Raw genomic sequence first — 72,089 nt, forward strand, 5'->3', positions numbered from 1 at the left:
TGAAGCAGGTCTGCTACTGTGTGTAGAAATTGGGACATAAGGATGCTGAATTGTTGCTAAGTATGCTATTGTTGGTTTTAATGCCTATTGGTGTAGACATTGGGTAGACAATGGGACACAAGGAAATTGAATTGCTAATCTAGTGTTGGTGTTGGTCTGCTATGTTGGTGGTTTTTTTGCTGAATCAGATGCTCTGGTGCTGGTTTTAATGTCTGCTATGCTGGTGTTTTTTTGCTATTCTGTTTTGGTGAAGTTTTTTATCAGATATGGAGGTTGAATGAGTGGGCTCAAGTCTGGTAGCATGCAACTGAAGATTGGTTAGGTGTAGAGGGGTAATATGGGCTTTTAATGGTTCCTCAGTCTATAAATGGTGTGAATCCCTTATGGGACCTGAATCAGATGCTCTGCTCAGCAAAGCTTCTGGTTGTTATGTTTAGCTGATTGGCTCAAAGATTGAATGCTGCTATATTCTGTGTTGTTGGTGTTGTGTGATTGTTTGCTGAAATATGATGATGCTATTGATGTTTTGTGGTAAAGGATTGTGTCTAAGGTTAGGTTTTTGTTTATAAGTGATGGCTGGGTGAGACTTGGGATGAGATGATGTTTTGGGTAGAAAGAACTTAGGTGTATAGATGTATAAGGTAGAGGTGTTGCTAGTGTGTGCTGTTGATATGAGCTGCTGATGTATTGGTGCTCTTGTTCTGTTTTTTTTTTTTTTTTTTTTTTGTTCTTTCTTTTGTTGGTTGCTTTGATTGGTTTCTCACCAATCTGGGTCAAGTGCTAGCAAATGATTTTGTTTCCTTTGCAGTGACAACCTAGTTGTGATTGTTGAGGTTAGCTATGATGCTAAGTGCACTTCCCTGCTTTGTTGATGTATTTTTGCATGTATACTGCTTTTTTCATCCATAAAGCTTTATTTTTGTCGATCAAAAAAATATATATATAATTGATCTTCAAATCTTCATTTTTAATCCTCTCAAAATCCATCTTGAATCAATTTATGTCTAGATCATTTAAACAATATTAGAAAGAGGATGAGATTTCTTACCTATTAGTCTTCAAGATAGAATTTGGTTGAGTTCTCCACTTTTCCTTTTCTTCTTCTTTTTCTTTCCTTAGCTTTTCCTTGAGCTTTCCATCAAACTCCTCCTAACAAAAATGGAGTAAGCTCTCTCTCTCTCTCTCTCTCTCTCTCACGATTTTCTTTTTTTTTTTCATTTTTTTTTCCCTTTTTCTCCTTTTCTTCCAGCAAAGAAGTTGAGGCCCACCCTCAAAATATTACACACATATACATATCTTCATATCTTGACCCACACAAGGACACGTGCAAGTGTGCACCGAGTGAATACACCCACAAAATTGCTCAGTATACCCACAGAATTCTCAGCACACCCACACCCACAATTCTAGTTTGTTCCATAATTTAATTCATGTCTAGGATTAATTTAATTAAGCATCACTTACTCTTAATAAATTTTGATTAACACAAAATTAATTAATTATAACTAATCTCAAATCCCACATAATTTAATTAGTCTAATTGACTTCCATTAGAGCTTAATAAATTATATTTAAATTTATCGATCCCAATCAGATTTTTAATCAAACTTCCAAATATCAAATTAAACTTATTGACATCATCAATTTTGGTTTCTCAAATTATTTAGGCCTTCAATTTCTGACCAGACCCAAATTTCTGTCAATAAATTACATAATTCAATTTAATTCATAATAATCACAATTCCAAATCTTCATAACTTGATCAACTCCAATTCGGACCCAATTAATAAAATCTCAATTTTACTAAACTGAATCGACTATTTAATTAAACTCCCATATGGTCCAATACTCGAAATTAAAATATTTCAATTCGTCAATTTCATCTTCTTGAACCACTTAAGCTTTTAATTTCCAATTACAAAATAACTCTTTTATAAAATTATATACGAATCAACCCCAATATTGTTCATCAATTCTACAATTAAATCGGAATAATATTTAATTAAAATCCAAATCACCTTAATCAATTAAATATAAAATATTATACATGGTGGGATCGTCGCATTCTCGCCCCTTTAGAAAGTTTGGTTCTCCAAACTTAAGTCACTTGTACCGCAATGAAATCATATAGTCTTGTCTCCTTCTATTTTTGTTCTCAAGTAACTTCCTTATCACTAAAATCTCATCACAAAAGTTTAACTCATCATCATCTATTTATAGGTTAATAATCCAATTTGGCTTAGTCACCAGAAATTATCTTGTAATATAACGGTGAACCTCATAGTTAGCTTCATAACATCAAAACATAAAACGCATTATTCATGAAACTCGTACATTTTTGTTTAGCTATTCACATATCTTCAAATAATTCACATACTTCCCAAATAATCAAGGCTCAATCTCAAATAATACTCATGACTATACTTCCTTGTTTCAAATGAATTCAAAATATTCTATCATTGACATTCACATACTTCATTTCTTGATTCGATGGCCAGTGAACAATAACAAAGTAAAGGTTTTAATGAATGATGTCCATAACAAATTCAGAAATCATATTTCAAATCCCTTATCAAGTTAGAACCATAGCCATGCTTGTATTCGTAACATAAACAGAATCATATTCATATTCATATTTAAATCATGTGTGGTACTTCCTTTAGTGTGACATATCACATTGATCATATATACCAAGTCATCAAGTTCCATAATGGAACCTCTGGTACTGGGTATCATATAACATATGTAGGCCACAGTATTGTTTCCCCCCGGCGAGGGCCTCATGACCATAAGCCACAGTATTATCTCCCCTGGGCGAGGGCCTTTGCTAAGGACACCACAAATACATTTCAGAAAATTAGACATTCATTCATTATTCACAAAATAGCATTTCATAGACCAAATCATGTCTTGTCATTCTGAAATCACTTTTATTCAAACATAGCGTTACAGAGTTGTTACTCACAGATAGTGATTCATAATTCATATATAGCAAGGGATTAATGCCAATGATGTTCATGATCCGACTCTTTCATTTCAAATAATTCACAACATTTTATTGCGAATAGCCACTTGAAGTCCTCAAATTAGATTATGTGTTTGATACAACATCGATAACTAATCCGAATTCTTGGTCCACAAATTCTTTGACCGTAATGATTTGGATATTTGCTCCCATGCAATTCATGAGTCATCTAGTCAAGTAAGTGGGGGAATTTACTCCATTGGTACCACAAGAAAGATATTTAATCTCAGAAGTCAAAGACAACTCACTTAGGTATGATTAGCATTCACTTAATAGATAGAAGGTCTTTTCACAGTCATCGGGGTTTTGGGTCATATTCATGGTACAACATTCCCAAATGATATGATTCTTGACTAAACATATTCTTATTGATCTCTTTATTAAGTATTAACCTTCATTCTGATTAAGTGACTTGGGACATCCTTTTGCTTTTGAACAATCTTTCACCCGATGTCCTATTTCTCCATTCGAAGCACGCTCTTGTAAGTCGATGACATAATTTTCTATGAGGCTTGTGACACGTTGGACATATTGGGGCAATTCTGCTCTTTCTACCATCTTGTTTAGAACCATTTGTCTCTCTAACCACAAAACTCTTAGACTTACTCTTTGATTCCTGTTTTGATTTCACACCTAACTTCTTCTTCTGAATTTGCACAATGTCATAACATTGCATAGTTTTCATCATGTTCTCTAACACTTCTTCTATTTTGTCTAATCGGTTTGATAAGGACACAATCTCCACTTCCTTCTTATTTTTCACCATCTTTTCCTAAAGACACAAGACAAAGGTTAGCAGCAATTGGGGTAATATTGTTAACTTGAAACATAGCACATAACATCACATAATTAACCATGAAACATACAATCATGCAAAGACATCGTTAGGGCAACCGACTCATTCCCATGAAGTTGACAGAGAATTTCCGATTTAGAGTTACGCCGGCCGAATGTGATTCCAATTGGACTTTCAAGGTCATTCAACAAGGGTATAAGACTCTATGGCTCATACATTAGGTCCCTTACTTAAACCAGCATATCGGCTTACATATCAAACAATGCCTTTAACCTCAATCATTATAGTTCTACACCCTTATTTTTTTTTTTTTTTCAATCATCAAATACTTTAATTTCCCAAATGTTCTTATAGCCTAATTTTACATTCAACTATGTAATTTTCATAACTACCATCAAAGATTTAATTCCTTCTAATGTCATATCCCCATGAATCAATATACTCGTATTCATTAATGTGTCAACCAAAAATTACATTTCCCTTATAGCATTAAAGTTCCACAATAGCTCTTTACTTCAATACTAAACTTATTGAATAAACACATTCTAGTCTCCTCTAATCGTTGAAATTTCAAAATAACCTTTTATAACACTATATTCTCACAAATCATTACACCTATGCTCACTAATATTCCAGTCAACAATTCTAATTTCCTTCTAATGTGAAAAATTCCTCATAACATCTTGTTTCCACAAATCAATGTACTGGTACTCACCAATGCTTTAGTCAAAAGTTCAAATTTCCTCATAACATTAGAAATTCCACAATAATTCTTAGCGTTCAGCCTCATTACTTAAGTTACCAAACACATTTTGATTTCCTTATAATCATCAAAATTCCATAATAGCTCATAATACTTAGTTTCAATACTTAAACATATTAAACAAGTGTATATATATATTCCTGAATGCACAACTTACTACTTACTTTCTATGTGCATGAAACTTAAATCTGTTCTAGACATTCCAATGCTCAATGGACACGTGTGTGAGATATTAACTCGTGCTCTGATACCACTCTGTCACGACCCAAACTCGCCCCTATAGTTTTAGCATCGTAACCGGCCAGTAATCCGTAGATTACCTACAGCCTCAAAGACAAAATTTCAAAATATTTAATTTTATCAGGCCTGAAGCATAAGTAAAACAAAAATGATGATGTTCATTGAGCTGTGCGTACATGATCAACTGCAGTAATTAAAACATTCTTAACACACTTTCATATATACATGTACAAAGACATATTTTATATCTCACACACTACATGAAGGACTTTTAACAAAATACAAAGATTAACCCAAGCTTGACAAAATACAACAAAGCCTCTACATAGAGGCACTTCTTTGGTGGCTTGACAAAGAGGTGGACTCTGGGGCAAACTCTAATGTTGATCCTTCAATTGCTCACCTACACATATATATAAGGAGTGAGCTAACGCCCAGTGAATAACACCAAAGTAAAGAGGTTATACGAATGAGGTTCTTAATTAAGTAATTCATATTTATACTTAATACATGTAAATCCAACTCAGAACGATTTCAAGTCCAATCTATCATGCTCAAGGCGTATCAGAGGGGCAAAACAACCTCGGGTCCAAAGTACTCTTTTATACAGAACGACCTCAGGTCCAAAATACTCGTTCGTACAAAACGACCTCGGGTCCAAAATACTCGTTCATAAAGAACGACCTCGGGTCCAAAATACCCATTCATACAGAACGACCTCGAGTCCAAAGTACCTGTTCATACAAAACGACCTCGGATCCAAAATACTTGTTCATACAGAACGACCTCGGGTCCAAAATACTCATTCATACTGAACGACCTCGGGTCCAAAATACCCATTCATACATAACGACCTCGGGTCCAAAATACTCATTCATATACAACGACCTCGGGTCCAAAATACTTGTCCAATGATATTACAGAACGACCTTGGGTCCAATCATAACATAGAATAGCCTTGGGCACAATCACATTACAGAACGACCTCAGGTCCATCATTTCCATATTCATATCTATGCGCAAATATTCGTGATCATGATCACATTCGTATTCAACGGCCTTAGGCCTATTTCGTGTCCTTGACACGCATATCAGCTAGCCTTGGGCCCATTTCATATACATACAGAACGACCTTGGGTCTATTCAAATAATTTCATACTTATCAATTTCATTATAGTCTTACACAATCAGACGAATAGAATGCTCATTCATAATTCAAATTCACAAGTCCAAAACACTTACACATGAGTAGTATTTAAAAATAGCATACATGAACATATCTTTACTAAAGTATTACTCACAGTGTTCAGATGCCTGGTTCACCCTTGTAGTTGACCCTACACAATTCATAACACACATAGAAATCGGGTCACAGTACAATTTATTCTGTTTTTAACTTGTTTAATTCTCTTAGGCTTCTTTCTTACTCTTTTAATTCATTTAATGCTCAATGTATGCCTAAGAGTGCTTAAAAATAAAAGAGAACGAAAATCGGAACATGAAATAGCTTTTCAAAATTTTCTGAAGCGGGGCTCTTTGCTCGAGCGCAACATTGGTCACTCGAGCGGACCCTTTAGCCTGCAAAAATACTAGTTGCTTGCATTCTACGCTTGAGCGACAACTTCTCCGCTCAAGCGATGAAGTCAATTTATGGGTTTTCTAGAATGTTGTTTGCGCTTCAAAACATAACTTTAAATGATATAACTTACATGTTTTGTCCTATATAGCAACCATACAACTTCTAACAAGATATAATGCCAATTCTACAAGATTTGAAGTTCAAATCTCCAAGGATTCATCATACAAGCCCAAATTATTTTAAATTCATTTCCTTAAACTTCATAACTCATGCACATAAATTCTACGTTTTCATGGATAGTGTATGCATGTGAAATGTAGACTCTAATTTCATCTCAAATGGTAGAAATGACACTCAAATTCATGAGATTCAACAAAATTATGTATGCATGTGTGATTTGGTGCCAAGTTCTCCATGTTTCAAAAATCATCTTTCTTTATTTTATGAAACATAAATTGAAGCTATAAAAGCCCTTTCAAAAATATTTGCATGCATGAAAAAATTAAACTAATTGTTGTTTCTCAAATATAAATTGTAATTTATTTCCATATTTGTTCAAATTTAGATTTAATTCATGTTCTTCATGTCAAGCCCAATTCCAAACTCACAAATTCTAAAACATGAATTGAACTTTCAAAATATAATCTCAAAACTTGGGTTCATACATGGCATGTCTAAAAACACATAAACTCTTAATTAATCAAGAAAATGTGATCAATTTTAAATCATTTACATCAAAACTTCTTTAATTTAAAAATTGAACTCATTTGTTCATAAACTCATAATTTTCCAAAGCTTAGTTCTTATTTCATCAAAATGTGAAATCAATTCTAAGAAATCTATGATGCATGGAAATTTACATCTCATATATATCAAAGTTTCCAAACCCAAGCTCAATTGAAAAATTACAATTATTTCCATATTGATTAACCTTAATCATGTTCATGAATTAATTCTTTAATTTCTCCAAATTACATCCATGTAGAAATAAGACTCAAATTCATATAAGATATGCAAAATCAAACCCAAAATAATTAATTTCTAAGTTAATTTCCATAATCATGAACCTAACTCATTTGCATGGGTCAAATCTTTAATAAATCCTTGTTGCATGTAATTTATAGAACTCAATTCAAGAATAATTCTCTAAATTGAACCCAAATTTAACAAAATTAAAGAATCATAACTCAAGCTCTTCAACCTAACTTGATTTTACCTGCAAAACCCAATTTCTATCAATTAATATAATTGATCGTCAAATCTTCATTTTTAATCCTCTCAAAATCCATATTGAATCAACTTATGTCTAGAACATTTAAACAAGGATGAGGGGTCACCGCGGTAGTGCCCCCCCTGCTGTGCTGTTCAAAACGGCACCGTTTTTTTTTTTTCTTTTTTTTTCTTTTTGAGGATTACATTAACTTCTTATTTCATTACCACAAAAAAAAAAAAAAAAAAAAAAAAAAAGAAAGAAGAAAAGAAGAAGAAGAAGAAGGGACACAGTTTCACCTTTTTTTTTCTTTTTTTTTCATATTCTCATTATGTTTTTCGACATGATAAATTATACTTTATTCTTATATTTGGTCACTTTTTTACTTTAATTCTTAAATATATATATATATATATATATATATTTAGGGTTTTGTGTTTAATTTTTAATTTTTTTTTATTTTAGAGTTTAGGGATAATTTTTTATTTTTTATATTTTAGAGTTTAGGATTTAGGGTTTGGAGTTTAATTCTTAAAATTTATTTATTTTATTTTAGGGTTTAGGGTTTAGGGATAAAAAAAAAAAATTATTTTTATTTTAGGGTTTAGGGTTTAAGATTTAGCGTTTAATTCTTAATTTTTTTTTTTTATTTTAGGGTTTAAGGATAAAATTAATTCTTTTTTATTTTAGGATTTAAGGTTTAATTCTTAAATTTTATTTTTTTATTTTAGGGTTTAGGATTTAATTCTTAAAATTTATGTTTTTTATTTTAGGGTTTAGAATTTATGATTTTTTTTTTTTTTTGGTGTCAAGAAATAAGAAGTTAATGTAATTCTCAAAAAGAAGAAAAAAAAAAAAAAACGGTGCCGTTTTGAACGGCACAGCAGGGGGACACCACTGCAGTGACCCCTCATCCTTTAAACAATACTAGAAAGATGATGAAATTTCTTACCTATTAGTCTTCAAGATAGAATTTGGTTGAGTTCTCCACTTTTCCTTTTCTTCTTCTTTTTCTTTCCTTAGCTTTTTTCTTGAACTTCCATCAAAACTCCTCCCAGCAAAAATGGAATAAGCTTCTTCTTCTTCTTCTTCTTCTTCTTCTTCTTCTCTCTCTCTCTCTCTCTCTCTCTCTCTCTCTCTCTCTCTCTCACACACACACACACACACACACACACACACACACACACACACACACACGGTTTTCTCTCTTTTCTTTCCTTTTTCTCCTTTTCTTCCAGTAAAGAAGTTGAGGCCCACCCTCAAAATATTACACACATATACATTATACATATCTTCATATCTAGACCCACACAAGGACACGTGCACACACATAGAGTCAATACACCCACAGAATTGCTCAGTACACCCACAGAATTCTCAGCACGCCCACATCCACAATTCTAGTTTGTTCCATAATTTAATTTATGTCTAGGATTAATTTAGCTAAGCATCACTTAATCTTAATAAATCTTGATTAACACAAAATTAATTAATTATAACTAATCTCAAATCTCACATAATTTAATTAGTTTAATTGACTTCCATTAGAGCCTAACTAATTATATTTAAATTTATCGATCTGAATCAGATTTTTAATCAAACTTCCAAATATCAAATTAAGCTTATTGACATCATCAATTTTGGTTTATCAAATCATTTAGGCCTTCAATTTCTGACCAGACCCAAATTTTCGTCAATAAATTACATATTCAATTTGGACACCTCATAATTCAATTTAATTCATAATAATCACAATTCCAAATCTTCATAACTTGATCAATTCCAATTCGGACCCAATTAATAAAATCTCAATTTTTACTAAACTGAATCAACTATTTAATTAAACTCTCATATGGTCTGATATTCGAAATTAAAATATTTCAATTTGTCAATTTCACCTTCTTGAGCCACTTAAGCTTTTAATTTCTAATTACAAAACAACTCTTTTATAAAATTATATACGAATCAACCCCAATATTGTTCATCAATTCTACAATTAAATCAGAATAATAATTAATTAAAATCTAAATCACCTTAGTTAATTAAATATAAAATATTATACATGATGGATCGTCACATTAATCGTACATATATTTGAGGTGTAAATTATGTACATAATTATTGCAGCTATATCGACCAGTATAGGAGGGTGGGAGAGTCACTGACAACAAATCCAAAGGAGCTCCTTAATTTCTTCCTTTTTTTTTTTTTTTTTCTTTCTTCCATGAAAATTCATGATTTGTATGAATAGAGTTCTGGTGAAGATGTAATAGAAGAATAAGATGCATTTGAACAAAATATAAAAAATTGGTAGCACCATTATGTGACATGCACAATTCCTTGCAAAAATCACCATATCTTATGCGGATAATCTATGTGGTGATTGTAGCTGTCTTAATTAGGAAAAATTATTGTTTGCTGTTAAAATAAATTGATGTATTGTTTCAACTTAATTGTTATTGGTTGAATCAATAAAATCCATTATATTTTAATCTATTTTTAAAGAACAACAGAACACTTATCCCTCAATAAATGATGTGGAACCATACGTACTCTAAGACCAACCAATAATTTCTAGTTAGATAGTAATATGATTTGTACTAGGTTGCTCTAGTTGGTACCATACCAACTTTTGGCTTAGCACTAGCAAAAATGATTTTTTATTTTTATTTATTTATTTATTTATTTATTTATTTTTGTGATAACCTAATTGGGATCGGTTACTATTGCTTTGATTCTTTTTGCACTAGTCCTCCTTATTGATGTATGTTGTTTATTTAATTAGATTTCGTTAATAAAGTTGTCTTTGCTAATGAAACATAAAAAAATAAAAAATAAAAAATCTTAGTAAACCCTTGCAGAAAGGAAGAAAACAATGGAACCATCAACAAATTAGTTGAGATTTGAATATGTAAGAACATCTTTTAAAATTCTCAAGTCTCGCTTGAAAAATTGACTATTTTAGTAAGCTATTTTAATTTTTGACCATTCTAATAGGTTAAAATATTTGTGTTTAAAAAGATGGTTAAATTATTTTGTAATTGGATGTGATATTTATAATAAAAAAAAAAGTGAAATGATTATAAATTTAATGTACATTTTGTCTTATAAGTTATTTTAATTTATTTTGTTTTTTTTTTTAAATTTTAGTCTAAAAAAAAAAAAAAAAGGCGTTCGCCAAATTTCCTGTCCTAGTGATCATGACTCCAAATTTCTTTGATGCCATTCGATATCATGAATTAGTTGCTTCAAATGTTGTGCCCATCATGTTGAAGCTATTCACTCCTCACTAGAAAAACTAGTAATTCTTCATTTTTTTTAGTGGATTAACTTGCAGATGTAGATTTTTTTTTTTTTTTTTTTTAAATATTAAGCATTATAGAGAATATTTCTAGAATATTATGGGGTGATTTAAGAAGTTGATTAAATGATGATTTTTTTTTTATTTTTTGAAATTTTTTATCCTTTTGTATGTAAAAAAATGTGAGAGGTCACCTAAAATGGATTAAAAGCTAAAAGTAAGCTTTCATATTTACTATTTCAAATTGCCCCAGTTAGCACTCTAGGTTTTGTTTGAGCAGTGACCTAACTTTTTAACATTTTGATTATTTTAACTTGAGACTAAAAATTCGTTTAGATTGATTTTTTTGACTTTTTAAATTTTTGTAAGAAAAAAAATAAAATAATTATAATTTAAATATGACATTTTATCTTATTAATTTTTCAATCTATTTTATCTTTTTATAATTAAAAAAATCACCAATCTCAAAAAAACAACTTGCCAAACGAGAGCTATGTTAGATATTCATCTTCTCTTTTTCATAACTACTAGTTGGACCCCACACACGTAGCGTGTGGGGGTCACCTTCTTGTTGGCTAAAATTTTGCTAAAAATTATTACAGTACAATTTTACTATTCATCAAAATCATAAAACTGTTACAGAGCTCACTTCAAATTATCAAATCCCAGTTCACAAGCCCTGATATATATGTAAATATTCAGAACGTTCAATGCATCAGGCACCATTTGACAATTTAATTTAAGTTCATGTTTTTAGATCAAAAGCTAAAACTCATAAAGAAGAAAAGAGAGAGGGAACACTTGCTGGCAATAAAAGCCCTTTTTCCTGCCTACTAATCTATAGTAACAACATGGATCTAGGACATAATCCTCGACATAATCGTAATATTTTAGGATATTTATGAATTGACTCATATCATTAAGATAAGAAAATTAGATAGCTGCCATAGCTCAGGAAACACATCACCGACTGCGCAATTAGATTTGAATTACTATTTAAGGATCTCTAATTTTAAGTTTAATAGGCAATCGCAGTTTCATGATAAATTACAAATATAATTTGACTATATATTTACAGATTACATAGAATGAATAAGTAATTTATATGACTGACTACTAAACAATATCTTCGTATCTTTATAAATGGAACATTCTTACCTGAAAACGTCATCACCAAGATAATCCATTAACATTTGAATAATAGCACACCCTTTTGTGCAACTATCGTCAGAAACTTCATCAATTGAATGAGCATGATGTATGTCCACCTCCAGATGTATGCTTACCAGACAAAACTGGAATTCATGGTGCACTTTCACACAGCAATACTTGTTGAAGTAAATAGCTCCAATATTGAGGTATCACATTGTTTGTGAAGTTGTAAAATATGAAGGTGGGCCTACAGCTTGTTTCTAGCATGCATTCAGAAGTGGTGGTGGCATCATTATGGATCACTTCGGTAATGTTGCTTTGAAGTCAGTATAACAGGCATCAAACTTGCTGATGGAAAAGCTATTTCTCAAAATAAATTTTGTAATCATAACCATATAAAGGATGCCATTGACTCATTGTAAATAACAAGCAGGAAATGCATACACCTTCAAGGAAACCTGTTTTTACCCCAATTGGGTGTGAGGTTTCCAGTGCATCCATATGTAAACCCCCAGCAGCATCAAGAAATTTAGTCCAGATTTCCCACTCAGGAAATAAGGTGTTAGTGACTAAATAACTTACCTGGATAAATAAAGTAGGAGAGAACAGTACAGATATAACATCACATCCAGGGAAATCCCTAAAAAGCAGAAGCAACGAAGTAGAAAGATTAAGATTAAAGACCTACCCATGTTGCAAAACCTTCATTAAGCCATAAATAAGTCCACCATTCCATTGTTACCAACTTGCCAAACCATTGATGTGCAACTTCATTTGTCACCATAATTGCAAGCTGGCATAACGAAAGTATTCAATAGAAAAACCTTGGTAAAAATTGGTATTTATTTTATATGAATATAAATACGAAGGGAATGAAGATGAAGTAAACATAAAATAATCAACAAAAACCTTCCACCTATAAAAATAAATAAATAAATAAAATCTCTATTACCACATCTATGTTCAATTTACCCTATTATACTTCTTGTTTGTTGAACTATATGGTGAATTGATTCAATCTAAGCAATCTTCTCCACAAGTTTCTGATGATTATTTCACAGCGAATTACGGTTGGAATTACTTACTTCATATATATATCAACTGCAACATCTAATGCAAGCCTTCCTTGATCACTCTCACCAACAGGACAGTATGCATGAACCTTAATCCCTACAAGAGAATTAGAGAAACTATGGAACAGAAACAAAAATCTGTTAAAACAATTGAAATAATCCTTTAACTTGTATGCATACCATCAGCCATTGTTTCTTCTATATGATCAAATAAACCAATCACAACAGCCACCAAATATGTTGACATAATTGGTGGTGATTCTTCGAAATTAACTGTTTAGATGCCCGTTAAGCTGTTCATGAACAACTAGCATATTAGACAATGTAGTCAACTCGGATGGCACGTGCAGTGTTATTTTGAAGGTGGCCTGTCAAGCATATGACAATTGTGCCAAAATGTTTTAAGAACCATGTAGGTTTCAATTGAAAATACATGAGAAAAGCACAAGCAGAATCATGATAGACTATGACAAATCTAACCATTCAATTTTTCTACATTTTGGTGGTTTTTAATTCAGCTCCAAAACTTGGTAACACTAAAAAATATTATAGAATAGAAGATAAGCTGTAAGTTGCAACAATGGAAAAACATAGAAGTAATTAAATGAACCTTGAGAGTAGGTTCATCCCAGTAAGGAAAACACCGTCATGCCTCCACTGCTTCAAAGTTGATGCCATATTCTTCTTCACTCCTCCATCCATATAAATATTATTAAAACTCAAATATGAATTCTGATAAGGAATCTAGCCAAAGCCAAGACAAGCTGAGAGACCCAAGCCACATCAGTCACAAGGAACCAGCTCAGCTACAGCTCAAGAGCTCAAGCACATCCAGCTCCTCCAGCTCAACTCAACTGAATCTGTTAGACAGTTATAGTTAACTAGAGTTAGATAGAATTGGTTATTGTTTAGTCAAGTAGAACTATAGTTAGATAGCAGTTACATTCATATGTATAAACAGACATATACTCTGTACTTGATATTTTGAGTTTTGGAATATATGAAAATACAGTTTTCTTTTATTGTATCAGAGCTCTGTTCAAGCTCTCACGAGCACTGATCTGAGAAGGTTGATCAATGGCGTATTCAATGCCATTCATAAATCTATCTTCTCCTGGAGTCTCACCTTCCATACCTCCAAATCTTGCTCTACTTATCTCGAATCTAAATTCTTTCGTGAATGTTAAACTTGATTCACACAATTTCATCATCTGGAAAAATCAAGTTCAGAATATTCTGAAAGCCACACAACTTCTCTGTTTTGTTGATGGCACAAAGGTGTGTCTATCATCTACTATCATTGATGAACATAACAATGAAGTTCTGAATCTAGAACATACACAGTGGATGATTATTGATTCTCATTTTGACTGCTACTCTTTCTCCATCTATATTCACTTCTGTGTTTCATTGTTCCACAAGTCATGAAGTATGGAGTGTTCTTACCAAACGTTTTACTTCATTATCAAGATCACACATTCACCAGTTGAAAAACAAGCTCAATCATATTGTTAAAAAGGAAATACAATGGATGAGTACTTGACTCAGATCAAGTCAATTGCAGATCAGTTGGGTTTAGCTGCATCACCTGTGGATGCTGAGGATCTGGTTTTGTTGATTCTCAATGGATTGCCTGATGAGTATAATGCCTTTAAAACCTCAATCAGAACACGAGCTGAATTCATTTCTATTGAGGAATTATGTTCTCTATTAAATTCTGAGTCCATTCATGTTGAATCCTCATCCAAACAATCACCTAATTCAGAGATTCCATTTGCTTATCATGTTTCAAGAACTTCTCATCGAGGTGGCTATAGAGGCAGTTCTTACAGAGGCCAAGGAAGAAATAGAGGAAGAGATGGAGGTAGATTTTTTAGAGGCAATTCTAGTACTCGAGGCAAAGGAGGCAGATCTCATAACAATCAATCTCATAATAATCAAAGTCAAGGTTTTCATTCAGGATATCCATCAAGTCATCATCCAAGTCATTCTAGTGCTTCCTCTTCCAACAGTCTTTCTTCTCAAGTCATTTGCCAGATCTGTGGCAAAACAAATCACTCAGCATTAGAGTGTTGGTACAGATTGGATGCTTCTTATCAACCTTCAAGATCTTCACCTCATCAAGCTTATGTGGCCTCCACATCTTCTCAGCCTAGTACTGTCTCACCTGGTGACAACACACACTGGTTTTTGGATTCTGCAGCCAACCGCCATATCACAAATGATTTGACAAATTTGTCCTCCTACCAACCATATCATGGTTCTGATTAGGTTACTGTTGGTAATGGTAATACTTTGCCTATTCATCACACAGGTCAAGGTCTTCTCCCTACTCCTTTCTTTCCCTTTCATCTGTCAAAAATGCTTCATGTACCTTCCATATCTTCCAACTTAATTTCAGTTCATCAGCTTATCTCTGATAACCATTGCACTATTACCTTTCACAAAGATGTATTGTCATACATGACAAGAGTAACAAGAAGGTGCTATACAAAGGCTATCACTCACATGGTCTCTATCATCTTCCTAGTTCTGTTCCATCTGCTGCATCTTCCACTCCAGCTTGTTTTCACTGTGCTGTTAATAATTCATCTTCTGTTAATAGTTCATCTCCTTCTAATTGGCATTTTCGATTAGGACATCCTTTTTCAAGGAAATTTCAGTATCTTGTTAAACATCACTTGTTACCTTCTTCATCTGTTGATGTTAATAAAGTGTGCTCACATTGTTGTGTTTCCAAAAGTCATAAATTGCCATTCAGTTTGTCTAATTCCACTGTTAATAAACCTTTGGCCCTTATTCACACTGATGTATGGAGTCCATTCACTACATCTGTTTCTTCATACAAATATTGTGTCTTGTTCATTGATGATTACAACAAATTTACATGGTTGTTTCCTCTTCATTACAGCAGTGAGATTTTTTTTCTAAATTTTTGAAATTTAAGGTTTTTGTTGACACTCAATTCTCTACTCAATTACAAGTCTTAAGAAGTGATAATGGGGGTAAATATCTTAGCACTAAGTTTCATGATTTCTTAAGGAGTAAAGGCATTCAACATCAATTGAGTTGTCCTCATACACCTGCTCAAAATGATGTAGCTGAGAGGAAGTATAGACACCTCATAGAGACTACAATTGCCCTGATGCATCACTGTTCTTTGCCTCTTATTTATTGGTTTGATGCTCTTCCCACATATGTTTTTCTCATCAATAGGCTTCCTACTGCTACACTGGATTTTCTCACTCATGAAGTCTTGTTCCACCATTCTCCTAATTATGCATTTCTAAGAACCTTTGGTTGCAGATGTTATCCTTGGCTCGGACCTTATGCTACTCATAAGATCCAACCTAGGTCTATGCCTTGTGTTTTTCTTGGCTATATTCCTTCCACTAAGGGCTATAGGTGTCTTGACCCTTCTACTAGCAAGATCTATGTTTCCATACATGTTTTTTATGAAAGTGTTTTTCCCTTTGCTTCTTCCAACACAGTCAACTCTGACTCCCCTTCTTTGTCTCAGCTCAGCTCCTTTTTCTAGCCTTCTCAGTCTAGTTCCTCTGCTGCTGGTTCTGCCTCATCTGTCCCTTTTTTTTTTTTTTTTTTTTTTTTTTTTTTTTTTGATAAGTAAGCAAATATTATTAAGAAAGCATCAAGATGATGCAACCAATACAAGAAAACCACCCCCGAAAGGGGAACCAATAAAACAAGGGCTAACCAATCACCTCATCTAAAAAAATCTAAAAACACAAATAAATCCGGATCTACCCTACACTCCAACCAACTATACAAAACTAGAAGAAGACGACTTTGTAACTAAGAAACACTATGAGAAACCTCTAAGAAGGTACGTCTATTCCGCTCCAACCAAAGCAACCACATCAAACAGAACGGAGCCAATAACCAAGCTCGTCGCCAGCTCATCTGTCCCTTTCACTCCAGCTCTGTCTTCCCCAGCTGTGTCTTCACCAGTCCCTATTGTGTTTGGACAATTTGATTTAGCTCAGTTTCTCTCTCAGTCTGCCCCACAGTCTGCTTCTCAACCAGCACCACAATCTGCCTCTCAGCAACAGCAACCTGCACAACAGCCTGTACTTCAGTCTGCTGCTCCATTTGGCAGTCTGCCTTCTGTTCCAGCTCAGTCTGCTGTTTTGCCTCTCATTTCCCAGGATCATTCTAATCCAATTCCCATTTCTTCTCTATCTGTTCATCTACCTCCTCTTGTTGTTCCTAATACACACCCCATGGTCACCAGGTCTAAAGCTCTACATCATTGTTTTTTCATTACTTCTGATCTTGCTGAACTTCAAGATGCTTCTCAATCAGTTGCTTGGACTGCTGCTATGGAAGAAGAATATAATGCCTTGATCAGGCAAGGTACTTGAACTTTAGTCTCTCTTCCACCCAACAAGAAGGCTATTGGCTGCAAATGCGTGTTTCGCCTTAAGAAAAATTCTGATGGCACTATTGCTAGGCATAAAGCCAGATTGGTTGCCAAAGGCTTTCTCCAAACTTAAGGTATTGATTATTTTGAGACCTTCAGCCCAGTAGCAAAGCAGCCTACCATCCAAATTCTCCTATGCTTGGCACTGCACTTTCAATGGACTATCAAACGGCTTGATATTTCCAATGCCTTTCTTCATGCTGTCTTAGAGAAGGAGGTTTACATGCATCAGCCTATTGGTTTTGTTGATAAAACACATCCCGCCATGGTCTGCAAGCTCAATAAAGCCTTGGTATGGGCTCAAACAAGCTCCTCGAGCTTGGTTTTCTACTTTTTCTTCATTTCTTCTCACTCATGGTTTCAAGGCCAGTCATTGTGATTCTTCTTTGATTGTTAAGAAGACTCCACACTCTATCACCATCCTTTTGATATACGTTGATGATATCCTCCTTACAGGGAGTGACTCTTCTTACATTTCCACTCTAATTTCCCAAACGCATTCTACTTTTTTCATGAATGAGTTAGGCCTTCTTAATTATTTTTTGGGCATTTCTGTCACTTCTTCTTCTTCAGGATATTTCTTATCTTAAAAGAAATATGCCACTGAAACATTAGTTAAAGCTGGTATGACCAATTGCAAATCTTCTCCTTCTCCTATGACTCTCAAGTCTTCTTCTGATCATGATCATGATGATTTACCCTTCTCTCAACCTTCCCTCTATCGCAGTCTTGTTGGTGCCTTGCAATATCTTACCATTACTCGCCCTGACTTAGCTTTTGCTATCAACCATGCCTATCAATTTCTTCAGACACCTCTTACCAGTCATTTTTCCTTGATTAAGAGACTGCTGCGATATCTGAAGGGCACTCTTCATCATGGTCTTCATTTTACTCCTGGTCCTCTCACCTTACATGCCTTCTCTGATTTAAATTGCGCTGGTTGCTCTCTTGATCGCTGATCCACTACAGGTTATTGTGTCTTTTTAGGTCCAAATTTGATTTCCTGGTCTGCCAAGAAACAGCCTACTGTCTCCAAGTCTTCTACTGAAGCTGAATACAGAGCTCTTGCTCAAACAGCTGCTGAACTTAGCTGGCTTGGTATGCTCTTGTTTGATCTTCACATTTTAGTCCCAGCTCCCACTCTATAATGTGACAATCTGTCCGCTATCTCCTTATCCAACAATCCTATTTTTCATGCAAGATCTAAACACATTGAGGTGGATTACCATTATGTTCGCGAAAGAGCTGCAGCCAAGAAGCTGTTTATTCATCACATTTCTTCTATGGATCAACTTGCTGATTTGTTCACCAAGCCTCTTTCCTCACCTCGATTTATTTATCTTCAGACCAAGCTTTTGGGTTCTTTCTCTCCCCTCAGCTTGAGGGGGCATGATACGGAGTCTAGCCAAAGCCAAGACAAGCTGAGAGACCCAAGCCACATCAGTCACAAGGAACCAGCTCAGCTACAGCTCAAGGCTCAAGCACATCCAGCTCCCCTAGCTCAACTCAACTGAATCTGTTAGACAGTTATAGTTAACTAGAGTTAGATAGAATTGGTTATTGTTTAGTCAAGTAGAACTATAGTTAGATAGCAGTTACATTTGTATGTATAAATAAACATATACTCTGTACTTGATATTTTGAGTTTTGAAATATATGAAAATACAGTTCTCTTTTAAATTCATGCATATAGAATTTTAAAAAAAAAAAAAAATTAAAAGACTCTAATGGGTTGCTAAGACAGTCAGTTATTTTCAAGTTCTCCTTATCTGAACCAAGAACACAAGAATTTCCACCCCACTCCAAGTCGCCAACCATTACAACTAATTGGCTCAGTTTAGCTGAGCTTCAATCACTTTCTTAGATACTAATCCATTAGGTAAACTACGTGATACAAGAAATAATATGATTATTGTCTCTCACCCAGATGAGAAAACAAAATAAATGATTGTGATTTTTCATCATTGTATAAAATACAAAAAGAATAGATAGTGACAACTATAACAAACTATCTACTCAATACAATCAACAATGAAGGAAGAAACATTAGTAAGAAATTAATAATCCTCAAGTACCAGGCTTTGTGGTTTTGCAATCTGATATATCGGCAGCCGGTGAATTCGAAATCGAAGGTAAAGACTATATGATTTTGTACAATTTGTTCACTGCCACAAATCCCCTTTCATCTAATAAAATCAATGTGATTTACCCAAAAAAAATTTATAACAAATTAAATGAAATAATTCTCACCATTTGTCACCTAATTTATAAACCAAACATCGCTCTCTCTTTATTTTTTACCAAATCACTCCATCTTTACAGAGGGTAAGATTCACAGAACAAAATTTCATAGAAAAAAATATAAACTTGAAATTATATTGTTTCAAAGTAAAACATATATATACAAAGTTTTAAATTTTCAAGACATACTCATCTACTCAGATCATTAGCTTATAACAAAGACAAGAAATTGAACCTCAAACGTGATTTAAGATAAAAATAACAGCTGAAATTATAAGTACTAGATAAGCTGTAGGCCTCCAAAAAGCATCAGCAGCAAACAAATAAACCTACAAAAACAATATATGATAATGAAAATCAAAACAAAAACAAAAAGAAATATATATATATATATATATAACAAGCACGAAAATATACAAATCAGATATGAACATCTCAGTAGGAGACAAACTATGAGCATGAACATCGCCAACAGGTAGAGTAAGAAGAAGGTGGTGTTAGAACATAATTCAAACGTGGGCTACAGGGACAGCTGTAGCAGATCTGATTGTGGGACACCTGTTGATTGCTGTTCTACAAATGTGATAGTGGACTTAGTGGTTGAGAGTCTTTAGGATTAGTTGCCTAGTGGTTGAGAGTTTTTCGGTGTTTTATTATCTGTCAATGTAATCAGGTAGCAAAAAATAAGGAAGTGGTGCATTGTGTAGCTAACAGGAGAGTATTTAAACTCTTTTTGAGTGTTTATTTTAGGGGTGTCTGCAGCCATTTGTAAACACTGCAATTTCAATAAATTCTAGAGTGTTTCTTCCACAATCTTTTCTAACATTTGGTATCAAAGCCAGATTAGAGTGCTTTGTTAGCATATCAGTGTTCTGGTCACTTCAAGTTATGGCTGGAAACAACATTGTAGGAAGCTCCCCTTAAAATGTTCCCATCTTTACTGGTCTTAATTATCAATTTTGGGGCATCAAGACGAATGACATTATTCAAGTCCTATGATTTGTGGGACTTGGTGGAGAATGGCTTTGTAGATCTTGCAGATCCCGAGCAAGCTACAAGGCTGACAGCAGCTCAATGCAATGAGCTGAAAGAAAAACAGCGGAAGGATGCCAAAGCTTTATTTCTAATTCAGCAAGCTTTGGATGAAGCCATATTTCCAAGGGTTATGGCTGTCTCCACATCAAAGGAAGCATGGGATTTGCTTCAAGAACAGTATCAAGGCTCGAGTGAAGTTGTTACAGTGAAGCTGCAAACTCTACGTCGGGAATTCAAAAATTTATCAATGAAGTCCTCCGATGCAACTCAGGAATTTTTCTCAAAAGTTACTTGAATCAAATTAGATCACTTGGAGAGGAATTGACAGATCAGAAAATTGTTGAGAAGGTTTTGCGAAGCCTTCCTCCCAAATTTGATCATGTTGTTGCAGCGATAGAAGAGTCAAAGGACTTGTCTGATTATTGTCTCCACGAATTGATGGGTTCTCGACAAGCACATGAGCAGTGGCTGAACAGAACAACAGAAACTTTTGTTCAACATGCCTTCCAATCAAGGCTTGATTTGAAGAAAATGTCAGATGGCTTGGGACGAGGAAACAATGGAAGGGGACATGGAAATTCATTGCATGGAAGAGGAAGAGGCAGATTCAATGGCCAACAGAGAAACTTTAATAGAGGTAACAATGCTACTCTTACTCCATGTTCACATTATGGAAAGACAAATCATGAAGATAAGGATTGTTGGTTTAAAACCAAATCTAGCCAAAACAAAAATGCTCCACAATGTTATGATCGTAAGGAGTTTGGCCATGTTAAGAAAAAATATTTTCACAAGGCCAAGGAGCAAGCCAATTTTAATGAAGTAAAAGATGCATCTGAAGAGAATTTATTTCTTACTTGTTTGGCTGCTCATATTGATATGTCTGAAGATATTTGGTATCTTGATAGTGGTTGTAATAATCACATGAGGTAATAGAAATTTCTTTGTGGAAATTGATGAATCAGTGAAGACACAAGTAAAGATGGGAGACAACAACCATGTTCAGGTATGCGGTTTGGGTACTATTGCTGTGATTTTAAACTCTGGAAGAAAGCTCATTCATGATGTTATGTATGTTCCTGGGTTAGCTCAAAATCTGTTGAGCTTAGGCCAATCGATGAGAAAAGGTTATAGTGTTACCTTTGACAATGATGAATGCACGATATATGATAAGAGGAGTATGAACTTAATTTACTCAGTCAAATGACAGAAAGATGTTTCCTCTTATGTTTTCAAAGGTTTCTGTCAATGCTTTTAGTGCATCAGTAGTGATTCCATGCTTTGGCATAGAAGATGTGGTCATCTTAACTTTTGTGGGCTGAATTTATTGCACAAAAAGAATAAGGTTTCTGGTTTTCCAATGATTAAAGATGATAGGGAAATATGTGAACCATGTATTTTTGGAAAGCAACATCGTGAAAAGTTTCCAGTGGGTAAATCTTGGAGAGCTACAAAGCATCTAATGCTGGTGCATGCCAATGTATGTGGTCCAATGCAAACACTCTCTTTGAACAAAAGTAAGTATTTCTTGATCTTTGTTGATGATTTTTCAAGAATGACTTGGGTATATTTTCTGAAAGAGAAATCTGAAGTTTTTGAGAGTTTCAAGCAATTTAAAGTTGCAGTGAAAAAACAGAGTGTCTGCTCTATTGTAACATTGCGTACTGACCATGGTGGTGAGTTTACATCCACAGAATTCAGAATGTTTTGCAGCAATCATGGCATCCAAAGACAATTCACAGCAAGCTATACTCCTCAACAGAATGGTGTCGTGGAGCGCAAGAATAGAACTATAGTAGAGGCAGCGAAAAGCATGTTGAAAGACAAAGATCTTCCCAAGAAGTTTTGGGCAGAAGCTGTGGCATGTGCTATTTATCTACTCAATCGGTTTCCAACTCAAGCAGTCATAGGGAAGACTCCTTATGAATCCTGGTATGGAAGAAAGCCTAATGTAAGTCACTTAAAGGTATTTGGTTCCATTGCATATGCATTTGTACCTTATGAGTTAAGGAGGAAATTAGAAGATAAGAGCACCAAGTGCATTTTTGTTGGCTATAATGAAGAAACTAAAGGTTATAGGTTGTATGATCCTAAATCTGGGAAATTAATTATTAGTTGTGATGTGGTGTTTAATGAAAGTGATATTTGGAATTGGGGCTCTAGTGAATCAAAGCCCACTTTGATGGAAGAAAAAAATGTTGATCTTGAATCCTCCAGCCAACAAGTGTCCCCTGTTTCATCTCCAGATTCCACACAAAGAAGGGTAAGAAGTCTATCTGATATTTATGCTGCATGTGAATATGCTTGCCTTGCTTTGGAACCTACTTGTTTTGAAGATGCAGAGAACAAAAAGGAATGTTATGAAGCAATGAAAGAAGAAATTGACGCCATTGAGAAGAACAAGACATGGACCTTGGTGGATTTACCAATTGGGAAGGAAGCAATCGGTGTCAAATGGATTTACAAGTCCAAGCTCAATGCAGATGGCACATTGAAAGGGTATAAAGCTCGATTGGTAGCTAAGGGGTATGCTCAAACTCCGGGTATTGACTTCACAGAAACTTGTGCTCCAATTGCTCGTTTTGATACAGTTAGAACTCTCTTGGCTTTGGCCACCCATAATGGTTGGATAGTTCATCAATTAGACATAAAATCTGCATTTCTTAATGGTGAGCTTTTGGAAGATGTTTATGTTGAGCATCCCCAAGGTTACATAGTGAAAGAGTTAGAGCGCAAAGTTTACAAATTGCACAAAGCACTTTATGGGCTCAAACAAGCACCAAGAGTCTGGTATAGCAAGATTGACACTTATTTTGCTGATAACCAATTTCAAAAGAGTGCTAGTGAACCAATCTTGTATGTTAAAAGTCATAACAGTGAATTCTTGGTTGTGTGTTTGTATGTAGATGATATGATATATACTGGAAGTTCTTCTCAAATGATAGAAGCATTTAAAGAGTCGATGATGCAAACTTTTGAAATGTCTGACTTGGGTGTTTTGCATTATTTTTTTGGGTATTGAAGTTGTGCAAGATTCAGACGGTATTTTTATTTATCAAATGAAGTATGCAGATGATTTGTTAAAAAAATTTGGAATGATGAATTGCAAGCCTGCCAAGACACCATTAAATGCAAATGAAAAGCTTTCTTTGAATGATGGGGTTGAAAAGGTCGATGAGAAATATTTCAGAAGTATAGTGGGAGGACTCATGTATCTCACTCATACAATACCCGATATAGCCTTTTCTGTAAGTCTTATATCCAGGTTTATGCATAGTCCAACCAAACATCATATGGGGGAAGCTAAGAGAATCTTGAGATATGTTCGAGGCAGTTCAAATTATGGCATCAGGTATATGAAAGGCAAACCCAATAATCTTGTTGCTTTTACTGATGGTGATTGTGCTGGTTGTGCAGATGATAGGAGGAGTACAACAGGTTATATATTCGGCCTTGGTTCAGGAATCATTTCATGGGCATCGAAGAAGCAGCAGAGTATAGCTTTGTCAAGCACAGAAGCAGAGTACATAACAGCCACAACCACAGCATGTCATGCAAGTTGGTTAAGGAGAATTTTGGAAGATCTAAAGGAAAAGCAAGATGGTCCTACTGTGATATTTTGTGACAACAAATCCACAATTGCATTGACCAAGAATCCAGTCCAGCAAGGAAGATCAAAACACATTGAGATTCGATACCATTTCATTCGAGAGTTGGTTTCTAAAGGTGAAATAGAGCTGTAGCATTGCAACACAGAGGAACAACCAGCTGGTATTCTCACAAAGGTTTTGGCAAAAGACAAATTCAAGAAATTTCGGTCCATGATGGCAGTGCAAGCCCTCCTTGAATTATGGGGGGAAATGTTAGAATATAATTCAAACGTGGGCTAAAGGGACAGGTGTAGCAGATCTGATAGTGGGACACCTGTTGATTGTTGTTCTACAAATATGTGATAGTGGACTTAATGGTTGAGAGTCTTGAGGATTAGTTGCCCAGTGGTTGAGAGTTTTTAGGTGTTTTATTATCTGTCAATGTAATCTGGTAGCAAAAAATAAGGAAGTGGTGCATTGTGTAGCTAACAGAAGAGTCTATTTAAACTCTTTTTGAGTGTTTATTTTACGGGTGTCTGCAGCCATTTGTAAACATTGCAATATTCAATAAATTCTAGAGTGTTTCTTCCACAATCTTTTCTAACAGGGGGTGCAAAATTTAAATGTTGCCAAATCAATTCTTCTACAAAGCAGTGCTCCAAGATTGTAAAATCGAGCTACACCAAGAAGGGGAAGCTTGTAGAAGCAAGATGTGAGCACTTCAACTTTAAAATATGGATTTTTAAAATTAGGAAAATTATAATGGTTGTTTTATTATATAATTTATTTAAGACTTATATACTATATGATTATTTTGCATTGTCCATGATCAATGACGGAGTCAAAAAAATTAAATCAGAGTGGCACTTATCAATTATAACATTGAAAATTTTTATAAAAATATTTCACATAAATTTTTACGATTGACTTCAAGAAAGGTAAAAAATAAAAAATAAAAACAATTTTCAAAAAAATCTACTTTTTTATTTTCCACATTTTAATGTTTTCAATGATTTTTTTTTAATATTTTAAGAAATTTTTTTGATTTTTTAGACACACCTAACATACATACACTTAAAAAGTATAATATTTGTGAAAAAAATATTTAAAAAATACACTAAATACAAAAAAAAAAAATTAAAATTCAGTACATTTTTCGTATTTTTGTGTATTTATTAATTTTTAAAAATATTTTTTGACAAATATTTCTCTATTTAGATACATCTAAATAAAGTGCATCTAAAAAAGTAAAAAAAATTGCTTAAAATTTAAAAAATATTCACTAAAAACAAAAAAATATATATATGAAAAATAAAAAACTAAATTTTCAGAAAACTAAATTCAGAAAATTGAAACCAAACACACTGAAGTTATTTATAACTAATGTATCACAGACAATATATAAAAAAAAAAAAAAAAAAAGTCATAGATATAAGTTTTAAAATAAATTATATAATTATAAAGTAATTTTTTATACAAAATTTGAGTAAAAATTCAATATAATAGTAATACTGCGCCATCATTGACATGTGAGATCACCAACCAATAGTAAAGAAATACTTGAAGGATGAACCTCACATGTTAAATGTAACTAACAATCCAATAAATTTCATATCTTCATTGAGATTAATTATGTTTGAATGTCAATAATGATAGGCATCGCCATTATACTGAAATTTTCATAGATAATAGTATGCCTTATCGTAGTCTCCTTATTTTCAATCAAAATAACCATTATTGTTCTCATAATTTAAAAAATGTAATTGACATTTCATTCTAAATAATATTTTTATAATTTTTTTATTTAAAATATTTTTTTTATAAAAAAAAAAATAATATTCCAAAATCCGGGGGGTGGGAGGGCACGTGACCCCTCTGGATCCTCTATACCTTCACCACTGTCTATGATATACTAGTTACAAGTACCACTATTTTTTTTATCTTTCTTGAGGTTAATCGTAAAATTTTATATGAAATAGTTTTGTAATAATTTATTTAAGTTTTGTGCTTAATATTAATTCAAAAATTATTGTTACCTTATTATTCTTGGTTAGGGAATTTTTTTTTTTTTTTGAAGTTATAATTAATAAGTACCTTTAATTTAATTTTTTGATTCCACCACTGAACTATTCTCTTGTGAATCCAACCTCTTGTTCAGTGCTACTTCTTTGTTACCACCTATGAAGCACGGACACGGACACAGATACGGACACAGACACGGACACGGACACAAACACGGGGCACGAACACGGCGGGAGACACTACGAATTTTATTTTATTTGTTTTATATATTTTTATGTGTTATGTAGATTCATATTACATTCATCCTAAATTAAAATTAACAACCACTAACATAGAAACATTAATTGAATAAACATAACCATTACATTTAAATAAATTAATAGATCATCCATTCACAAAAAAGTCATAATAAACGATAACAAGAACTAAGACGAGAAGGGGAAAACATTCAACATTCAACATCCAACAATATTTTTCACATAAGTACTAAATAAGAGGCAAAAGATTTTTTTTTTTTTTAAAAAAAAAAAAAGCCCTACCATGTCGCCGCCATGTCCCCATATGGACACGCGTGTCCCCGCCATGTCCCCTACAAAAAATTCATTAAATTAAAGGGACACGCCATCTGGCGTGTCCCGTACGTGTGCCCGTGTCGAACACTGCCACGGCACTAATTTTAGAGTGTCCATGCTTCATAGGTTACCACCTAGTGAGCCTCCTTTGGGATGTGCTAATTTAGCTTGACTTTTTAATTATTTTAGTCTGGCTAAAAAGGTTATGTTTAGAATAATTTTTAACTTTTTTTGTAATTAGTTTGATAATTGTAAGAAAAAAATGAAATAGTTATGATTTTAATGTGATATTTTATTTTATTAACTAAATCAATTTATTTTATTTTTATTGACTAATTTAACCAATTTAGTCCACATCACCACCATGCCACGTCGCAATTCGAGCCTATAAATGCTTTGCTCGAGTCTACTGTCACCACCATGCTTATTCCCTTTTCTCCTCAATACCCCAACAATTGTTCTTGCAACTACACCATCGTAGCATCACTTCCAGGGCCGGCCCTGAACATCAGGCCCAAAGCAAATTCATATGGGTAGTGTATTTGTATATATCACTCAAAAATATAAAAGTAAATAAAAAAATTATTTTAAATATTAAGATAATTATATAAAGAGAAAGAGAAAAGATAATCTCTACGTATTGAATAATGTTAAATAATATTGTCTTTAACCGTTACAAGAGGTGGTCTATATATAAGACTTATATAGAGTGTTCAACAAAATAAGAAAATTTATAGAAATATGGAAACCTAACAAATACGAAAAATAATATATACTAGATATGCTTTAATAGCCCCCTCAAACTCAGGTAGGTAAACTAACTTAAGAGTTTGGAAGAACAGAACAAAAAATAAATGAGAGTTTGTTGTGTACGACAAATGAAAGAGCTTGCTAAGGGTGATTGAGAAGAGTCCGCTACTAGGGCAAATGATAAAGACATGCTAGGGGCAATTGAAAAGACTCTGTTATTAGGGAAAACGATAAAGGTCTGCTAGGGGTGATTGAGCGGTGTGTTCACCGTAAAAGGAGCCTTAGGAGGCGATGTTGAATGGCATTTTCACCGTGAGAAGAGTCTTAGGAGGTGATGTTGAAAGGCATGTTCACCGTGAGAGGGGCAGTGTGTTCACCACAAACGGGGCCTTGGGAGGCGACATTGAACAGTGTGTTCACTGTGAGAGGAGCGGCGTGTTCACCACGAAAGGGACCTTGGGAGTGATTGATGTGATGGGCCTTAAAAGGTGCTTGAACAAGAACAAATGTTGAACCAACAGACATGACACACACATAACTTATGACGTAGTGCTGAGCGGTGATGGAAACAGATGAAAGAGTGCACCAAGACTTAGCTTATGACAAGGTGTGCCAGGGGGCGGCTTAGGTGGTGTGCCAAGAGTCAATTTGGATGCTTCACCTAGTGTATCACCATGCTCACCATGATATAGTGTAACAACCCCGACTTGTGATTAGCCTATAATTCTTGCCTAAGAATGCTTAACAAGTAATTAAGATGAAATTATGAATTAATTGAGCATTCTATGTGTTATTTGTGTTTATATTTGTCTATTTAAAGAATATCTGTCTGAAATTCCATTTGAATCTGTGAATTGAAGGCCTTATCAGCCACCGGACACGAAATTGGTTAAGCCAGCGTGTAATTTAGAATTTTTAGAAATTTATGGTAAATTTAATTAGAATTCGATTTGGAACCAAATAATTAGAATAAATTAAATTTGATCAAACAAGATTACTTATAGCTAAACACTTAATTAGCCTAAGCTAATTGGACCTATATAAGGCTAATACAACTTCTAGAACACATTCTTCTTCACCATTTTGAGCTCAAAACGTGAGAGAGAGAGAGAGAGAGAGAGAGAGAGAGAGAGAGAGGAACATAGAAGAGGGTCGAGATCAAAGAAGACATAGGAGAATTGGAGAGAATTTGAAGGAATTGACGAAGACTTGAGAGAATCAAGCTTCTACACTTGTAAACTCAAGCTTAAGGTAAGAATTAAACCAAATTCTTGATCATAAATTATGTAAGACTTGAGATTATCTAAGTCAAAGTCTAAATTGCATGAAATTGAGGATAAGAAGCTAGAATTGCATATTAGAAAGTGGAATTGAGCATGATTCATGCATGCATGTATAATTCACCATGTTTTGAAGATTATTTCTAAGATTCTCTCTTGAATGTCCTTATTTCAACTTGGTTTTGGAAATTCATCATGTTCTATGTCACATTGTCTTAATTGATCATGTTTTCAAAGTAAAGAACTCAGATGATTTCATGCATGTGTGTACCATGTAAAGAAGAGCATAGTTTTGCTTTGGTTTTGAAGAATTGACTTGCTTTTAGGCTTTGATTTTGTGAAATGATCTTCAATTCATGATATACAAGTTTTCAATGTTTTCTAAGGTTTTTGGCCAAAAAGAGTAGGTTTGAAGTTTCAAACTCATGTTTTGAACTTGGAACAGCAATCTGGAAATTCCAGAATTTGGTCACACCGCTCAAGCAACGAAACCGTCGCTCGAGTGTAAATTGCGAGCTCTCAAAAGTTTTGCAGAGTTTGATGGTTGGCTCGAGTGACCGAAAGACCGCTCAAGTAACCACCCTTTATTTTCATCCTTGGCTCAAGTGTAAAATGAGAGCTCCCAATACTTTTACAAACTTTGCAGACCGCTTAAGCGACCAAAGCTTTGCTTGAGCGAATTGCCCTGTCTTCAGAAATTTGGCTAAGTGTTTTAAAGTGCATTTTTGCATCCTCATTGCATCTAAGGCATTCCTACCATTTTTAAGCTACAATAATGAGGATAAGAGTTAGAAACACACACTTAGGAAGAAGAATGATAAGTTAAACACCTTTGAGACGTGTGTCCAATGTGTATCTGTCACATGTTTATGTAGGTCACGTGTTATCGCCCACCTGATCAATCTATTCCGTTCAAGTGATCTATCATACTACTACTGGAGCTATTTGTGAGTAACAACTCTGTAAAGCTATACTTGATTATACGTATTTTCTGACTGAAATGATATGATTTGTTTTCTGAAATGCTATTTTATGAATCATGAATAAATGTCCATTTTTCTGAAATATATTTGTGGCATCCTTAGTTCACGTGGCCCTCGCCCGAAGGAAACAATACCATGGCCTATGTTCACGTGGCCCTCGCCCTGGGAAAACAATATTGTGACCTATGTTCATGTGGCCCTTACCCGAGGGCTAAGAAGCATGGACACGGACATGACACGGACACGCCGACACGCTAATTTTCAAAAAATGCAGGACACGACACGTGGGGGACACGCATAAAATATATAATTCTATATATATTTATTATATGTTATATATATGGATATATCATTCAAAGATAATGAAAAATGCAATATGACACTAATTCCTACAAATTCCTATGGTTTTTGTTTTATTTTGTATCTTAAATTGTTTTGTTCAAACTTATAATTAGTTTCACCTATGTCTAATTGATGGACATGTGTGTTTAAGCGATGAACACATGTGTCCTCCAAGTGTCCAAAGAGTGTCCGGATCTTTAAGAAAAATTAAAAAACAGGACACGTTTTGAGGAGTGTCGGACACGTGTCGGGAAGTGTCCGAAGAGTGTCGGTGTCCGACACGGACACGACACGGATACGTCACCTTCTTAGAAGTGTTCGTGCTTCTTAACCCATGGGTAACAATACCGAGGCCTATGTTCACGTGGCCCTCGCTTGGGGAATACAATATCATGGCTATATGTGCACAAAGATGTTGACCTTATGGTCGTCAGTACTGACTATGCATGCGGGTCTTATGACCAACCTGATCTGTTAGCTAATGGATATACCACATATAACTGCTTATGAATTCTGTATAAGTATGTGAATCTGAATCTGTTTCTAATATGAACTCTGATTTCTAAATTTGCGATGGGCATCATTCATAAACCCTTTACCCTGTTGTTATTCACTGGGCTCCAGCTCACCGTATTATTTATGTGTATAGGTGATTAGACGCAGGATTAGGCCTAAGCTGCTACCTAGAGTTCTATTTTTGGTCAGCCAACCACCGTGCCTCCTGAGGAGGCTCCCGAATTAAGAAGTGGTCAAGTTTGGTGAACCATGTTTAAGACTTTTGTTTTCTTTTGTTTTGTCTGAACAAGTTTCTGTACTATCTGTGTATTGGGCTAAGACCCATTTGGGCTTATCTGTATATAAGTTGGCGTCATATATTTAAATATAAGTTTGAAATTTTCTGTCACATGTACGTCTACACAGCTCTATGAACATTGTATTTAAATAATTCCTTCTGCTAGCCCCTTAATCTTACTAATCTATTCAGAGGCCTTTAGTAATCCCAGAATTACTGGCCGGTTACAATGTTAATCCCAGAATTACAAGGTCACCATTTTTTTTCTTCTCTCTCACTTAAAAAAATAAAAATAAAAAAAGTGTTTAGGTATCCATAAATTTTGACCTATAAGCTAAACATTTAATTTTATTAGTTTCAACCTATTTACTTTGTTTTGAACAATTCACATTATGATGACTACCTGTTCACATCTTCATTCAACAACAACATAACAGAGAACATAGAGGACTTAAAAAGACTAACACACAATTACTTCTCTAGAACTTGTTAATCCCATGAATCACTTATGTCTAATAATTTTAGTGTAGAAGGGATGCTATATAAAATTATATATAAAAAAAAGGGCCAATTTTGTTTCTTAATAATATAAGTATAGGCAAGGAGAATGTAAACTTGGTTTTGATGCACCATAAATTGTACAAGCCATAATTACTAGCAACAAAAACGGACTAAACATGCTCCAATAGAAATCCATATAACTTCTTTCATAAGGCCTCTATTCTCTCATTGGTCCCAATTCAATCTGCAACCATGTCATCTAACCATTGATTAAACCTTTCAAGTTGCCTAAGGAAAGTTGCAATTTCAGAGTCTAGATAAAGGGAGCATGATCTTATGTAGTCAATTTCATAGTATTTTTTATAATATATAATATATTTATGATTATATAACTTGTTGATAAAAGGTGATGGTGTCTAGTGTGATCAATTTCAAAGATATAAGAGAATGACACTTAACGCAAAATAAAGAGTATCTTTGGAGCTGCTCTAAGACTTAGAACCACATTTTCTGATATATATAGTTATGGGAAATGTAGTTTATTTATTAGAACTTCAATTGTAAAACAAAATGTGTCACAAACAATCACACAATAATACAAAAGGAGCAAATAGAACAACAATTATCACTTACAGAGGGAATTGGCAAAAAGCTTACCATACCTAGTGCTCTCTTGATCAACACTATCAGCACCAATGCCGCTAGAACTGAAAATCAAATCTCCAAACAGGACTCGGCAAAATAGGAATCTGGAAAATACAAAAACACAAACTTAGCATTAGCAACATCAAACGAGAAGAACTTAATTTACAATTGAAATTAAAAAGTAATAACAATTAATTTCAAGTTTGATGAGAACCTGCATTGCTTTGTGGATAAGATTGTGACCTTGCAAATCTTAGGATTGTTCTGATCAGAGATAACGAGAAAATTCGCGAAAATCACCATAAATCGGGATCAAATCAGAGAAAAACAAAATTCATGATGAGCAAGAACACAGAAAAACAACTCTTACGTCAAGTATACAGGATTTAAGCTCTAGTCATAGAAAAACTCGAAAGTAGGGTTTCGATTTCCAAAATTTCAACCGATGAAGAAGAGAAAATAGATATAGAAATTACCTTGAGACTATGAAGGTCGAGACTTCGCAAATGTCTTCGACGGGGGAGACATATCGGGAGAGAGAGAGAAATACGGACAGAGATAGAGAGAGCAAGGATCGGAGAGACCCAATCGGCGACGGAGACAAAGACGGAGACGGAAACGGAGATGGAGCACTGTCTAAATAGTCCATGGAGATGGAGGTGGAGGTGGAGGTGGAGGTGGAGACGGAGATGGAGCACTATCTAAATTGTTGATTTGTTGTGTTTGTTGTGTGTGAGAGAGGAGGCCTAACTAACTGTCACTGTGCCTAAATAGGGTGGGTATATATAATACGGAGACAATTTCTCTCATTGCCTTGGTTCTGGCTTACCTGCTCAAATTTAACCCAATAATTTGATGATGATTAAGTGGGTATTTGGGATTGATTTTTGTAATATTTTTTTGTTAATTTTATTTATTTTTTAGTGATTTTTTAATTAAATAAATAATGTTTGAATTGTTAAATCATATCTTGCAGAATATGAATTGAATATTTAGGCCTGTTAATTACTATTTTTGCCAGCAAAAAAAATATACATTTTTTTTTATGGCATTCATTTTATTGTTTACAATTTTTTATTTTATTTTTTTTGCAAAAAAAGAATTTTTTTTTTTTTTAGCAGGTTATTTTTAGCAAAAATTTTCCCTTTTTTTAAAATAGTAAATAGAAAATGAAAAGAAAACCAAAAACGGTGACTTTCAATATTTTGAGGATGCTTGTATTCTACAAAAGTGGATTATTGTATTTAGTGGGTTACTATTTGGTGATAAATGTTATTTGATTCAGTGTTAGATTTAATTTTTCTAGTTAAAGTTCTCACGACATGCAAATGAATGTCCACCAAGGATCCTCTAGAGTGTTTTTTTTCCTAAAGTTTCTTAAAGTGGTGTATTGTCTGGTTGAGATTTAATGCTGAAAAATTGATGTGACTTGTCATTAAATCTTAACCACACAATGCACCACTCTAGGAAACTTTAGGAAAAAAAAACTCTAGAGGATCCTTGCTCATGAATGTCATATAAAATTATGATGTATTACGGTGTGAAATGCATGTCGTTTTAAATATAAATATTGCATAGCGATTTTTGCAAACCCCTAAAAGTATATTTTTTCTACGGCATTTTTTTGCATGTCATAAATATTTGAATCAACAACTTATATGGCATGTATGCCGTTATTGATAAAGTATTAACGGCTTGCAAAAAAAAATGTCATAGAATACAATAACTACAACAAGCATTTGATGTACGCTATAAACATGAAACCGTAAATAGTTAATTTTGTTGTAGTGAAGTCAACTTTTAACCTTCTTTCCACATTAGGCTCACATACCAATTTAAGAGACACACATAATTACAGTACTAACAGTTGATGAAAAATCACGTGTCACGTGCAACGCAGTGCCCAACCACTAGATGTATAAAGGGAGATAAAAAAGAATTTATGTGTATGGAATAATGTTGAATAATATTGTCTTTAACTATTACAAAAGATGACTTATATAGAGTGTTAATCAATAAATTATGAGAACAAGAAAACCTATAGATTTATAGAAAGCTAACAAATATGGAAAATAATATATACTAGATATGCTTTAACATTAAAATTTTTGAAAAATAAAATATAGTACTATAGTTTTATATATTTTAACTATTTACCTAAGAAAAAAAGATATTATAAAAAATCTAGAGTTATAACATCAAAGAAAAATTGAATGAATTATATCAATGTATCACTTATGCTCCGTTTGTTTCGACGGAAAATATTTTCCAAAAAATATTATTTGCATTTTTTTGGTGTTTGGTACGACGGAAAACAAAAGTTAACGAAACACATTTTTCATTGTTAAAGGAAAACAAGCCTATTTGAGTGGAAAACATTTTCTGAACTAAACTTTTACCAATGCCGCCACATTGCCACCACCACCATCACCGTCATTGCCGCCACCACACCACCACCACCAGCATTACCACCTCCACCTTACCACTATTACCACCACTACCACTATCACCGCCATCGCCACCACCCGAACACCTCTACCTCCACTTCCACCACCACCTCCTCCTCTACCCCGCTGCCACCACTAATGTAAATGTTAATGCATTAGTTTTGAGAATGCAATCAAACATAGGAAAACATTTTATATGGAAAACATTTTATAAAAAAGTTTTCTATAGAAAAAGTTTTCTGCCAAAACAAACAAAACATTAAATATTAAGATATTTATTTATAAATCCCATTTACAGGACTTATAGTCCAATATCCATAAAGTTTTCTTGTGTTCCACTTAGTTTCATATATTTAGACTTGTATCTTAGGAGGTCATTTTTTCCTTATTTATAATATTTTTGGAACTAATATACCCTTTGTTCTATTTTTTATAGTAAGTATACCATACAATTGCAATCTTCGTGTTTCTTTTTTCTGTTTTGACAGTTTTGGTGATCACTAATTCTGGAGAAATTAGTGGGATACATTTCTTTAAAAACTAAATATATATTATTAAATTATACTATTGACAAAAAAAAAAACATGGTTAAAAAAGAAAATATGAATCTAATTGGCATCATCCACTAAAGCATGAAGATCTTGTAACATGAAGAAGCTTCCTCTCACACACTCTCTCATGCTTGCTCTCTCTCTCTCTCTCCCTCTCCCTCTCTCTCTCTCCCTCTCTCTCTCTCTCTAACTTGCCAATTTGAGAATTGGGGGAAATCACAAAAAAAAAAAAAAAAAAAAAACCAGAGAGATGAATTGGGTAATGATTATCAAAGAAAGAAACAAAACAGAGCAAACCCATAAATGAACGCCATGAGAGCTCGTCATTATTCTTCTATTGTTGCAGATTAAAGCTTTGTATTTCTCCTATTATTGTGGTTGGAAACTCTATGTTCTTCCATTATTGCAGTTTGAAACTCTGTGTGATTCTATTGTTGCAGTTCAAAACTCTACTTTCTTTTATTCAAATATCATAAGGACAAGGTTAGCACCGTTTTTGTTTGCAACTACATGTAGGTATGCTTTTGGTAGGGATTCATGTTTGGTAAGGATGTATGTTCAAAATTTTCCAACAATTGATTAAAATTTGATTCAACTTTTTGTTTCTAGATGGATTGACATGGTATTATGTATTCATTCATGTATGTGTGTGTATGTATGCTTATTGGTTGGGTTTTAGTGAATGTGAACATTTACATCCACTGAAGTCATTGTTGTTGTGAATTATCAAATTTTAATATTTTTGCATTTGTGATGTGAACTTCAACATTAGAAGCATGTGATGGTTGCATGATGTGCAATGTGGACTGATGATTGCATGATTATTGCATAACGTGAATGCTTATATATTACTGATTATTGTATGAGTTTTGCATGATTTTCACATGATTATTATATGGTATGAATATTCACATTGGTGTTGTGACTATCACATCATTAATCAACGTTAATATTCACATTTAGAAATAGTCACACAAGCTTAAACAACAATGTATTATTTTGATCACAACATATTGTGCATCTTAACAGTACAACATAGAGATATGAATGTTCACATCAACATTGCATTTATCACAATGCATACTAAATCAATGGCTATGTGTACACAATAACAAACAACTAACAACAATGTGAATGTTCACATTGCTCCAATAATACCAAAACAACATGACAATATCAACAATGCATTACTCACAAATCACAATTAATGTTAATATTCACATTAAAAAATAATCATACTAGCACAAACAATGTGAATGTTCACAATGTATGGTTCCATAAGGGGATGTTATTTATTAGCATGCATTTGTAATATGAAAGTTCACATCATTATTTAGTGAGAGATTTTCAAAAGGTAGACAATTTAGGTTTTTGAAAATGTGGGAGATTTTTTTCTATAGAATAAAGGAGAGATTTTCTCCCTAGAATGAGGAAGGGATTTTCTCTATGGAATAAGGGAAAAATTTTCTCCCTAAAATGAGGAGATTCTCTCTAGAATGAGGAGAGATTTTCTCCATGAAATAAGGGAGAGATTTTCTTCATGGAAGGAGAGATTGTTGTTATTTTTTTTATTGTATGTTAGTTTTAAAATGGAAACATACACAAAAAGTTGTATGGGTGATTTGGTCATATTACTCTAAACAGAACCTAATGAAATATTTAAAAAGAAGATGCATTAAATAGAACATAACAATTAGAAATAGGATTTTCTGAAAAATGACTCTTAAATATTATTGTTTTTACATTTTTAATTGCAATTAATTTAGATTCAATTTTGAAGTAAAGTGACTGATTGAGATTCAGTTAATTCTTCTATATTTTTAGGAAGTATGATTAAATAAATAATCCATTCCATAATTCAACAAGCAAATTACGTCAATTTTAGGGATTTCAATTTTTAAGTAAAGTCAACAAACAATTAAAGTAAAACTTGAAATAATACAAAATCTAAAGGCATTCAGAGAGAATATTAAGATATAAGAAAGTTCAATTTCATAGTGATGAATGAGATTGGAGAAAAGTTTGATAAAATAAAATCAATTACTTTGAACCCTTCACTAAAAAAATTGTGTTATTTTTGAGTTTGGTATTAAATGCTCGATTTAGTTGGATTTAGGTATCATTTCCTCTTTAGTTATGAAGGTCAACACTACATCCCTTCCACTCCTTTTCTTGATCAAAACATTCCTCATATCTCTTGCTTCCATCTCCTCTGATGTAGAACAAAATTATATAATTTTTATATTTCTTAATTTTATTATTTTGGAATTAGATTTTGACTAGGATTTTAAATAGTTTAGAATTTTAATTTCCTATTCTTTTAGGTTTCCTAATTTGTGTTGATTTAAGTTTCATAGTTTATTGTAGAATTATAAACAAGCCTGCAAGCATATGTAATAGATTCAATAATATTTTAAAGAGTTTTTCTTCTATCTTCCTTTTTGATTCAAGGGTGTTCTTGTTGATTCAAGAATTCTCGTCTACTAGAACGATATCTAGTCTTTGTGTATTTTGTTGCATCAATTGGTATCAGAGCAAGGTTTAACCTGGCACGATATCATTCATCAAAGGAGAAAGCACAAGCTCTATTGACGATGATTGTAGAGAAAGATCTAATAGGATTTGAGTCAAGGGACTTGCCTAAGGCCAACCTGTTAGTCCCAACGTTAATAGGAACCGCGCTATGGGATTTACCCAAGCTTTGCCTATTAACCACAATGACTTGAGACGATCTTCTCGTTATCAATACAATAGTGAGGACGAATTTGAAGATGAGTTATTCAAAGATTATGGTGAGTATCAGTTGGTAAGGCGACAACGAAGATTTAGTGATGTGTTCAATAGGAATAATTGCATCAATCATGACTTTTCATATTGTCAAGTACAACCAGAAATTCCTTATTTTGATGCTTTTTGTCATGCCAAAGATTTTATTTATTGGTTTCGTAAAGTTGACAAATTCCTTGTGTATGGAAATCTCTGAAGAAAAGCAAGCCAAATATGCCGCACGTAAGTTACAAGGTTCCGTTTCTACATGGTGGAAACAATTGTAGTATGATCGAAGGCTATAATACAAACAACCTATTAGGACGTGGCATAAGATGAGGAAGTTGATAAGTTCTAGATTCCTTCAATCAAATCATGGGCAAATGTTGTATCAACAATATCAAAGAAAGCTTGAGTCGGAACAATTGTTCCAAAGTAATTTTGATTCACAATAGTCTTAGCAATTCAATAATTATTATGCAATTGTGGATACAGATTATTCAAGGAACATGACTATGGTTCTGCCAAGTTTGGGTCAATCAAGTCTTGTAGGTTCACAAATTTGTCACGCTCAACCACACATTGAAGAAGAAAAGATTTTCAGTGTCTCAATGTTTGAAAATTTTGAAGGCCCATACAGACATTCAATTGAAGTAGAAAATCAAGTTGATTTCAACAACGGTGAGAACATTGGAATTGATGAAAGAGAGGTCACTAAAATTACTTTGATCAAGAAGTTTGAAGAAGACGATGAAGAGGTGAAGCAAGAGAAAAATGTTGAAGTTAGCCAAGTGCTTCTAATGATAGAACTATTATCTCTTGATTATTGTGATTGTTATGAGATTGCAAAAGAAGGAGATACAGTTGAACTTAATGAAAAGAAGAAAAAAAGATGGGGTAATAAAGTTGACATATGCACCAAAGAAGTTGATTGAGGATGCAATTGATGTTCGAAAGATAATAATTGAATGTCCAACTGAATCCAAGACAAAGCAAAGTCTCGACAGTATCCAACATCAACATAAAATACACTTCGTTGATTTTCTTGGTGTAGAGCAATTTAATTTGATTTTCAATGCTTGTCTAATTAATCTTGTCAGCCAATTGAAGCATATAGAGAAGAACTTTTAGAAAGAAAGCTTTTCTACATATAACTTGTGGAAGAGGGGTAAGCAACTAAAGTATTCAAAATATCTCTTTATTTGGCATGGAAGATGACAGATCTTTAGTGGAACTCGAAGATGAGTTTTTTTAAAGAAGAGGAGTCTGATGTAGAACAAAATTATATAATTTTTATATTTTTTAATTTTATTATTTTGGAATTAAATTTTGACTAGGATTTTAAATAGTTTAGAATTTTAATTTCCTATTCTTTTAGGTTTCCTAATTTGCGTTGATTTAAGTTTCCTAGCTTATTTTAGAATTACTTTTCCTACAAGTATTAGGTTTAGTTTATTATAAATAAGCCGACAAGCACATGTAATAGATTCAATCAATAATATTTTAAAGAGTTTTTCTTCTATCTTCCTTGTGGATTCAAGGGTGTTCTTATGGATTCAAGAATTCTCATCTACTAGTATCTAATCTCCATGTATTTTGCTGCGTCATCCTCCTTTAAACTAAAGTTTGAAAACTTTGGTTTAAGTCTAATAATCACACTTCCCATCTAAGAAAAAAAAAACAAAAAAGGTCTAATAATCACACTTTCATAGAGCCACCCATTGCCTATCTCATTAGCTTTGATGCTATGCGTTTCACCATATCAGCATAAGTTCTCTGCTTTCCACTTGAGCTTTTGCCTTTCCATCCATCTGCACCAGGTAAATTGCTTCTAGCTGGTCCTATAATGGGTTCTTTTTCTCTACTCTGTCCAACCCATACTCTGCATCTTTGACTTCTAAAGCTTTGTCATCGATCCATAACCATTAGCTTTTTGTATTGCTACCTTTGCTGTAACTGGATAGTCAAATTCGACAAACCCAAATCTTGTGTTTGTTATTTTCCTTCTCTTGTTTGGAATAAACACATCCTTCACTTCTCCAAATTTGGTAAATACCTCAAAAAGTCCTTTGGGATCCATCATGTATGGTAAGTTATCCACAAACACACTCAAACTATTGGGATATTTTACTAAAAATAATATTATATTTAATTCATTTATTATATTCAATATTATTACAAAATTAAAACTAATACTTATTGTGTTTAATTCCAAAAGTCGTTTTAATATTTATTAGTATTATTACTATTTATAATTGTGTACTTATGTGGTTTGACTCCAAAACACCTATATATATTCCTATGGTTTTATAAAGGAAGATGTAAAAGAAGAGTGTTTTGAAAGGTGGAATGTTGTTGGGAGAGTTCTCTATATTATATATATATATATATATATATATATATATATTGCTTATGTTTTGGGCAACTCTAGTCCGTGGCTTGTAGAGTCAGCTCTAGCTTTTGGAGGTCTAAGGTGAACTCAAAAGTTAGTGCCCCGAGTCTCATATATATTTTAATATATACATATATATATATATATATATTGGTAAAATAGTGACAATCTTCAATTTATTTTTATTTTTTGCTTTCTATAAATTTGTTGCATATAGTACACATAATTAGTGGTGGAGTCAAGAAATTAAGTTAGAGGGGGCACTTATTAATTATAATTCTTTATTTTAAAAAAATCATGATCAACATTAACATAATAATAATTTTATAAGTTAAATTTAAATATAAGAAATTTAAAATCCTTATTAATAGGAACAAATCAAAATTCCATAATAGTGTGTAATAGCTCAGTGCGGGATGGTGATGTAAGTTTGTAATTTTAGCACAAAAAATTATAGATCGAAATTCCTAATTTTAGAAAATAAAAACACATCACTTATAGCACAAATTATTATAAAATCTATTTAATTTTTTTTGATAGAAAATATTAAAGAGATGATATTTTTTATAAATGATGTGTTTTGAATGGAAATTATTAAATAGTCTTGGAGTACCATATGATGTTGCCTATGTGATGCTCAAAGCATGAGAAATCACAAATCACACTACGTAATTTGTCAACTACCTGAAAATAATGAGTTAATTATATTCAATCCATACGATTTCCCACTACACTATTGGTTTAGATTACTACATAAACAATACCACATAGTGCTCCCAAAGTATCAAATAACTACTTATTGTGAATAATACAATAAATCCTTAGCTAAAGAACATGTTAAGGAAAAAAAAGAATACATTTTGTATATGACTACTGTTGGCTGCATAATTTGTAAAAGCCAATCCAAGTTCGATACGTAGCATGAAAAGGGCAATGTGGGGATTTAGTGTAAGTCTCCAATCAAAGACAGACACGTGGCATCTCATATTGGTAGTAGTGGATCTGCGTAGCATTGGAACAGTTGAGAGGCGCGAGATGACATATCTTAACGGTTACTTACAATTTAAATTCAAATCCAAGAGGGAAGCGTAACTTCAAGAATGGCGCAGTGGGATTAATTATAAGAGAGCATGATTAGCAATCGTGGGAGCACATTTCGACGGTTGAAGGCCCATTTCGACGGTTACCATTAGGAAGTATAAATAGCAAAGGAGGCCCCAGAATGAGCACCCAGACTCAGATCCAAAAAACCAGTTTATTTACTTCGTATTTCTTTCCAGTTTTTATATTTCCAGTTCTTTACATTTCCAGCACTTCAATTCCTGTACTGCACTTCAGTTCCTAGGAGTAGTTTCAAGTAGTCGCTGCTGTAAACCTTTTCAAGGCTGGGTCATTTCATTTGTAAGTTCTTATTTACTTAATGAAATTCAGTTTTGGACTATTTCGTATGTGTTAACGTTTATAAATTTCTCTAAACAAGCCACTAGTAAAAGTCCTCTTCATTGAGGCTGAAAGAACTTCAACACAATCGTCTGATAAATTGGTTGGCAATTAAACTTCTGTAAGGACTAATTGATCCTTGCTGGCATGCCTAAATTATATAAATAACCTTCAAAAGCAAAAAAAAAGCCAACATATATTTTGGGCATGCCCGGTGGGACTATTAAAAATGGCTAGACGTAAAGCAAGAAAAGAAAATAAACGCCTGGAAGAGGGTGTGGAAGGAGAGGTAGAAGAACCTAACCCAAAGGATACTGTAATGTCACATCCTATGGACATACCCATTCCATCAGATCCTCCACAAATGGTCAAACAGACCAGCACTTCGGAATATGCAACACGTGTCTAACATACTAGACAGGGCCTAGAAACTGGACCCTCAAATGTCCTTTCTGCCCAGCCAACGAATCTGTGGGGAGGTTTAGTAGATGCTATGGGACAACAACTAATGTATACAATGGAAAGATGGCAACATCCTTTTTGGATCGAATGAACTCTCATCAACCAATTGTTGTAAGACAAGCTGAAGAAAATGTAAATGGTCCTCAGCAAAGATTGGCTCAAGATAAATAGCCTATGCAAAATAATGGACAAATTAATGGTCAGACTAGTAGTCAAAACCATGAAAGGCCAACATCTGTGCCCCAGTCATGGTATGAAACTCCTTCGAGACCGATGGCAAATTAGAATGTACCATTCGTTACCAGCGAAACCACACAATTTGGTGGATCTGGGCCAACACAAGGTAATGGCATGAGGGCATTTCCAAATCCTATGTTTGAAAACATGCCTAGCACAAAGGGTTTCACTAACCCTGTGTTTGAGTTTGCACCTGGGGGGTTTGAAGGATTTCCGGCAGTTGGAAGAGAAGAAACACCTGTTTCTCCTCCTGTAGTGCCTTTCGTAGGACCATCACATGGCAGGCCCCAAGAGGCCAGCCATACCTTCAACAGCAGCCAGTACAACAAGGACAGCCAGCCCTAAATGTACCTATATATGGACCAAGAGGCCCACAAGCACATGGAGTTCCTCCGAACCCTGTGTTTGTTCCTCCAGTAGTGGTTCAGCCAGAAGAAAATATGGTTCCCAAGGACTAGATTGCTGACGTCGTTAAAGAAATGTGTGGACTTATGGCGTGGGGGTCCAAACTCTGGTGTACAGGAAACCTTACCCAAAATGGGTAGACAGGGTACACGAATATCCAAGGGAGTTTAGAATACCAAACTTCACCCTCTTTTATGGAAATGGAAATCAGACAACTATAGAACACATTGCTAGGTTTACAGGCCAGTGTGGTGAGTTCGCTAATAATAATTATATAAAATTGAGACTTTTTCCAAACTCTCTAACTGGGGTAGCCTTCGTATGGTACATACACCTTACATCGGACTCCATCCAAACCTAGCAACAGATGGAGGAAGCATTTCATGCCCAATTTTTCCAAACAGAGCCAGAGGTTTCTATGGAAGACTTAGCAAGATTGAGCTAAATGCCTGATGAGAAGGCTGCTCAATTTATTGCCAAATTTAAAAGGGCACGAAATAAATATAGGGTCATGTTACCTGAGTCTAAATTTGTGAGATTGGCTCGAAATGGGTTGGAATTTAGGCTTCGAAAGAAGTTTGATGCAACTGAATTTCGAGACTTAGTGGAGTTAACTTATAAAGTCTCCAGATATGAAACCTTGCTAGAAGAGGAACAAGAATGAGATAATGTATCCTATAAAACCTACTATAAGGACCCTAACTATGAGATTGATGCAGTAGAGATCATAGAAAAAGAGCCTATGACCTGCGAGGCATTAATTCATAAAGACAGCACAATAGACCAACAATTTAAAAAGAAAGACCTTCATAGGAAGTATTCTTTTGACATAACAAAAGCAGATAACATTTTTGATCATTTGCTTGTAGCACACTTCCTAAAGTTACCAAAAGGGGCTAAGATCCCTATTCCTGAAGAACTTAATTGAAAAATGTACTATAAATGACACAATTCTTGGTCTCATTCAACTAAAAACTATATTGTTTTTTGAGACAGGATCCAAGAATAGATTTGGAAGGGGAGGCTAAAGTTTTCAACCAAAACTGAGAAAGCCATGGGAATTGACAACAACCCATTTCTAGAAATTAGGGAGGCTGCAGCTAATGTTGGCATGCCAAATTTTCAAAATCTATCTTTGAAAGAATTGGAGGAGGTTAATGTACAGATACATGTGGCTAGCCAGGTTGCTTTCAAAAAGAACACCAGAAGTTCACCAGCCAGTGGATAAAATTTCGTAGGCCAGAGAGATGGCCTTAGTGAAGAGATACTAGATGATGAATCTCTCGAAGCAACTGTGGTGCAGAGGATGTGCCCCAGATGCAGGATGAGTTACAAATGGTTGAAAGGGCTTCCAATTGATGGGAAGCAGTATTATAAAGATGTGAAGAAAGACTGAAAACCAACTAGCACCTATGACAGAAGGCCATATCCAACTAGCCCCAGATAGCGTTCATCTTTGGTTAGTTCATTAGACACTAGGATGCAATCAAAGGGGAAGAGACCCTTGCATGAAACCAGGTCACCTGATTATTACAGGGTGGGAAATCTACCGGAAGGGAGGCCTGAGTTTGGCTCAAGACAGGGAACCAGGCCTAGAGATTGGCCTCCAAGAACTGCTTCGAAGCCTGTTCCAAGGACAGGTGTGGTAGACCCAGTAGTTAGAGTAGTGGGTTCGTGGGTTCCTGGGGTTCCAAATTGGTTTGTCATACAGAGCAAACCTAAGATAGTACCTGCATAAAACAAGACGTTTGGGGATAAGGGGAGGATGATCAAGCCTTCTTTGGTGGCTCTAAACAACTAGGTTCTACTGAAAAACCCAAAGACTAAGAAACCAGACATGATCCTTGTGATCTCTAGGTTCTAAAGGAGGAAAATTCAGCGAAGGTACACTTAATACCAGAAGGACTTGAAAGAGAGTGGGGCAAGTACCTCTTTGGCCCAGCCAACAAGCTAGATAGAAGTAGGGAAAGGATCAACACTTGGTCCTACAAACAAAGCACTTGGTCCTACAAACAAAGAAAGTGTCAATAGAGAGCAGTTGGCCAAGGTTCATGTTGAACTAAAAGCCAAAGAAAAATCCAGTTTAGCAGGCCTTGAAAAGGCCTTGATGGGAAGTGATGATGAGCTAGAGGGAAACGTTGAACTAGGCCATGGGTCAGAATTGGCTGAAGATGAAATGTTTGAAGCCTTCATGGCTGAACAAAACTTTTTGGTTGTAAAGCCAACAAGAGCAGGCCACAAACAAACTACATCGAAGGAACCTATTAACACTGAGGTACCAGAGTGTAGAATGGAGGATGCCTCTCAAGCTTCAGAGCAGAACCGTATAGAAGGAGAACAGTCGCAGCCAGTGGTATAGTTTGGCTCATTCCCTACAGTGCCAGTAAATATGATATGTGCGCTGCCACAGGATTTCCAAGCTGAGGAGGGAAACCAAGAAGGTCAGAAAAATGACCCCATTCCAGTTTCTAGTGGAGATTCATAGGCTAGTATGGTTCAGGATGAGTCAGAAGTGGCTACGCCAATGGAAACTGATGAAGAAAGTGAGGAGGTGAGCATCAACCTCTCTTACCCCTTTGAGTACCCCATAATATCAATGACCCAGCATATTAAGCCCTTGTATATCAAGGCTTATTTCGATGGGATACAAATGAATAGGGTGCTGGTGGACAATGGGGCAGCAGTGAACCTGCTATCGAGGTCTTCTTTAAAGAAGTTGGGAAAAAAAAAATCCTAGGTTGATTCCAAGTAGCACAACCATTGCTGGTTTTGCTGGGGATAAACAGATGGCTCAGGGCATTCTGCCCATCAACTTGAGTATGGGAACCATAGATTACATGATGGCATTCTTTGTTATAAACAGCAATGCCAAGTATAATGCCTTGCTTAGCAGGGATTGGATTCACACAAACAAGTGTGTGCCTTCTTCTCTACATCAGAAAATGATGATAGCACTGTGTAATGAGGAGACAGAAGAGATTAATATAGATCTACAGCCTTTTTTCGTCTGTGCAGGCTTTGCAGAGGCTAAGGTATACACTGATGGAGTGGTATCCCTTAATGTGCTGAAAAAGACTGATATGACAGCCGAAGTGGCGGCTGATAAAGAAGTAGCACACCTGAAACATCTAGTATAGAAGAGTGCTGATGAGGATTTCACTATCAAAGATAATAATGAAGCCTGGTTGTAGGCAAAAAGAACAAGACCAAGAAGCCAGACCATTGGCTTTAATCAAATTTTTAGCATTGGACATAAAGGCAATAGTCTAGAAAGTACAAGGAAATGAGAAAGAAGCCATAGTGGATGGCTATAGTCAGATGCACGAAGTGGCCAGACCTTTGGCTCTTGGTAAATACTGTGTATTGGACATTGAAAATAAAGTCTAGGAGATATAGGAAGAAGATGCCTTGTGGACAGATTTTGTCTATGAGGAAAAAAGCAAGGATGTTGAACCAGGAAAGGTGGAAGCAGAACAAAATGAAAAGGTTGCTTCAAAGGTAGAATAATTCAAAGGAGAAGCATCAGTAAGTACTAAAGTGCAGGACCCTTTGGAAGAAGTTAACCTAGGGGAAGGTACTGTGCAGCAGCCCACCTATATCAGTGCTTGGCTGAGTCCTACTAGCAGGAACCAGTTATTGGTAGTCCTAAAGCAATATGAGGATTGTTTTGCGTGGTCTTATAATGAACTATCTGGACTGGACAAGTCATTAGTGGAACATAGGCTCCCTATGAAACCCAATTTCAAGCCACACAAGCAGAAATTAAGACAGTTGAACCCTGAAGTGGTTCAAAAGGTGAAAAAGGAGATTCTTAAGCTCCTTAAGGCAGGCTTCATTAGAACAGCCAGGTATGTTGAATGGTTGTCTAATATTGTGCCTGTGGTTAAAAAGAATGGCAAAATGAGGGTATGCATCGACTTCAGAAATTTGAATTTGGCAACTCCAAAAGATGAATACCCCATGCCTATAGTTAATCTATTGGTGGACAGTTTAGCAGGGTACATGATTTTGTCTATGATGAATGGGCATTCTGGTTACAACCAGATCTGCATTGCAGAGGAGGATGTCCACAAGATAGCATTTAGGTGTCCTGGGAATATTGGCACCTTTGAATGGGTTAAAATACCATTTGGTTTAAAGAATGCTGGGGCAACACATCAGAGGGCAATGAACACTATTTTTCATTATCTCATTGGAGGATACCTGGAGTGTTACATTGATGATAATGTTATAAAGTCCCAGTCTATGGAGGAACATCTAGTTCACTTGAAAGCAGCCTTTGAAAGAATGAGAAAGTTCAAGTTGAAGCTTAATCCCCTCAAATGTGCTTTTGGTGTATCAACTGGAAACTTCTTGGGGTATATAGTACACAAGAAGGGAATATAGATTGATCAGAATAAGGCCAAGGCCATCATTGAGGCCAAGCCTCCATCAAGTAAGAAAAAATTGCAAAAATTCCTTGGTCAGATTAATTTCCTTCGAAGGTTTGTTTCTAACACTGCAGGAAAAACTATAGTATTTTTTTTCTTTGTTAAGGGTAAAAAATGAAGAAGAATTTGTATGGACAGCTGAGCATCAAGCTGCTTTTGAAGGAATCAAAGCCTACTCGGCCAAGCCTCCAGTGTTGATGCCACCAAGAAAAAATAAACCCTTAAAGCTATATATTGTTGCAACAGAAGATTCATTGGGATTTTTCCTGGCTCAGGACAATCAAGAAGGCAAGGAACAAGTAGTTTATTACCTTTGTAGGTTTTTAAATTCTTGTGAATGTAAGTACTCAACGGTAGAAAAACTGTGCCTAGCATTGTACTTTGCAGCAATGAAATTAAGATATTATCTTTTCCCTACTGTTGTCTTGGTAATTGTAACCACAGACTTGGTTAAATATATGTTATCTAGACCTATGTTAAGAGAAAGAATTGGCAAATGAATATTAGCTTTATCAGAATTTCATCTAGAATATGTTCCCCAAAAAGCAGTAAAGGACAGGTTTTGGCTAACTTTTGGCAGATCATCCATGTCAAACAGAAAGCCAAGAGATAATGGGTCATAGTATGGTCAATGTTGAGCCATGACAAATTTGGTTCGATGGATCAAGGGCCAATGGTCTAGTTGGAATTGGGATTGTGACTAAGTCACCCCAGGGGATAGAAACCACACATGGTTTCAAAGTTGATGAAATTACTTGTTCAAATAACCAAGCTGAGTATGAAGCTTTGGTAATGGGACTTGAAATATTCATTGGATTACAAGCTCGTGTAGTTGACATATTTGGAGATTCCCAGTTGGTAATCAACTAGGTAAAAGGAATTTTTAAATGTCAAAGTGCAAGCACGTTACCCTACTATGTTGTTGCAATACATTTTCTTTCTCAGTTTTCAATAGCAAATCTGACTTATATCCCAAGATTCATAAATAACAAAGCCAATGATGTAGTTTAGAAGGCTTCAAATTTCAAAAGAATAGATGATACTCAATTAGACATAAGTCAAGCAATATATCAAAAATTAATACCACCTTTGGCTAAAAGGGGCATTATGTTGGAAGTCAACCATAATGACTTGCAAGATCAAGATTGGAGGTATCCAATCGTACAATATTTAACTGGCCTATCTTCGAAGGCCAGCAGGAAGCTCAAATTACAGTCTACGCAGTACGTAGTGTATGGCAATGCTCTTTTCAAAAAGGGAGTAGATGAGCTATTATTGGAATGTCTAGGACCAAAGATGGATTAACAATCATGGCTGAGGTGCATGAAGGCATTTGTGGTGCCCATCAGCCTGGTGTAAAGATGAGTACGTAGTGTATGGCAATGCTCTTTTCAAAAAGGGAGTAGATGAGCTATTATTGGAATGTCTAGGACCAAAGATGGATTAACAATCATGGCTGAGGTGCATGAAGGCATTTGTGGTGCCCATCAGCCTGGTGTAAAGATGAGGTGGTTGCTTCAAAGGCATTCCTATTATTGGCCAACCATCCTTAAAGACTGTATAGAGTATGCAAAGGGATGTCAAGCCTGCCAAAAGCATGGCATGATAAGACATGTGCCAATAACTGATTTGCATACAATTGTGAAGCCTTGGCCATTTAGAGGATGGGCAATGGATATGATAGAGAAAATACATCCTCCCACTTCGAAGCAACATTGTTTCATTCTAGTGGCTACAGACTACTTCACTAAATGGGTAGAAGCTAAGCCTTATACGGCTGTGGATCAAATTGAAGTTATTGGATTTATGAAAGAATCGATCCATAGGTTTGGCATCCCATAGACCAAAACTGCAGATAATGGGACTGTATTTGATGGAAAGATGGTAAAATCTTTTGCAGCAAAATTTGGAATTAGTCTTGTCAATTCCACCCCTTGTTATGCACAAGCAAATGGTCAAGCTGAATCATCTAACAAATCCTTGAAGAAATGAATACAAAGAGTTGTGGAAGCCAATCCTAGGAATTGACATAACTTGTTGTTAGATGTGTTGTGGGCTTATAGAACTTCTCCAAGGTCAAGTACATGAATCACTCCTTATGCCTTGGTATATGGACATGATGCAGTGTTGCCTGTGGAGATTAATATTAAATCCTTAAGGGTAAGATGCCAAGACCAGTTAACTTCTGAACAGTACCATCAAAGCACATTCTTGGAATTAGAGAATGTAGACAAAGCTAGAATTTTGGCATTAAATAGTATTCTTCCTCAAAAGAAGAAGGCAGCCAAAAACTATAATAATAAAGTTAGGCACATTAGCTTTGATAAAGGTGATTTGGTGTGGAAAATAATACTTCCTGTAATGACCCCAAAATGCATATAAGGAATTATCTTTATTTAAATATGGGTTAATGTGCTTTAATTTAATGGTATCTGTTTGAAATGAGGAATTATCTGTTGAGTAACGACTTTAAATCGAAAATTGCCAACTTTCATGGGTTCAGAAACCGAAATTGAATACATGGATATCCTGATGGGAATTTTTAGAGCCATTTGGGAAAGTTAATTGAAAATTTATTTTGTCTGATTCGTTAAGGCATGTTTGGGTGGTTAACTTTGCACTGCAAATTAAAGGCCTTAGAGGCTTCAGAAACCAAAACGGAATACATAATTATGATCAGCATAATTTTTGGAGTCATGTGTGAGGTTTAATTGGAATTTGATTCAGTCTGATTCACTAAGGCGTGTTTGGCAAGCATGTTTAGCCATATACATATATATGTACTAAAAGCCCTTTTGAGTCCATCTTCTCTCATTTGGAGGAGTGGAAAAATGTGGAGAGTCACCAAGAGAGGGGAAGAAGAGAGGAGAAAAGAGGGAAGAAGAAGAAGAAGAGAGAACAAATCAAAGCTTGAAGACTCGAGAATTGTAAGGGGAAATCAAGAATATAGTTATAAGTAAGTGAAAATCATAAGTAAGTGAAAATCCATTAAATTTCTTTTAATCTTTCTTAAATTAGTTAGAATCAAGTCCTAAGATGAAGCTTTACACTCTTTGAAGTTAGGGTTTATGAATTATGGTCTTGGTTGGGTATATTCCACGGAATTGAGCATGTGATCTTTAGATTCAATTAATTAAAGAGTTGATTCTCATGTTTTGAGTTACATTGACTTAGATTATAAGCAACTACCTTATTGTTAATTTTAGTCTTGCATCTTTGCATGCTTAGAGCACACGCATATATATATATATATATATATATATATATGAAAATATGTGGTATAAACTATGAAAAGATGAAGAAATGAAATAAATGAGTTGTGATCTAATTGAACTTGAAATTTATGTTTACTATGATCATATATGATGTTTTGAAATGAAAGTTGCTTGAATTGAGCCTTAGGAATGAGTTTCGGAAGTTGGCTTTTTGGTGATGTTCGACTGTAGAAAACAGGGCAAACGATCGCGTGTGCGGGAGACAGAACCGCACGTGTTGGGATCACAACTGCACGTGCAGAAAATAGGGGAGAGGAATGGAACCACACTGTTAAAAAGACACTGCGGCGCACCTGCCCGCACGTGCGGCGGGGACTTCCGCACGCGCGGCCCAAGTTGAGAAATTCTGTAACCTCCTTTTGTTCTGTTTAACCCTCAGAATGTGTTAAAATGCCCATTTGATGTTCCTATAATACATTTAATTTCATGGAACTTAACAAATCGAATGCTTGAGAAATAAGAGGAAACTAAAGAGAAATGATATACTTACGAGTTATGTACTATGTGTAGGGCACATATCGAAGGAGACCATTGTTCATCCGCATCACTGTGAGTAATAATAGTGTAATGATGTATATCTATTCCTGTATTTTCTGTTTCTAAATTATTATACCTTAATTATACTTGGTGTGTTGGAATCATTGTGCTATAGTCTACATATTATGACTATGAATGGCATATTTGGGATGAGTAGTGCTAGAACTCATGTATTTTTGTTGGATACAAATTGTGTTTATTGCAATGGTATACGTCATGTGGGTTATGGCTTGATGGAACTGATTCAAATGGCATTGACATGGACCTAAGGTCATTTTGTTCTATTAATAATGATGGGCCTGAGGCCGTTTTGTATTATGTTGGGCTTGAGGCCGTTTCGTATTATGTTGGGCCCGAGGCTGTTTTGTATTATGTTGGGCCCGAGGCCCTTTTGTATTGCGTTGGGCCCAAGGCCCTTTTGTCATATGTTGGGCCTTAGGTCGTTCCGTCTCCTGTGGGCCCGAGGCCGTTTTGGAATATGACGAAGGAAACATATGAATGTTAGACAAATAGTCTCTAAGACACATGCTTAGTCAGACGAATCTCTTTACATTATTATTATTCATTGAGCCCTGCTCACTTTGTTTTATTATTATTATTCATTAAGACACATGCTCATTTTGTTTATATATGTCTATGTAGGTGAATAGCTTGGAGGACAACCCTAGGTCAGCTTCAGGAACCATTTTGGTGGTCTATTATGTTTAGCCTCCACAATTGAAGCTTTTTGTTTGGTCCCTTTTGACATCACATGTTTTGCCAAGTTTTTGGTGGCTTTTGTCAAGCTTGTGGCTACTTTGCAAAAGTTTTGGTTACTAACCCTTGTATATACCTACATGGCGTGGACTAGCTTATATGTATATGTATAATTTGCATAATGATCCTGGCATGTAGACACAAGCTCAATGGACAGTATTATTTTGATTTGTTTTCGCTTTAGGCCCTGATGTCATTTAAATATTTTGAAATTTTGTCTTTGAGGGCTAAGTACAGGCCGGTCATGGCCTAAACTTTTAGGGGCAAGTTCAGGTCATGACAGTTGGTATCAGAGCACGAGTTACTCTCTCACACACGAGTCCATTTGAGCTATAGGGTGTCCTAAAAAGGCTTAGGGACATTGTATTGGCATGTGTACGTGTGTGAATTGTCATGAACGCGACTATGTGAACTGTTTTGAAGGCATCCGAAAATGCAATGAAGTGAATGCTTATGAATAGAAGGAATATATCTGGACTGAACTAAAATACATGAAAAGAACCTACGGTTATGAAATGTGCCGTTGGGAACGGACAACAGAAGGGCAACATAATGTAGATTGTATGGATATGTTTGAAATGAAACGAGAATAAACGTGTACTCATATTATGCTAATTTTAAATTAAACCTAAACTATGTGGAATAAATGTAGAAGAATGATTGTCATTTCAGCATGAATATGAAGGTTATGTTACCATATGTATGAGTCTGACCTTATCATCTATGTGAATATGAGACATGAATCATCATGTGAATATGTACAAGCAAGTGTTGTTATTGTTAGGATGCAAGTATGTGAACTTATGAAGTATGATTGGTTGAGTATATGCATCTCGATTTCATAATCAGGTAAATATGTGGACTGCAAATATGGTTAGGTGTGCACTTAACTCACACGTAATTAGCATGTGATATTTACTAAATGTGCAATTATCTGTTATGCATATGCTTATTATGTTTTGTCAATATGTAAAATGTATGGCTATGTGCAAATACATCGATGTGTAGCTATGGTTATTCCTGTACTTGGCATAGTGTGCTACGAGCTTGCCTAGGTTATGAAGGAAACAAGGGTAAATGAGTTAGGGGACTCTCCCATAGCCCGACTTGATAGGCTGGAAGGTATAGCACAAGAAATGGCAGAGATTTTAAGATAACAACATCAGTTATAGTTATGACAAGAATCTTTGTCGCCATCACTACAAGAGCACCAAGTGAATATGTTGAAAGTCACAAGGAAAAGACCATTTAAAAGACAGAAGGTGGGATTATCAAGCATGTTATCCCAGATAGGCAACCCAAGAGGGGGGGTGAACTGGGTTATTAAAAATTTCACAATATTAAAAATAACACAATATTCAGAATTTTAATAAAAAAAACAGAATAATAATTATCAATATAAAAGTAGAAGAGATAGAGAGAGAAAATCAAACACTGCGATTTATAGTGGTTCGGCACGCCAGGCCTACGTCCACTCCCCAAGGAACCTCCTTGAGAATTTCTTTACTATCAATTGAATAAATACACCACCAAGCTTGTGGATTTGGCACAGGACTTACTCTTATCTATTGAGCCTCACTCAACAATAAATGCCTTACCCTTACAAAATCTCTCACAAAAATAAGGAATAAGAATAAGTGGTAATTGAACCCACTTTTACAATAATTCTCTCACAAAGAGTAGATATGAAAGTGTAAGAACAAAAGCTAGACTTAGATCTGAAAGTGAAAGAGCAGAATACTCAGAATTTTGGAGCTCACAGAAATATTTTCTCTTCAAGTTCTTGATTTTTTCTCCACATCCAACACCTCTATTTATACACAAAAATATACCCGTTGGACGCTCCTTGCTGACGTCATGGCTTACATAAGCACGCTCCTGACGTCATCGCTTACATAAGCACGCTCCTGATGTCATCGCTTACATAAGCAGGCTCTTGATGTCATTGCTTACATAAGCACACTCCTTAAATTTAAATAGTCAGCAAATGATAAGAATTAAAAAGATAAAAATAAGATTGATTTTTTTCTTCTTGTTTTTTTTCAAACATGGAGCCACCGTTTTTGTAGACAATTTAATACAAAGTTCACAACTTTCAAACAAACAAATAATTTTCTCCATCTAGTTTATAATATATATATATATACACATATATACATAACTCCATCTTTTTCTTCTTGTTTGATTATAATATAATATAATCAATGTAGTGTAAAAAATTTAATAGCGCGCGTGATGTATTCTGCATATAATGTTATATAAGTTCTAATCAAAATTTTGCATACAGAAAAAATCTCTATAAATAATATTTATGATGGATCTGAAAATATATGTCCTCTTTAAAATATTGTATATGTTGTAAAGATTTTATACTAAATATTTTACCACTCCATATTAATTTTGTCAAAATAAGACAACCCATAAATATCAAATTTGTCAAAATAATACAACCAATCAATCATTTTTGTCAAAATAATATAATTAATCGATTTGTCAAAAGATGAATAGTAACTAACCCTATTTTTCAAAAAGTGAATAGTAAAGTTTTTGAAAATATTTAAAATAATCATTTTTGTCAAAATAATATAATTAATCGATTTGTCAAAAGATGAATAGTAATTAACCCTATTTTTCAAAAAGTGAATAGTAAAGTTTTTGAAAATATTTAAAATAATATTTAACATATATATTTTAAAAAGATAATATTATTTTATTTAAATAATATTTAACAAATATATATATTTTAAAAAGATAATAATTTGTGTCAAATAATATATATATTAACTAATATATTTTAGACATCATCAAAATTAAATAATATGATTAACAAAGCACTTCAAACTCTACAAGGAATATAGCACCGTGTGATGAATGTGGTAAGAAACACTAAGGGGCTTGTTATATGTGTGGTGCAATGGATCATATGGTAAGGAATTGTCCTCGGATTGCTAATCAAGATTGAGTGATTCAGAACACTGAACTCGTTTCTCTAGGTATTTATACTGTTCATAATTGAATGCCTACGTGTTGATTGATTTTGGGCTAGTGCATGTGTATATTCTTGCTTCGGATATTATTGGATACGGATATTTGTGACACGTGTATTAGATTGGTTAGCCCCATAGGATTAACCTCTTGTCTATATGCGATGTTTATGTGTAAAAAAAAAAAAAATTGTATAGTCCTCTGCATGAAATGCGATGGTAATAGGATGATTGATTTTACGTTTGACACTTTGATATTACTGATGCGAAATGGTATTAGAATTGCACACTTTTAAACCTCTGCTGATTGACAACTTTTATGTTTGACTTTGTGGGTATGCAGAATAGGTTGATTAGCCCTCACACTGTAATTGGCAAGTTGTTATGATGCCTATTGCTATGACTATGAGCATAAATGAAACAATTGACATAGATTACGAGCACAATGGTTACATAGCAATTAGAATGGGAATTGAACATTCAATAAAACTTGGGGACTAAACTTAGAAGCTTATTAGACTTATAAACTTGACTTGTGTAATGTGGAATACTCCATATGCAGAATTTTGAGAATGGGTTTACGTGTTGAGTATGATATTGAGGCTAAGGTTGTGAAAGATATGGAATATTGGTGTTACAAGGATATTGAAATTGGTCATATTAGCTTGTTTGTAGGAACATGATGTGAAAGAGATTAAATCATGGCTTCTATATGGGTTACATGCGGAATTAGAATATGAGAAATTTTGGGAAGCTAAGGCCATTGTTCATCGATAAAATATAAGAAATTATGGCAATTGAGAGACATGATGATTGATAATGAGTATGGGACTATGTGAGTGAGAGGTAGGAAATGGTTTGATATGAGATGAAGAAATTGTTCCACCCATATCTTTGTATGATTGTATGATTCTATGTTTCATGATTAAATATGTGATACTATGTGCTATATTGTAGTTAGTAAATGATACCCCACATGTCATCGGCCTGTAGCTTGTGACCCTAGAAGAAGATGATGAGAAGTAGAGATGAAAGGGAAGTGGAGTCCTTGTTGAGGTAACTGGATAAAGTAGAAGGACGATTTACAATATGATGAAACCTATATGAACATGTCATGAGAAGCAATGAGACCAAAAAAAAAAAAAAATTAAGTGTGAATTTAATAAATGAATCAAAGAATGTGTTAGGAAGTGTTATGGTACGAAAGGTCAATGACAAGAAATTTAATGAATATATAAAGTGTTGCATTGGAATTAGTGTTCCTATGTATGCTAGAATGACTATTGGAGAGTTTAGATTTCTTTTGAGTGAATAATTGAAAGTTGAGCCAAAATGCTAAGATAATTAAGGACACTTCGATATGTTAAGATCAGTATTACATGTGTTTGAGATACGGTGAGCAAAATATTAGTTTAGAACCCATTCGTTTATTTGACTCATTTAGTTATAGGATGGGTTGATCATCAGGCTAATAGTATATGTTAAAAGTTTCTTTATTACTCAACGAATCTATTTTATGGGAAATGTTATACAGATTTGGTTTAATGCCTTTATGTAAAATATTGAAATAAATGATGAGTAAATGTTATTAGTTTGCCTAAGTGAATTATTTGTGATTTTCGACTTTCGGACCTACCTAATTGGTTTATCAATAAGGCATATAAGCTGTACGGGAACTACTATTTGGACTAATGTAGTGAAGAAATTTGCAGACCAAGGCTTGCATCTGATATTATGGTTATGTTAAATGTTTAGCCTACTTTGAGGTTGTGGAAAACAAAAGAGTGTAAGCACGGATGGCATTTAAAGTTGAGCTGTGATTATTGCGAATTATATGAATTAGGAAAATGTGGATAGTAACACAAAACTATATAAGTTCATAGACAATGTGCTTGTGTTTTACTACTATGAAGTTGACTCTGTGAATTATTATGACATTACAAGATCATTTTTGGTGACTGAATCAATTTGGATTAATAATCTATACATAGATGATAATGAGTTAAACTCCGGTGAGGAGAAAATCAATTGGTAAGAACTGTTAAATAGGAACGGTAAGTAAGAAATTGACAAGGATTGCGAAAGGAAATTTTGTGGTAAAAGAAATCGATAAGTACATTTATATCGAGTGGAGACAAGAGGACTAGAACCTAACTTTGGTTGGTAAACAGTTTAGATCTCAGTTATCCCATGCAGTATGGAAATAAATAGGCTGGGGATGCCTTGAATTATCCAGACATTGTGAATACTTAAATCAATAGTGAGCAAAGAGCCCTAAAGTTATTGATTCAAAACCCCTCTGTTCATTTTGGTTCAATTGTGGTAGAATGAATGTGTCATGGGGAGCACGAATGAGTAACAAATATTTCCTTATTCTTCGAAGAATTATGGTATTTGGAATTGTTTGCGGAACTAAAGAACTTGAATTATGATTGATGACTTACGAGTTGCATGAAAATGAATATTCAAAGAGAATTAGATTATGAACACCTTGGGGTTAAGGTTTTACCATTTGGGGTATATGGCTTATGGATCAATAAATTAAAATGTACGAGGGTTGTGAATAATAAAATGATGTTTTGATGTCACTGAGTATTATTATCACTTGGGTTACCAATAGGCCAGTAAATGACAAATTAAATGTGATTCGTGGAACAAACCTTGTTGAGAATAACAGCATAAAACTGTAAACTGTTAAATGATTAAGAGATGTTGTATATCTGAGACAAACTGGACTTGTAACAGGGTAAATCAAGTTTGGAGGACCAAACTTCTTAAGGTGGGGAGAATATAACGACCACAAAATGTGTATCAGGAATTATCTTTATTTAAATATGGGTTAATGTGCTTTAATTTAGTGATATCTGTTTGAAATGAGGAATTATCTGTTGAGTAACGACTTTAAATCGAAAATTGCCAACTTTCATGGGTTTAGAAACCGAAATTGAATACATGGATATGCTAATGGGAATTTTTAGAGCCATTTGGGAAAGTTAATTGAAATTTATTTTGTTTTATTCGTTAAGGCATGTTTGGGTGGTTAACTTTGCACTGCAAATTGAAGGCCTTAGAGGCTTCAGAAACCAGAACGGAATACATAATTATGATCAGCATAATTTTTAGAGTCATCTGTGAGGTTTAATTGGTATTTGATTCAGTCTGATTCGCTAAGGCGTGTTTGGCAAGCATGTTTAGCCATATACATATATATGTACTAAAAGCCCTTTTGAGTCCATCTTCTCTCATTTGGGAGAGTGGAAAAATCTGGAGAGTCACCAAGAGAGGGGAAGAAGAGAGGAGAAAAGAGAGCAGAAGAAGAGAGAACAAATCAAAGCTTGAAGACTCGAGAATTGTAAGGGGAAATCAAGAATATAGTTCTAAGCAAGTGAAAATCCATTAAATTTCTTTTAATCTTTCTTAAATTAGTTAGAGTCAAGTCCTAAGATGACGCTTTACACTCTTTGAAGTTAGGGTTTATGAAATATGGTCTTGGTTAGGTATATTCCACGGAATTGAGCATGTGATCTTTAGATTCAATTAATTAAAGAGTTGATTCTCATGTTTTGAGTTACATTGACTTAGATTATAAGCAACTACCTTATTGTTAATTTTAGTCTTGCATCTTTGCATGCTTAAAGCACACACACATATATATATATATATATATGAAAATATGTGGTATAAACTATGAAAAGATGAAAAAATGAAATAAATGAGTTGTGATCTAATTGAACTTGAAATTTATGTTTACTATGATCATATATGATGTTTTGAAATGAAATTTGCTTAAATTGAGCCTTAGGAATGAGTTTGGGAAGTTGGCTTTTTGGTGATGTTTGGACTGTAGAAAACAGGGCAAACGACCGCACGTGCGGGGCCTATGGCCGCACGTGCGGGAGGCAGAACTGCACGTGCGGGATCACAACCGCACATGCGGAAAATAGGGGAGAGGAATGGAACCACACTTCTAAGAAGGCACGTGCGGTGCCTACATGTGCGACGGGGACTTCCGCACGTGCGGCCAAAGTTGAGAAATTCTGTAACCTCCTTTTGTTCTGTTTAACCCTTAGAATGTGTTAAAATGCCCATTTGATGTTCCTATAATACATTTAATTTCATGGAACTTAACTAATCGAATGCTTGAGAAATAGGAGGAAACTAAAGAGAAATGATATACTTATGAGTTATGTACTATGTGTAGGGCACATACCGGAGGAGACCATTGTTCATCCGCATCGCTGTGAGTAATAATAGTGTAATGATGTATATCTATTCCTGTATTTTCTGCTTCTGAATTATTATACCGTAATTGTACTTGGCGTGATGGAATCATTGTGCTATAGTCTACATATTATGACTATGAATGGCATATTTGGGACAAGTAGTGCTAGAACTCATGTATTTTTGTTGGATATGAATTGTGTTTATTGCAATGGTATACGTCATGTGGGTTACGGTTTGATGGAACTTATTCAAATGGCATTGACATGCACCTAAGGTTGTTTTGTTCTATTAATAATGATGGGCCCGAGGCCGTTTTGTATTATGTTGGGCCCGATGCCGTTTTGTCTTGCGTTGGGCCCAAGGCCGTTTTGTCATACATTAGGCCTTAGGCCGTTCCGTCTCCTGTGGGCCTGATGCCGTTTGGAATATGATGAAGGAAACATATGAACGTTCGATAAATAGTCTCTAAGACACATGCTTATTCACACGAATCTCTTTACATTATTATTATTATTCATTGAGCCCTGCTCACTTCGTTTTGTTTATACATGTCTATGTAGGTGAACAGCTTGGAGAACCACCCTAGGTCAGCTTCAGGAACCTTTTTGGTGGCCTGTTATGTTTAGCCTCCACAATTGAAGCTTTTTGTTTGGTCCCTTTTGACATCACAGGTTTTGCCAAGTTTTTGGTGGCTTTTGTCAAGCTTGTGGCTACTTTGCAAAAGTTTTGGTTACTAACCCTTGTATATACCTACATGGCGTGGACTAGCTTATATGTATATGTATAATTTGTATAATGGTCCTGGCATGTAGACAAAAGCTCAATAGACAGTATTATTTTGATTTGTTTCCGCTTTAGGCCCCGATGTCATTTAAATATTTTGAAATTTTGTCTTTGTGGCCTAAGTACAGGTCGGTCATGGCCTAAACTTTTAGGGGCAGGTTCTGGTTATGACACTTCCAATAGGAATTAAAAGCCATAAATTTGGCAAATGGTCACCTAATTGGGAAGGATCATGCCAAATTCATAGAGTCTTGCCTGGGGGAGCATACCATCTGAGAAATTTAAATGGATATGCACATTCTAAGAAAATCAATGGTAGATATATGAAATCTTATTATCCAACTATGTGGGAAACACAAGAAGTGTGAGAAATGCTAAAGTAAGAATAAATAAAAGAGTATGGCGCACTCAAATAATAAATAAAGATTTCATTTCATAAAGAATTGAGTACATGCAGCCACAAATTGGCCAAAAAATCAGTGCAATGTTTTAGTTGATCCCTTACAATTGATTCTCTACTCCTAAGGGATGGGAACAACTGAATGGCTATAGCCATGTCTTATCTTTTGTCAGCCAGCCCTTGGTTAGTAATTTGCAACTTCTTGGCATTTCGATCTAAGGCTAGGTTAACTGCTGCTAGCTTATCTTCTAGTTGAGCTTTCTTCTCCAACAACTGGGATCGAAACTGGGATGCATATGAATGTTGTCCATTCAATTTAAACACTTCAGCATGGATATGGGAGACAAACACCTTATCCTTTAGTAGTTTTTCTTCTACAGCCCTAGCTATTTAGCAGATATTGATGTACAAGTCTATGGTGGCTGCTGCCTAAGATATGTGGCTTAAGAAGGCCATATTGGATTGCTCGAAGGCCTGGCAGCATCTAAGGAAACCATTCTTAATGATAGGCCTCTATAAAGCTTCAAATGGAATCCTCGAAAATGTTCGTAGTAAATCCAAACAAATGCCCAAGTCCACTCGAGGTAAGGAGGCTTCAGTAGTAGTGGAAGAGCTCTCAATAGTCTCTAGCAAGGAGTCAGCAAGGATCAATGGCCTAGCCTTACTGTTTGGTACCCGAGTTGGTAAAGAGATGCCAAACAAACTGGCCAGCTGAGCCTCGAAGATATCCATCTCCTCTTCTGACATTATCAGTACAGAGGAATCGCTGGTTGAAGGAATAGATGGAAGCATGGGGATAGGTAAAAGAGTAGAAGTTCCCCTCGTAGATTCGATAGTCCTGGCTACCAACCAGTCTAAAGAAAAGGGAGTGGAGCTGGATGGTTGGAAAGAAGTTGGTGAGCTGCCAGTGTCATCCTTGGAAAGGCCAATGACCACTGAAGAAGAAGTGGAAGCTGGAGTGTTTTCAATAGGAAGAGGGGTAGCCAGGACTATAAGAGGAGTATATTGGGCTGAGGCAAAGGTTAAATGGGGCAGTTATGGAGTTAGGCCCGGGCATAAAGAAATCGGAATGCTAGGGCTCAAAGAAGGAAATGAAAAAGGCATGGGAAGTATAGAACTAGAAAGACGAAATATCATCTGGAGGGGCTCTAAGGTCATTGGCACTTCAATGTTAATCTTCTTTTTCCTTTTTGAAGCCGTCTCTAATGGCCTTTCATCTATGAGCAAAACAGAGGAAGTCACTGTCGAAGGAGGAGGTGGTGGAATAACTGCTGCTGCATATCAGAAAATAAGGAACAATTGTTAATTGTTTTAAAAAATCCTGGGAAAGGAAATTACCGAAGGATCTAAAGGAAATTACCAGCCTCAAAGGTGGTAGTAGTGATAGTTGGAGAACTACGGAGAGTATAATGCTCAGCAGTTTGTTCCTTCCTTACAGCCTCCTTTTGTAATGCATCAACAGTAGCAAGCTTTATCCCTTAGTATTTGTTGCTGCCTCCTTCTTTCAGACCTCTGAAAGACAATAAGTTCCTTGGATTGTTCCTTCTCCATGGCTTCAGTAGCTACTTTATGGGAGGGTCCTCAGTGAAATCAGAAAAGGAGACTATCATTTTCTTCCTTCTCTTAAGGGGGGTTTCTTTTTCTTTTTCTTTCTCTCTCTCTCTCTCTCTCTCTCTTCCATATTAGTCTCAAGTATCTCCTCATCAGGATCATGCAAAAGTCTTCTCTTCCCCTGTTGTTGCTACTTGCCTTTGAGGATATTCAAAGCTTGAACTCTCTGAGGAGAGTCTTCCTGTGAGGCTGTTACACCAAAGAGAAGCTATAAGTAACTAAGCAAGGCATCATAAAGAGAAAAGGAAAAGAAAAGAAGCAACAGTGGATACCTTTCTTCGAAGCAACTCTAGTGACTCTAGGAGGAGGAGATGAGGTAGCAGGAACGGTCTCTGTGGTAGCAGGAGTAGGAGCTGGGATAGCAAGAGCAGTACAAGAAGTGATGATCCCAGTCCCCTTAGACTTCGCCTGAGGCACATCTAGCCCCACCAACAGATCTTGAGGATGAATGGCCAAGTACACCTCCATATTGACTGTCCATCAATTCTGGTACCTCTTCAATGCAATGCCTTGGGGAATGAAAGGGAAAAATTCAAAATCAATTAAGTCTTGGATCAACTTGGAGGTTACTTCTTCCAATCTGGACCTTGGAACCTTCAGTTCTCTGTTTGAGAGATTTGAGTTAGATTGGCTGCAAAGAGGGATAGGGATCCCCTAAGTGAGCCCAAATTGCCTAGCAAATTGGACAGGATAGTAGGGCTTAGAAATACATTTATAAGTTCAAGGATTCACAGTGCCAATGAAGAGCTCCCTCAGAATCAGAATGGAAGCCCACATATCTTTGTGTTGAGGCTTGGAGCAGGACCTATCACCTAGGAAAGCCCTCAGCCAGGCTGGCCCGATGTTGGCTTCGAAGGGGTAGAAAAAGAGGCTAGAAAGAGGGGAAGCTGGAAGTTGATGGAAAAAAGAAAAGTAGAAGGCAAAATTGGAAAGGTAGAAAGAGACTCTGGAAAACTTCATGCCATAAGTGGTAGGGTCTGGCAACAAGAATCTTAGACATTTGGAGTGCAAGTATGTGAAGTATACAAAAAGCCAGAGTTAGAGTACCCAGAATGGGCCTCCTTGATTAGCATCCATGAGTTTTTCACAGAATTGGGAGCAGGCTCTATAAATATGGCTCAAAACATATGGAGCCAAAGCTACCCTTTTATTCAAAATAAGAGCTTTGGTGAGAGAGGGGCAAACTCAGGCATAATCCTCTGGGAAGATGTACATAAGAGGAATTTGCAAAGCCAATACAAAAGAAAAGAAAAGAGTTCCCTATCAATCACAGGACCTTCCTTTTTATTCTCAGATTTGACAAAATCACTTTAGGAAGAGTTCAGAGAGGGAATAGGAAAAGGGACCTTAAGGTCAGGGTAGTCCGGACCGAAGGGGGTGCCAATAGGTGATAACCCTAAAAGATGGCAGATGTCAAGGACAGTAAGGGCCATCATACCACATCGAAATTAGAAGAAGTTAAAACCAGAATTCCAAAAATAAATAGCAACAGGTATTAAAAATGGATTCTCAGAAATAGTGAACCTGGAAAGTTGAAGGGTATCGAATAGGCAAAGTTCTTGGAGATTCAATGTCGTGGAAGAAACAACTCGATCATACAATTCCTCTCATTCTAGCCTCATTGTGGGCCAACAACGATGGGGTCGGTTCATCCTCTAGCTCCCTTAATTAAGGGCACCTTCATAGAGGAGGCAGTGATCTTCTAAATGTGGGTATTATAGCGACCCCGGTCTTTTCCCATTTAATTATTGTATCCGGACTGTTCCGTAGATTCTGTCATTGTATAATGGTTGTTGTTGTTATTCCTTATTTTCTCATTTGGAATTATAGGATGTGTTGGGCAGGTTTGTTTCAGGTTGGTTGGGTTTAGAAACCAAGAGTTGCTGTCCAGGTTTTTGGTTCGTCGCTCGAGCGAGGAGTTGTTCGCTCGAGCGAGAGGTAGTGTTTGATTTGGACCTGTAGCTGTGCATTCTTGGCTCGAGCGAGCTTTTCTTCGCTCGAGCGAGTTAGTTCATCCTTCGCTCGAGCTATAGTTCCTTCGCTCGAGCGTGTGTCTGGGTTCAGACCTGAGGGTTTGAGTTCTTCGCTCGATCGAGCTTTCTTTCGCTCGAGCGAGCATTTGAGTTGTTGGCTCGAGCAAGGCTTCCTTGGCTCGAGCGTAGTTTCTCTGTGTCTGGTCGCTCGAGCGACCAAGTCTTCGCTCGAGCGAGCCTGTCCAGTTTATATACACAGCAGTGGGATTTGATCAGTCTTTTTTCATTTTCTTTTGATTCCAAACCCTAGGTCCGACTTCTCTCTCTCCCTACTCACCTTCTTTCTTAGATTTGATCCACTTAGGGTGTGTTTCTACCCTAGATCCTTCATTAAAAAGATAGAGTGAGGCAAGGGCTACCATTTAATCTGAGCATTTGGCGATTTGGAGCACTTTGGTATTTGGGCACTCATCTCTTTCTTCACCTTTTGGGTTGTTTTCTTTGAGGTAGGGATTTCCTACTCCATTTTATAGGTTATGTTCTAAGTTTTGGTATTTTAATATGTTGGAAATACTTTGGTAAATTTTGGGAAAAACCTTAGTTGAATTATTGAATTGATTTGTATAAGTAATTCATGGAATTGGGAAAAGATGGTTAAATTCATGGAATTGGGGAATTCATTGATTAAATGGCATAATTGGATAATTTGAATCATTTGTCTATTGAATTGTGGACATAGTTATTTTCAGTTTAGAAATAACTGTTTTGGACTATCGGTGGAGGATAGTCATGATTGTTGTAGACATTGCATGTGGATTAGGAATAACTGGAACTAATCACATTGGTTAAGTCATTAATTTTGACTGTGGCATTGATACAGAAAATACGTGTATTGATTGAGCATTGCATTTGCATACATTGTTTGTGTGTGGGAGGAGATAGGGGATGTACTCCACGGTTTAGGGGAAGATAGGGGATGGACCTCTAAACCGGATTTTTGTTTGGGAGGAGATAGGGGATGGACTCCATTAGCATCACTTTTATGTGTGCTTATTTATATAGAAGTGTTTTATTGATACAACACTAAAATGTGTATCAATCTGGAAGTATGAAGTGTTTGATTTGAGCTTGAGTCTCATTTGTTTGTTGATATTGGAAGGATGTGAATATGATATATGTGATTCACTGTTGTAAGTTTGGCCAAGTTCTGAGCCATGTTGATAAAATTGGAAAATAAAACGTATCTTAGACAATAGTGTCATGAGACTGTAAAATAAAGTAATTGATTATCTTGGTTAACCATCTGTTGAATGCTATTGCTTTATTCATTGCTTATATGTGGTTTAGTATATTTCTACTGGGCTGTGGCTCACCCTTTATGGGAACATCATTTTCAGGTTCAGGTGATAAACTACCTCCAAGGAATTAGCTTGGGAGGGTTTGGCTTCTGGATTGAAGAAGACTACTTTTAGTTAACTGTCTTAAATTATTAGTACATGTAAACATTCAAGCCTAGGGCTTTTCTTGTATTGAGTTAGAACTCATATTTTTGTATCCAAGTGTTGGCTTGGAAAGATGTAAGCCTGTAGGGCATTTTATTCGATGATACATGTAATGCTTTATTTTGTAATACTCTGATGAATGAATTAATAGATTGTCTTCTTTAAATAATGAATGTCAATGATATATATAATGGGTTAATTTTGAGGGCGTTACAGGTATAAAGTAGGAAGCTAAGCTGGGGCCTCCTTAAAAATGGGCCCGAGCACATATTCCCTTTGCTCGTGATGGCGGGGAATGAAAATGCGCCCATCGATAGCAGTCTGTTTGCTAGCTTTGTACTTTCCACATTCTTAGCAATAACCCTTTTCAAAGCTACAGATGGGCTCACTCGTTCAACAACTGGTACTTTCAAGGAGGAAGAAGCCATTAGCAGAAGATTTTGAAGAAAGAAGCTGAGAAAATGAGTGAGAAGGAGCAGGAGGGAGCAATAGGAATGAAAGGGTTTGTGTTTTTGGACAAGTGAGTAGATTAAAAGCGCAAAAAGGAGGGGGTTTTAAACCTGTATGTCCAAAGAAGTACCCAGTCAGCCTAAATGGGCCAAAAAGACCTGAGATAATTGCTTAACTATTTTTGGACCCATATGGGTTTAACCCTTTGCCTTAAAATTCAAAAGGGGCTCCTAAAAACACAACATGGAGAATTTCTTTCAAGAGTAATGTTTTGGGAGGGAAACATATTCAAGTACTTAGTTTGGCTTCGAAAACATGTATTTGGCTTCGAACTAGTTTCTTCCCAAGGTCTCTAAAGCAAGGATATGGCTCTGAAGCCAGTTGTCAAACATTCAGCTGGCCTTCGAGAGCAAGTAATTGACTTCGAAGCACATTTTATGCCTTAAAATTCAAGAATGTTTGGGTTTGATTTGCTTTGAAGGGATTGAGGACATGCTCTTAGGTTTTCTGTAAAGGATAAAATCCTTCGAAGGTTCTGCAGCTAGGAGTTGATTCTTATTTGATGTTTTAGACTTCAAAGTAAGTAAATACTGCGAAGCCAGTACTAGGTCAAGTAAGGGGAAAATATCAAAACCCAAAAAGACCTACCTTAACATGAAAATTTCTTCTTGGATTTTCTGTCAAAATAAACCTTTTAGGGAAGAAACATTATTACTTTTAAAAGTAGTTCAATACTTCGAAGCACTTAAAAGTAACTTTGACACAAAATTGGTTAGTTCAAAGCTATTATTTACACAGATCATGTTAACCATGCAATTGGAATGACAAGACCCAAGACAAAAATTGTCATCTATAAGAGAAATTCCGTACTTTGGAAATATTCAAACCAGGCTTTGAAGCAAAATTGGTTAATTCGAAGTTGTTATTTATTTGGATTATGTGAGCAAAGTAAGGAATAAGGTCACAAGCATCCAATTGGAACATAAAACTAGGTCATGCAAAATAAGAGAGAAAAAAAAACCTAGTTTTATTGATATATAAATAATTACATTGGAAAGGCCTACTTGGCTACAAAATCAATTTCATAATAATAAGGAATAGAAAAGGTAACAAGTTCGTTAAATTTAACCCAGTAGTGTTCTATGAACTTGTGTTCTTTCTTTATTCTATCCTCTACTCTATCTAAGCCAGGTTGTTGTAGCTGATAGGCTCTTATTTGGTGAAAAAGATGTTCGCCTTCATCTCGAACTTTGTCTCTTTCAAGCTTTGCTCCATCTCCTCCATGTCTAAATCCTCCCAGTATGCAGAGTCCTTGTTCTTGAAGGCATCATATTCTTCAAGAAGGTTATCTGCTTCGTACTAAATCTAAATTCGATTGGTTATGGTTTCATCCAAAGAGTCACTGATAGCTAGAGAGTTTTTATACCAATGGAGAAGGAGAGGGAGTTGGTCCAAAAAGGCTTGGAGTTCAATCTGGGCTATGGGGTTGAGGACATGACCTTGAGTCATAATGTCATAAGCCCATTGGAAGTTCTTGAGAGGAATCTCATCCCCAAGAACGTTGAAGGGCAAGTGAGAAACGGCAGTGAGAAAAAGATGAGCTTTGTACTGCTCAAATGCAGTTGGAGGAACTAGGGGTTGGTAGGTGGAGAAATATCGACCCTCAAAAAGGGTGAGTTTCAATTCCTCCATCCAGTGAGGGTTCTAAGGAAGGGGGGGTGCAAAGGGATCCATCCCAAAAGAAGGAGAGAACTGAGGGTTATTAACACATTCGAGCTAGTCAGAAGACCAAAACTTAGCCTTTTTGGCCAAAAATGAGGGACTGAATCCCAATGCTTCAGTGGGATGAGAAGTTTTATGTACTATCCTCGTTGGCATGGAGGAGGTGTATCATGCCAGAAGCAATTTATCCTCCAGACGGCGATTGTGATCAATGGATATATAGGGGTATACCACAGAACTTTGAGAGAAGGAAGGAATCAAAAAGGGATCATCAAAGTCAACAAATCTATGATGAATTCGTTCCCTTATTTGAGGTTATTTGAGGTTGAGCTGGTGGTGACCATGTATCCCAGCCAGTACTTTTGGAGGAAGCAGCTTCAGAAGCAGCTTCGTCCCACGTAGAGAATTTTGGAGCAGATGAGGTGCCTCCTAGATCCATTTGTGCAAATGCTTGATCCAGAGGTTCATATGAGGCAAAAACATCCATGACTTGTATAAATGGAGGCGGATAAGTGTGGCCAATAAATGCATTGAAGTTCCTTTGAGGTCTATATTCATTTTCCAAAGCCTTCTCGTATACTCGATCAATGTAAGAGAGAGTGCGATTGGCCATTGGAGATATACCAGTCCTTTCGTATCACACAGATAATAAAAGGACCTTCTGTTTACATAGATAGTAGAAGTTCAAAGTGTGAGTATTTAATGAAGATCATTGCCTCATTATTCGAAAAATGGTTACACTTCCAGAATGAGCAAAGACCATGAACGTCCTAGGACGTGGGTAAAATGCACTAGTCCACTAATATCACCAAGTATTGGGTATATTAGTACGGGCGATAATGTTGGCTGCTTAATTTGTAAAAGCCAATCCAAGCTTGACACGTGGCACGAAAAAGGCAATGTGGGGATTTAGTATAAGTCTCCAATCAAAGATAGACACATGGCAACTCATGTTGGTAGCAGTGGATCTGCGTAGCATTGGAATAGTTGAGAGGCGTGAAATGACGTGTCTTAACGGTTACTTACAATTTAAATTTAAATCCAAGTGAGAAGCCTAACTACAAGAATGGCGTAGTGGGGTTAATTATAAGAGAGCATGATCAGCAATCGTGGGAGCACATTTCGACGGTTGAAGGCCCACTTTGACGATTACCATTGGGAAGTATAAATATCAAAGAAGGCCTCAGAATGAGCACCCGGCCTCAGAATGAGCACGCAGACTCAGATCCAAAAAACCAGTTTATTTACGTTGTATTTCTTCCCACTTTTTACATTTCCAGTTCTTTACATTTTCAGCACTTCAATTCCTGTACTGCACTTCAGTTCCTAGGAGTAGTTTCAAGTAGTCGCTGTTGTAAACCTTTTCAAGACTGGGCCATTTCATTTGTAAGTTCTTATTTACTTAATGAAATTCAGTTTTGGACTATTTCGTATTTGTTATCATTTATAAATTTCTCCTAAACAAGCCACCAATAAAAGTGCTCTTTATTGAGGCTGAAAGAACTTCAACACAATCGTCTAATAAATTGGTTGGCAATTAAACTTCTATAAGGACTAATTGATCCTTACTGGCACGCCTAAATTACATAAATAACCTTTGAAAGCCAAAAAAGCCAACAACTACAAAACAAAAACAAAAAAAAGTTCAAAATTGAGGGGGGCACGTGACCCCCCTGGTCTTCTTTGACTCCGCCAATTATTGAGATAAATTTAGAACATTTTCGATTATTAACACTATTAATTTATTCACACTTTTCCTAACACTATTAAAATTTGATTAAATTCAGCTATTAAAAAAAATATATTATTTCTCCTAAAGCCATGTAACTCGTGTAGTCAAACAATATTTTATAAATAATTCTTACATTTCGTAAGCAACCATCCATTATTTTTAAATAATTCACCAATTCAATTGTTTATTTAAATATTTATTTTTAAATAATATATTGAATGGAATGGTATTCCTTAGTTTCTTTGTAAAATTAAAATATTTCTTTACAATCGTGGATAATGATTTCATTTGTAATCTTTTTTAGTAAATCAAAAGTGAAAATGGACATTATGATGAAATGATTACTCTATTCAACTTTATTTCAATAAATCAAAAGTGAAAATGGACATTAGTAAACATAAACTTAATAACAATATTTGGAGAAAAAAGTTTCTCTCTCTTGACCCCCTTTAGAATACGTTATATTCAGAATAATTTATGGGTGATCTAAATCTACTTTTATAAGTAAAGAGAGGGCTAGTTTCTTTATTCAATTTTGTTCTACTTCCCCCCATCAAAGTAAAAGACTTGAAAACTACTAAATTTATTGATCAATCAAATAATAACTTATAGTTTAAGATATATAACTATAATATTATTATATCTGTTGCCATATCATGTGGATCACCATAATAATTAAATAATTAAATTTAGTCTTACATTTGATTCATATAATTATTAGATTAACACTGGGCATGGTGACGTGCGAGACTAATGAATGATAAGACTTGAACTGTGATTTACTTGATCCATTAAGTTGGGTATTTTACGAGTAAGCTCATTAGAGTTGTTTTTTAGGATAAACGACATCGTTCGTAGAGACTTCAGCTTGATTAAAAGGAGTACACGTGTGATGAATTTTTCGTGCTTGTACAGGCCCGAGCCGATCTGCCAGAGAATGGGGATTCTGACAATCCAAGTAGATAGATATGGATGCATTTTTCTCAATCAACCTAAGTTCAAATCGATGATGGATGGGAAGTCACCCAATCCAACCCAATCCGTGAGCACCATTGTACCCAATCCAACCCAATCCGTGAGCACCATTGTTTGGTAGAGATGTGATAATACTCAAGAAAGTAAATGGCAACACATTGACAATTGTGTCTTTTTATTTATTCTAAAAGATGACAATTTGTAGTTAACATTTTTTTATTGAATTTGAATTGAACCTACTTAACATTTTCTATTTTATTTATAGGTTTTGTGTGTGATTGAGTGTAAACATTTTGAAAGTACTTCTCTTAGTTCTAGTAGAAAAAGGACAGCAATTCTTGATTAATTTAACCAAATAATGCTTTATCATCATCAACAATGCAATTGCGTGCCAGCCTAACTCCCTAAAACTTGGCAAGTCGTCCATAAAATTCAGCAATAAAGAATTTGTTTTGGAATGAATTGTAAATGTAGACATTTTTAATTTGATTTGCTATGGTTTTGTGTCAAGACTTAATCGATGCATGTAATTTGTGATAACTGACCGTATTTCAAATTTACCAATTTGAACTCCCCATCTACAATTTTTTTTTTTAGTATTTTCACCCTACCTTAAGGGGGTTCGTTGACAACAAAATTATAAAAAGGACATTTAAACACAAGTCTTAATTTTTAAACTTATACTCCATTAAGTCCTAACTAAGTTTTTTGGACCTTTAAGTCCTATTAAATTTTCAATAGTCGGAATTGCCCTTCAAACAATGATTGTTTATCATTTATGATTATTTATAAAAGAACATGATGATTTGACATTTATTTTTATTTTCAAAACTTTAAGTCCTAACTAAAATTTTTTGAACCTTCAAGTCCCATTAAATTTTAATTGCCGGAATTGCCCTTTAAATAATAATTGCTCATCGTTTATGATTATCTATAAAGGAACATAATGATTTGACATTTATTTGATTTTCTAAACTTTAAAATATCAACTTTTAAATTGAAATTATTCATTAAATAAATAATAAAAAAAATCATTACATTTCAAACAGCATACAAGTTAACCAATACAAAGTAAGTTGTATGACAACTTTACCCTTGAAATGGACTATTTGCAAAAAAAACATCTTTGATTGTCTTTGTTTGGAACAAGATTCAAAATTTAAGATCAAATGTATCACAATTAAAAAATCAAGAACCAAAGTGATACAAACCCCAAATTATGGAGACGGTTAATAATTCGCCCTACAACATAATAAGGGGCAATATAATTTTGCCAACATAGACATATATGAAACCACACCGTGACTCTTCTTTATAATAAGAACTTAATATAACATGGTTTGCATCACTTCTCTTTTCTCTGTTTAGGGGTTTGTTTCAGATTTTGCTATGCGCAGCCAGGGGCTGTGTGTGATACACTTGGATTGGGAAGAAAACAATGGCGTCCTGCAACAATAATACAAGAATAAGAGAAACCAAATCAAGAGGAAGCAGCAAGTGCTGACAGCACAAGCCTAGTTGTTCTTCACCATCTTTGCTATTTATTAATTACAATAAGAAATTTGTTTAAACCACCTATCTATTTGTATATATACATAACACTTTGGCAACAATTCTTCTAAGCAATTTCGTGATAGTTGGAGCTGCTGAATTTCAGTGTGAACGGAGTGACCAAGTCATTTTAAACTGAGGCCTACGCAA

The 72,089-nt window shown here is 35.0% G+C and overlaps 2 long non-coding RNA genes and 1 pseudogene across 2 annotated transcripts; 1 reads left to right on the forward strand and 2 right to left on the reverse strand.

Moving 5' to 3' along the window:
* Positions 1-5,009: 5,009 nt before the first annotated feature.
* On the reverse strand, positions 5,010-8,715 carry LOC145801764 (uncharacterized). The gene is made up of 2 exons (XR_014343415.1): positions 8,566-8,715; positions 5,010-6,161 (listed from the first exon to the last, which is right to left on the reverse strand). It is a non-coding gene; the product is annotated as an uncharacterized LOC145801764 (long non-coding RNA).
* Positions 8,716-23,915: 15,200 nt separating this feature from the next.
* LOC145800802 (secreted RxLR effector protein 161 pseudogene) lies at positions 23,916-24,599 on the forward strand (annotated as a pseudogene).
* A 5,102-nt stretch (positions 24,600-29,701) lies between these two features.
* On the reverse strand, positions 29,702-33,054 carry LOC145801765 (uncharacterized). The gene is made up of 3 exons (XR_014343416.1): positions 32,811-33,054; positions 32,549-32,598; positions 29,702-32,438 (listed from the first exon to the last, which is right to left on the reverse strand). It is a non-coding gene; the product is annotated as an uncharacterized LOC145801765 (long non-coding RNA).
* Between the last annotated feature and the right edge of the window lie 39,035 nt (positions 33,055-72,089).

This window comes from Camellia sinensis, chromosome 10 (genome assembly GCF_055761805.1).
Source record: "Camellia sinensis isolate YWXY chromosome 10, ASM5576180v1, whole genome shotgun sequence".
NCBI lineage: Eukaryota > Viridiplantae > Streptophyta > Magnoliopsida > Ericales > Theaceae > Camellia > Camellia sinensis.